This window comes from Oncorhynchus mykiss, chromosome 25, assembly GCF_057628025.1.
Source record: "Oncorhynchus mykiss isolate SJ-2025 chromosome 25, ASM5762802v1, whole genome shotgun sequence".
Classification (NCBI taxonomy): Eukaryota; Metazoa; Chordata; class Actinopteri; order Salmoniformes; family Salmonidae; genus Oncorhynchus; species Oncorhynchus mykiss.
In genome coordinates, this window is record NC_143046.1 from 1,316,368 (window position 1) to 1,388,117 (window position 71,750).

The following is a 71,750-nucleotide window of genomic DNA, read 5'->3' on the forward strand; positions in this document are numbered from 1 at the left end:
GGGTGTATAACACTGGATGGGTGGGAGTATAACACTGGATGGTTGGGAGTATAACACTGGATGGGTGGGAGTAGAACACTGGATGGGTGGGAGTATAACATTGGATGGTTGGGAGTATAACAGGTGGGAGTATAACACTAGATGGGTGGGAGTATAACACTGGATGGGTGGGAGTATAACACTGGATGGGTGGGAGTATAACATTGGATGGTTGGGAGTATAACACTGAGTGGGTGGGAGTATAACACTGGATGGTTGGGAGTATAACACTGGATGGGTGGGAGTATAACACTGGATGGTTGGGAGTATAACATTGGATGGGTGGGAGTATAACACTGAGTGGGTGGGAGTATAACACTGGATGGGTGGGAGTTTAACTGGATGGGAGGGAGTATAACACTGGATGGGTGGGAGTATAACACTGGGTGGGTGGGAGTATAACACTGGATGGGTGGGAGTATAACTGGATGGGAGGGAGTATAACACTGGATGGGTGGGAGTATAACACTGGATGGGAGGGAGTATAACACTGGTTGGGTGGGAGTATAACACTGGATGGTTGGGAGTATAACACTGGATGGGTGGGAGTATAACACTGGGTGGGTGGGAGTATAACACTGGATGGGTGGGAGTATAACTGGATGGGAGGGAGTATAACACTGGATGGGTGGGAGTATAACACTGGATGGGAGGGAGTATAACACTGGTTGGGTGGGAGTATAACACTGGATGGTTGGGAGTATAACACTGGATGGGTGGGAGTATAACACTGGGTGGGTGGGAGTATAACACTGGATGGGTGGGAGTATAACTGGATGGGAGGGAGTATAACACTGGATGGGTGGGAGTATAACACTGGATGGGAGGGAGTATAACACTGGTTGGGTGGGAGTATAACACTGGATGGTTGGGAGTATAACACTGGATGGGTGGGAGTATAACACTGGCTGTTGTGGAGTATAACACTGGATGTTGTGGAGTATAACACTGGATGGGTGGGAGTATAACACTGGATGTTTGGGAGTATATCGGGTGGGAGTATAACACTGGATGGGTGGGAGTATAACAATGGATGGGTGGGCGTATAACACTGGATGAATGGGAGTATAACACTGGATGGTTGGGAGTATAACAATGGATGGGTGGGTGTATAACACTGGATGGGTGGGAGTATAACACTGGATGGTTGGGAGTATAACACTGGATGGGTGGGAGTAGAACACTGGATGGGTGGGAGTATAACATTGGATGGTTGGGAGTATAACGGGTGGGAGTATAACACTAGATGGGTGGGAGTATAACACTGGATGGGTGGGAGTATAACACTGGGTTGGTGGGAGTATAACACTGGATGGGTGGGAGTATAACTGGATGGGAGGGAGTATAACACTGGATGGGTGGGAGTATAACACTGGATGGGAGGGAGTATAACACTGGTTGGGTGGGAGTATAACACTGGATGGATGGGAGTATAACACTGGATGGGTGGGAGTATAACACTGGGTGGGTGGGAGTATAACACTGGATGGGTGGGAGTATAACTGGATGGGAGGGAGTATAACACTGGATGGGTGGGAGTATAACACTGGGTGGGTGGGAGTATAACACTGGATGGGTGGGAGTATAACTGGATGGGAGGGAGTATAACACTGGGTGGTTGGGAGTATAACACTGGATGGGTGGGAGTATAACACTGGATGGGTGGGAGTATAACACTGGATGGTTGGGAGTATAACACTGCATGGGTGGGAGTATAACACTGGGTGGGTGGGAGTATAACACTGGATGGGTGGGAGTATAACTGGATGGGAGGGAGTATAACACTGGATGGGTGGGAGTATAACACTGGATGGGTGGGAGTATAACACTGGATGGGTGGGAGTATAACACTGGATGGGTGGAAGTATAACACTGGATGGTTGGGAGTATAACACTGGATGGGTGGGAGTATAAAACTGGATGGGTGGGAGTATAACACTGGATGGTTGGGAGTATAACACTGCATGGGTGGGAGTATAACACTGGGTGGGTGGGAGTATAACACTGGATGTTTGGGAGTATAACACTGGATGGGTGGGAGTATAACACTGGATGGGTGGGAGTATAACAATGGATGGGTGGGAGTATAACACTGGATGTTGTAGAGTATAACACTGGATGTTGTGGAATATAACACTGGATGGTTGGGAGTATAACACTGCATGGGTGGGAGTATAACACTGGGTGGGTGGGAGTATAACACTGGATGTTTGGGAGTATAACACTGGATGGGTGGGAGTATAACACTGGATGGTTGGGAGTATAACACTGGATGTTGTAGAGTATAACACTGGATGGGTGGGAGTATAACAATGGATGGGTGGGAGTATAACACTGGATGTTGTAGAGTATAACACTGGATGTTGTGGAATATAACACTGGATGGTTGGGAGTATAACACTGGATGGTTGGGAGTACAACACTGGATGGGTGGGAGTATAACACTGGATGGGTGGGTGTATAACACTGGATGGTTGGGAGTATAACACTGGATCGTTGGGAGTACAACACTGGATGGGTGGGAGTATAACGGGTGGGAGAATAACACTGGATGGGTGGGAGTATAACATTGAATGTTTGGGAGTATAACGGGTGGGAGTATAACACTAGATGGGTGGGAGTATAACACTGGATGGGTGGGAGTATAACACTGGATGGGTGGGAGTATAACATTGGATGGTTGGGAGCATAACACTGAGTGGGTGGGAGTATAACACTGGATGGTTGGGAGTATAACACTGGATGGGTGGGAGTATAACACTGGATGGTTGGGAGTATAACACTGGATGGGTGGGAGTATAACACTGAGTGTGTGGGAGTATAACACTGGATGGGTGGGAGTTTAACACTGGATGGGAGGGAGTATAACACTGGATGGGTGGGAGTATAACACTGGGTGGGTGGGAGTATAACACTGGATGGGTGGGAGTATAACTGGATGGGAGGGAGTATAACACTGGATGGGTGGGAGTATAACACTGGATGGGAGGGAGTATAACACTGGTTGGGTGGGAGTATAACACTGGATGGTTGGGAGTATAACACTGGATGGGTGGGAGTATAACACTGGCTGTTGTGGAGTATAACACTGTATGTTGTGGAGTATAACACTGGATGGGTGGGAGTATAACACTGGATGTTTGGGAGTATATCGGGTGGGAGTATAACACTGGATGGGTGGGAGTATAACAATGGATGGGTGGGTGTATAACACTGGATGAATGGGAGTATAACACTGGATGGGTGGGAGTATAACAATGGATGGGTGGGTGTATAACACTGGATGGGTGGGAGTATAACACTGGATGGTTGGGAGTATAACACTGGATGGGTGGGAGTAGAACACTGGATGGGTGGGAGTATAACATTGGATGGTTGGGAGTATAACAGGTGGGAGTATAACACTAGATGGGTGGGAGTATAACACTGGATGGGTGGGAGTATAACACTGGATGGGTGGGAGTATAACATTGGATGGTTGGGAGTATAACACTGAGTGGGTGGGAGTATAACACTGGATGGTTGGGAGTATAACACTGGATGGGTGGGAGTATAACACTGGATGGTTGGGAGTATAACATTGGATGGGTGGGAGTATAACACTGAGTGGGTGGGAGTATAACACTGGATGGGTGGGAGTTTAACTGGATGGGAGGGAGTATAACACTGGATGGGTGGGAGTATAACACTGGGTGGGTGGGAGTATAACACTGGATGGGTGGGAGTATAACTGGATGGGAGGGAGTATAACACTGGATGGGTGGGAGTATAACACTGGATGGGAGGGAGTATAACACTGGTTGGGTGGGAGTATAACACTGGATGGTTGGGAGTATAACACTGGATGGGTGGGAGTATAACACTGGGTGGGTGGGAGTATAACACTGGATGGGTGGGAGTATAACTGGATGGGAGGGAGTATAACACTGGATGGGTGGGAGTATAACACTGGATGGGAGGGAGTATAACACTGGTTGGGTGGGAGTATAACACTGGATGGTTGGGAGTATAACACTGGATGGGTGGGAGTATAACACTGGGTGGGTGGGAGTATAACACTGGATGGGTGGGAGTATAACTGGATGGGAGGGAGTATAACACTGGATGGGTGGGAGTATAACACTGGATGGGAGGGAGTATAACACTGGTTGGGTGGGAGTATAACACTGGATGGTTGGGAGTATAACACTGGATGGGTGGGAGTATAACACTGGCTGTTGTGGAGTATAACACTGGATGTTGTGGAGTATAACACTGGATGGGTGGGAGTATAACACTGGATGTTTGGGAGTATATCGGGTGGGAGTATAACACTGGATGGGTGGGAGTATAACAATGGATGGGTGGGCGTATAACACTGGATGAATGGGAGTATAACACTGGATGGTTGGGAGTATAACAATGGATGGGTGGGTGTATAACACTGGATGGGTGGGAGTATAACACTGGATGGTTGGGAGTATAACACTGGATGGGTGGGAGTAGAACACTGGATGGGTGGGAGTATAACATTGGATGGTTGGGAGTATAACGGGTGGGAGTATAACACTAGATGGGTGGGAGTATAACACTGGATGGGTGGGAGTATAACACTGGGTTGGTGGGAGTATAACACTGGATGGGTGGGAGTATAACTGGATGGGAGGGAGTATAACACTGGATGGGTGGGAGTATAACACTGGATGGGAGGGAGTATAACACTGGTTGGGTGGGAGTATAACACTGGATGGATGGGAGTATAACACTGGATGGGTGGGAGTATAACACTGGGTGGGTGGGAGTATAACACTGGATGGGTGGGAGTATAACTGGATGGGAGGGAGTATAACACTGGATGGGTGGGAGTATAACACTGGGTGGGTGGGAGTATAACACTGGATGGGTGGGAGTATAACTGGATGGGAGGGAGTATAACACTGGGTGGTTGGGAGTATAACACTGGATGGGTGGGAGTATAACACTGGATGGGTGGGAGTATAACACTGGATGGTTGGGAGTATAACACTGCATGGGTGGGAGTATAACACTGGGTGGGTGGGAGTATAACACTGGATGGGTGGGAGTATAACTGGATGGGAGGGAGTATAACACTGGATGGGTGGGAGTATAACACTGGATGGGTGGGAGTATAACACTGGATGGGTGGGAGTATAACACTGGATGGGTGGAAGTATAACACTGGATGGTTGGGAGTATAACACTGGATGGGTGGGAGTATAAAACTGGATGGGTGGGAGTATAACACTGGATGGTTGGGAGTATAACACTGCATGGGTGGGAGTATAACACTGGGTGGGTGGGAGTATAACACTGGATGTTTGGGAGTATAACACTGGATGGGTGGGAGTATAACACTGGATGGGTGGGAGTATAACAATGGATGGGTGGGAGTATAACACTGGATGTTGTAGAGTATAACACTGGATGTTGTGGAATATAACACTGGATGGTTGGGAGTATAACACTGCATGGGTGGGAGTATAACACTGGGTGGGTGGGAGTATAACACTGGATGTTTGGGAGTATAACACTGGATGGGTGGGAGTATAACACTGGATGGTTGGGAGTATAACACTGGATGTTGTAGAGTATAACACTGGATGGGTGGGAGTATAACAATGGATGGGTGGGAGTATAACACTGGATGTTGTAGAGTATAACACTGGATGTTGTGGAATATAACACTGGATGGTTGGGAGTATAACACTGGATGGTTGGGAGTACAACACTGGATGGGTGGGAGTATAACACTGGATGGGTGGGTGTATAACACTGGATGGTTGGGAGTATAACACTGGATCGTTGGGAGTACAACACTGGATGGGTGGGAGTATAACGGGTGGGAGAATAACACTGGATGGGTGGGAGTATAACATTGGATGTTTGGGAGTATAACTCTGTATGTTTTGGAGTATAACACTGGTTGGGTGGGAGTACAACACTGGATGGTTGGGAGTAGTAACACTGGATGGGTGGGAGTATAACACTGGATGGTTGGGAGTACAACACTGGATGGGTGGAAGTATAACACTAGATGGGTGGGAGTATAACACTGGATGGTTGGTGGTATAACACTGGATGGTTGGTGGTATAACACTGGGTGGGTGGGAGTATAACAATGGATGCTTGGGAGTATACCACTGGATGGGTGGGAGTATAACACTGGATGTTGTGGAGTATAACACTGGATGTTGTGGAATATAACACTGCATGTTGTGGAGTATAACACTGGATGGGTGGGAGTATAACACTGGATGGGTGGGAGAATAACACCTGATGGGTGGTAGTATAACACTGGATGGGTGAGAGTATAACACGGGATGGGTGGATGTTTATATCCAGCAGCATACCACCCTGCAAACCACTGCTGGCTTGCTTCTGAAGCTAAGCAGGGTTTGTCTTGGTCAGTCCCTGGATGGGAGACCAGATGTTGCTGGAAGTGGTGTTGGAGGGCCAGTAGGAGGCCCTCTTTCCTCTAGTTTAAAAAATATCCCAATGCCCCAGGGCAGTGATTGGGGACACTGCCCTGTGTAGGGTGCCGTCTTTCGTATGGGAGGTTAAACGGGTGTCCTGACTCTCTGCGGTCATTAATGATCTCATGGCACTTATCGTAAGAGCAGTGGTGTTAACCCTGGTGTCCTGGCTTAATTGGCCATCAAACCATCACGGTCACCTAATAATCCCCAGTTCACAATTGGCTCATTCATCCCCCTCCTCTCCCCTGTAACTATTCCCCAGGTCGTTGCTTCAAATGAGAATGTGTTCTCAGTCAACTTACCTGGTAAAATAACAAATAAATAACACGTCATGGTTGGGCGTATAACATGAACGTCTAGCAGCTCAAAGTTTGCGAAATCAAATGTCATCACGGACAACTGTAGAATGTGTGCTAATAGCAAATTTTAAACTACTTAAGACTATCAATTATATTCTAACCCACACAGGCCATTTAATAGCTATGTGTGTCCAAACTTCTTATCTGTATTTCAATGATGACATTCTAAGATTGAAAGATTGTCAGAACGGTTCAGGAAGTTGTGCCCTGTGAAAGGATGTGGATTTTCCACAATAGGGATCCTTTATAGGCTCTACAAATCTCAATTGACACATGTATCTAGTATCCTGATCTATTAACCCGACTAGTAACCTGATGTAGTATCCTGATCTAGTAACCTGATCTAGTAACCTGATCTAGTAACCTGATCGAGTAACCTGATCTAGTATCCTGATCTAGTATCCTGATCTAGTAATCTGACTAGTGGCCTGATTAGTATCCTCAAGAATCCTTGATGCCCTTCCAGACTCCCTCCGCCTACCCAAAGATGTCAGAGTACAAAAATCAGTTAACCACCTAACTGAGGAACTCAATTTAACCTTGCGTAATACCCTAGATGCAGTCACACCCCTAAAAACTAAAAACATTTGTCATAAGAAACTAGCTCCCTGGTATACAGAAAATATCCGAGCTCTGAAGCAAGCATCCAGAAAATTGGAACAAAAATGGCGTTACACCAAACTGGAAGTCTTCCGACTAGCTTGGAAAGACAGTACCGTGCAGTATCGAAGAGCCCTCACTGCTGCTCGATCATCCGATTTTTCCAACTTAATTGAGAAAAATAAGAACAATCCGAAATTTATTTTTGATACTGTTGCAAAGCTAACTAAAAAGCAGCATTCCCCAAGAGAGGATGGCTTTCACTTCAGCAGTGATAAATTCATGAACTTCTTTGACGAAAAGATAATGATCGTTAGAATGTAAATTACGGACTCCTCTTCAAATCTGTGTATTCCTCCAAAGCTCAGTTGTCCTGAGTCTGCACAACTCTGCCAGGACCTAGGATCAAGGGAGACACTCAAGTGTTTCATACTATATCTCTTGACACATTGATGAAAATAATCATGGCCTCTAAACCTTCAAGCCGCATGCTTCCTGTGATTGGCCCTACTATGTTGAACATAATAAATGTCTCTCTATCCACCGGATGTGTACCAAACTCACTAAAAGTGGCAGTAATAAAGCCTCTCTTGAAAAAGCCAAACCTTGACCCAGAAAATATTAAAAACTATCGGCCTATATCGAATCTTCCATTCCTCTCAAAATTTTAGAAAAGGCTGTTGCGCAGCAACTCACTGCCTTCCAGAAGACAAACAATGTATACAAAATGCTTCAGTCTGGTTTTAGACCCCATCATAGCACTGAGATTGCACTTGTGAAGATGGTAAATTACCTTTTAATGACATCAGACCGAGGCTCTGCATCTGTCCTCGTGCTCCTAGACCTTATTGCTGCTTTTGATACCATCGATCACCACATTCTTTTGGAGAGATTGGAAACCCAAAGTGGTCTATACGGACAAGTTCTGGCCTGGTTTGGATCTTATCTGTCGGAAAGATATCAGTGTGTCTCTGTAGATGGTTTGTACTAACAAATCAACTGTAAATTTCAGTGTTCCTCAAGGCTCTGTTTTAGGACCACTATTGTTTTCACTATATATTTTACCTCTTGGTGATGTTATTCGGAAACATAAGGTTAACATTCACTGCTATGCGGATGACACACAGCTGTACATTTCAATGAAACATGGTGAAGCCCCAAAATTGCCATCCCTGGAAGCATGTGTTTTAGACATAAGGAAGTGGATGGCGGTAAATGCTCTACTTTTATACTCTGACAAAACAGAGATGCTAGTTATTGGTCCCAAGAAAAATAGATTGATCTATTGATCTTACAATGATTCTTGATGGTTGTACAGTTGTCTCAAATGAAACTGTGAAAGATCTCGGCGTTACTCTGGACCCTGATCTCTCTTTTGACGAACATACCAAGACTGTTTCAAGGATAGCTTTTTCCGTCTACGTAATATTGCAAAAATCAGAATCTTTCTGTAAAAAATGATGCAGAAAAATTAATCCATGCTCTTGTCACTTCAAGATTAGACTACTGCAATGCACTACTTTCCGGCTACCCGGATAAAGCACGAAATAAACTTCAGTTAGAGGTAAACACGGCTGCTAGAATTTTGATTAAATTTGATTTGATTAGAACCCCCAAAAAATTTAACATATTACTCAAGTACTCTCTACACTGGATTCCTGTTACGCCAAACATAACGTTTTGCATTGTTGCCAAAAAGTTCAATTTTGGTTTCATCTGACCAGAGCACCTTCTTCCACATGTTTGGTGTGTCTCCCAGGTGGCTTGTGGCAAACTTTAAACGACACTTTTTTTGGATATCTTTAAGAAAAGGCTTTCTTCTTGCCACTCTTCCTTAAAACCTGTTGGTGCCAGGAGTTCCTCTGTAGGAACACCCTCCCCCCCGTTCAGCTCAAACGGTGGCGCATGGAACGCAAAAATATTCTTAAAAATATTTAACCTCCACACATTATTAAGTCCAATAGCTCAAATGAAAGATAAACACCTTGTTCATCTACCCAGCATGTCAGATTTTTAAAATGTTTTACGGCGAAAACACACCACACATTTATATTAGACCACCACCGAAACAAAGACAAGCGGCAGCCATTTTGTCCCAGAAAATATAAAATTATAAAAGCAGGATTAAAAAATAAATCGCTCACTAACCTTTTGAAAATCTTCATCAGATGACAGTTACACAGTACATTTTTTTTTTTTCAATAATATGCCATATATATCCATAAATGTCCATTTACAGTGTACTCATGTTCAGAAATTACTCAACCCGCAGGAAACCTAGGTAGCTCGGCAAGATAACGTAAATAGACATCATAAACTTTGGCTAAATATACATGTTCTACATATAGTTAGAAAGATACACTGCTTCTTTATGCAACCGCTGTGTTAGATTTATTTTTAACGTTACAGAAATCGCACACTATTTCATATGCTGAGGCAGCGCTCAGTTCCAAGCTACATTTCCACGTAATGTTGGAGTCAACAGAAACACAGATTTAAGCATAAATATTCCCTTACCTTCGATGGTCTTCGTTCAGAATGTTCTGGAAGGGTTCATACTTACCCAATACATCGTTTGGTTTCAAGTCTTGCGTCTTTGTATTAGCTACTGCTAATAACATCAGCTGAAATGCACCCAAAACGTCCTCCGGTCCGGATAAGTTGCGCATCAAAACTTCAAAATTACACATTATATGTCGACTAAACAGGTCAAACTAAGTGCAGAAGCAAGCTTTATGATGTTTTAGACGTGCAAAACAAACTTCAATTCAACCGGGCATCGTTTGCTCTTCCCAGGAGTGCTGGCACAAAGGAATGGCTGTGACCAATTCGCGCCCTGACGCACAGGTTTTTTTATCGCGACACTTACTCCAACCACTCCTGTAGGGCCAATTCTCGCGCGATTTGAACGTTTGAACGCTCCAAAGAAAGAGGACATCTAGTGGAAGAGATGGAAATTGTCCCCAGATCCATAAGTGGTCGGGAAGGGTGGGGGCATGACGTCAAAGTTGCTCCAACTTTCATGGCCACAAAAACTAGTTTGGAAGAATGCATGCCCTGTGAGTTCTGCTATACTTACAGACATAATTCCAACGGTTTTAGAAGCTTTAGAGTGTTTTCTATCCAATCATAATTATTATATGCATATATTAGCAATTTTTAATATTTTTTTTTTTCAGTTTACTAGGGGTACCCAATTTCTCCAAAGGGGGCGTAAATCTGCCTGGCATCAACAGGATAAAGGCCAGATTTGTGCAATATACGACTGATTGTTGTCCTATGGACAGAGTCTCCCACCTCAGCTGTAGATCTCTGCAGTTCATCCAGAGTGATCATGGGCCTCTTGGCTGCATCTCTGATCAGTCTTCTCCTTGTATGAGCTGAAAGTTTAGAGGGACGGCAGGTCTTGGTAGATTTGCAGTGGTCTGATACTCCTTCCATTTCAATATTATCGCTTGCACAGTGCTCCTTGGGATGTTTAAAGCTTGGGAAATATTTTTGTATCCAAATCCGGCTTTAAACTTCTTCACAACAGTATCTCGGACCTGCCTGGTGTGTTCCTTGTTCTTCATGATGCTCTCTGCGCTTTTGACGGACCTCTGAGACTATCACAGTGCAGGTGCATTTATACAGAGACTTGATTACACACAGGTGGATTGTATTTATCATCACTAGTCATTTAGGTCAACATTGGATCATTCAGAGATCCTCACTGAACTTCTGGAGAGAGTTTGCTGCACTGAAAGTAAAGGGGCTGAATAATTTTGCACGCCCAATTTTTCAGTTTTTGATTTGTTAAAAAAGTTTGAAATATCCAATAAATGTCGTTCCACTTCATGATTGTGTCCCACTTGTTGATTCTTCACAAAAAAATACAGTTGTATATCTTTATGTTTGAAGCCTGAAATGTGGCAAAAGGTCGCAAAGTTCAAGGGGGCCGAATACTTTCGCAAGGCACTGTAACCAACACGTACGCAATGGTCAGAAGACGCAGGCCTCCTTACTGTCCCGAGAATTTCAAAGCAAACAGCTGGAGGCAGGGCTTTCTCTGACAGAGCTCCATTTTTATGGAATGGTCTGCCTATCCATGTGAAAGATGCAGATTCAGTCTCAAACTTTAAGTCATTATTGGAGACTCATCTCTTCAGTGGGTCATATGATATAGTGTACTCTGGCCCAGGAGTGTGAAGGTGAACGGAAAGGCACTGGAGCAACGAACCGCCCTTGCTGTCTCTGCCTGGCCGGTTCCCCTCTCTCCACTGGGATTCTCTGCCTCTAACCCTATTACAGGGGCTGAGTCACTGGCTTACTGGAGATCTTCCATGCTGTCCCTAGGAGGGGTGCATCACTTGAGTGGGTTGGCGCCCCCACTTGACCCACCTAGCTGACTATGACTGAGATATGACACACCTAGCTGACTATGACTGAGATATGGCCCACCTAGCTGACTATGACTGAGATATGACACACCTAGCTGACTATGACTGAGATATGGCCCACCTAGCTGACTATGACTGAGATATGGCCCACCTAGCTGACTATGACTGAGCTATGACACACCTAGCTGACTATGACTGAGATATGGCCCACCTAGCTGACTATGACTGAGTTATGGCACACGTAGCTGACTATGACTGAGATATGACCCACCTAGCTGACTATGACTGAGATATAACACACCTAGTTGACTATGACTGAGTTATGGTACACCTAGTTGACTTTGACTGAGATATGACCCACCTAGCTGACTATGACTGAGATATGACACACCTAGCTGACTATGACTGAGATATGGTACACCTAGCTGACTATGACTGAGTTATGGCACACCTAGCTGACTATGACTGAGATATGGCCCACCTAGCTGACTATGACTGAGATATGGTACACCTAGCTGACTATGACTGAGATTTGGTACACCTAGCTGACTATGAGATATGACACACCTAGCTGACTACGACTGAGATATGGCCCACCTAGCAACTATGACTGAGATATGGCCCACCTAGCTGACTAGGACTGAGATATGGCCCACCTAGCTGACTATGACTGAGATATGACACACCTAGCTGACTATGACTGAGATATGGCCCACCTAGCTGACTATGACTGAGATATGGCCCACCTAGCTGACTATGACTGAGATATGGCCCACCTAGCTGACTATGACTGAGATATGACACACCTAGCTGACTATGACTGAGATATGGCCCACCTAGCTGACTATGACTGAGTTATGGCCCACCTAGCTGACTATGACTGAGATATGACCCACCTAGCTGACTATGACTGAGATATGGCACACCTGTCTGTAAATACAAACTGTGTTTATTGTAGTCTTCGCTATACTGTCTATAAATAAATGATTCTGTAGACTGATAATCTACACAGTATTTTCATCAATACTGACACACTGACACTATCTATCCATCCATCCATCCATCCATCCATCCATCCATCCATCCATCCATCCATCCATCCATCCATCCATCCATCCATCCGATCCAACCAATGTCAGAATGACTTAGCAGATTTAACATTGGCCAAACAGAGGAAGGCAGCAGCAGTTTCCCTTTCCCCTCCCTGCATCAGTCCCGTACAGACAGCCAGCCCTTCAGCCTTCTATGTAAAGCTGTAACCCAGACCACACCTCCGTGGGCGGGGCCAGGGCAGCCTGGGCAGGAAGGGTATAAAGCCAGTAGGATTCCAGTTTCACTACAACAGGAGACAGCAGGTAGGAGAAGACGCCACAGACGGAACAGACCATATACTACTGTAGTGTACCTTTACAAGGTGAGAGAACTACTACTGCTGCTAGTAAACTAGTAGTCTACTTCCCTATTACGTTAGTATTCATGTTGTATTTAGAGTTGGAAATGTGACGCCAGGTGAACATTGTGGTGTTAGGATGGAAATGTGGTAACGTTCTTCGTCTTTTATACACAACACAACAGCAATACTTTCATGTAGACTTGCAACATTTACAATATTTATAATGATCGGTGAACTGATGCTTATCTAAATCTCTGTGCTTTCTGTTCCTTTACACCGACTCTACTCTCCACTCCAGTTCCTGTTTCTGTCTGCCTCTACCAGGTGTTGTTGACTAGAAACATAGAGAGAGAGGGAGGGAAGAAGGGGGGAGGAGAGAGACAGAGAGAGAAAGGGAGTGAGGGAGGGAGACAGAGAGAGAGCGTGGGAAGGGGGAGGAAGAGAGATAAAGAAAGAGAGAGAGAGTGGTGTGTTTCCTGTGTTGTTTGTTACCTGGAAACAGTCCTCCAGAGACTCAGTCATGTTCGGATTTTCAGGAGACTTCTGTCACCGGTGGACCTGAGGCCTTTAAATGTTTAATAGTTGCTGCTGGGAGGTGCCAAGTCATCTTAAATGGCACCCTATTCCCTAGTGCACTCGTTTTTGACCAGAAGTAGTACACTATATAGGGAATAGGGTGCAATTTGGGAGGCAAGCCTTGGTGTACCTGACACTACATTGACCAATCAATCTGGTTTTTGCAACATTACACACGGACACTCAGCTATGTGGTGTATGTAACCTGCCCCTCCATGTGCAGTGAGCTGCATTGATGGTAAAACAAGGGGGTTTGTAAGGACAGAGTCTGGGGAACAGTTTAATCAAACAGCTGTTAGTGCTATCCCTGTCTCCATTCTGTTGTTCTGGTCTAACTCCAGACCATATGGTGTGTGTGTGTGTGCGTGTGTGTGTGTGTGTGTGCGTGTGTGTGTGTGTGTTGCAGAAGCCATGGTGAAGTGTGTAGCCGTAATTCTGTCAGGGTGTGGAGTCTATGATGGGACTGAGATCCACGAGGCGTCAGCTGTACTGGTCCACCTCAGCAGGGCCGGAGCTAAGGTAAGGGTTGTCTACATTAGGGTTACGGCCTAAGGTAAGGGAGGTCTACATTAGGGTTAGGGCCTAAGGTAAGGGTGGTCTACATTAGGGGTAGGGGCTAAGGTAAGGGTGGTCTACATTAGGGTTGGAGCTAAGGTAAGGGTAGTCTACATTAGGGTTAGGGGCTAAGGTAAGGGTGGTCTACATTAGGGTTAGGGGCTAAGGTAAGGGTGGTCTACATTAGGGTTAGGGGCTAAGGTAAGGGTGGTCTACTTTTGGGTTAGGGCCTAAGGTAAGGGTGGTCTACATTAGGGTTAGGGGCTAAGGTAAGGGTAGTCTACAATAGGGTTAGGTGCTAAGGTAAGGGTTGTCTACATTAGGGTTAGGGGCTAAGGTAAGTGTAGTCTACGTTAGGGTTAGGGGCTAAGGTAAGGTGGTCTACATTAGGGTTAGGGTTAGGGGCTAAGGTAAGGGTAGTCTACATTAGGGTTAGGGGCTAAGGTAAGGGTGGTCTACATTAGGGCTGGAGATAAGGTAAGGGTGGTCTACATTAGAGTTAGGGGCTAAGGTAAGGGTGGTCTACATTAGGGTTAGGGGCTAAGGTAAGGGTAGTCTACAATAGGGTTAGGTGCTAAGGTAAGGGTTGTCTACATTAGGGTTAGGGGCTAAGGTAAGTGTAGTCTACGTTAGGGTTAGGGGCTAAGGTAAGGGTGGTCTACATTAGGGTTAGGGCCTAAGCTAAGGGTAGTCTTCATTAGGGCTAGAGCTAAGGTAAGGGTGGTCTACATTATGGTTAGGGGCTAAGGTAAGGGTGGTCTACGTTAGGCTTAGGGGCTAAGGTAAGGGTGGTCTACATTAGTGTTAGGGGCTAAGGTAAGGATGGTCTACATCAGGGTTAGGGTTAGGGGCTAAGGTAAGGGTGGTCTACATTAGGGTTAGGGGCTAAGGTAAGGGTAGTCTACATTAGGGCTGGAGCTAAGGTAAGGGTGGTCTATGTTAGGGTTAGGGACTAAGGTAAGGGTGGCCTACATTAGGGTTAGGGGCTAAGGTAAGGGTGGTATACGTTAGAGTTAGGGGCTAAGGTAAGGGTAGTCTACATTAGGGTTAGGGGCTAAGGTAAGGGTGGCCTACATTAGGGTTAGGGGCTAAGGTAAGTGTGGTCTACATTAGGGCTGGAGCTAAGGTAAGGGTGGTCTACGTTAGGGTTAGGGGCTAAGGTAAGGGTGGCCTACATTAGGGTTAGGGGCTAAGGTAAGGGTGGTCTACATTAGGGTTTGGGGCTAAGGTAAGTGTAGTCTACGTTAGAGTTAGGGGCTAAGGTAAGGGTGGTCTACGTTAGAGTTAGGGCTAAGGTAAGTGTAGCCTACGTTAGGGTTAGGGGCTAAGGTAAGGGTGGTATACGTTAGAGTTAGGGGCTAAGATAAGGGTAGTCTACATTAGGGTTAGGGGCTAAGGTAAGGGTAGTCTACATTAGGGTTCGGGGCTAAGGTAAGGGTAATCTACATTAGTGTTAGGGGCTAAGGTAAGGGTGTTCTACATTAGGGTCAGGGTTAGGGGCTAAGGTAAGGGTGGTCTACATTAGGGTTAGGGGCTAAGGTAAGGATGGTCTAAATTAGGGTTAGGGGCTAAGGTAAGTGTGGTCTACATTAGGGCTGGAGCTCAGGTAAGGATGGTCTAAATTAGGGTTAGGGGCTAAGGTAAGTGTGGTCTACATTAGGGCTGGAGCTCAGGTAAGGGTGGTCTACATTAGGGTTAGGGGCTAAGGTAAGGGTGGTCTACATTAGGGTTAGGGGCTAAGGTAAGGGTAGTCTTCATTAGGGCTAGAGCTAAGGTAAGGGTGGTCTACATTAGGGTTAGAGCCTAAGGAAAGGGTGGTCTACGTTAGGGTTAGGGGCTAAGGTAAGGGTGGTCTACATTATGGTTAGGGGCTAAGGTAAGGGTGGTCTACGTTAGGCTTAGGGGCTAAGGTAAGGGTGGTCTACATTAGTGTTAGGGGTTAAGGTAAGGGTGGTCTACATTAGGGTTAGGGTTAGGGGCTAAGGTTTAGGGTGGTCTACATTAGGGTTAGGGGCTAAATTAAGGATGGTCTACATAAGGGTTAGGGGCTAAGGTAAGGGTGGTCTTTGTTAGGGTTATGACTGTAGCTAAGGTAAGGGTGGTCTACATTAGGGTTAGGGTTAGGGGCTAAGGTAAGGGTTGTCTACATTAGAGTTAGGGGCTAAATTAAGGATGGTCTACATTAGGGTTAGGGGCTAAGGTAAGGGTGGTCTACATTAGGGCTGGAGCTAAGGTAAGGGTGGTCTACGTTAGGGTTAGGGGCTAAGGTAAGGGTGGTCTACGTTAGGGTTAGGTGCTAAGGTAAGGGTTGTCTACATTGGGGTTAGGGGCTAAGGCAAGGGTGGTCTACATTAGGGTTAGGGGCTAAGGTAAGGGTGGTCTACATTAGGGTTAGGGGCTAAGGTAAGTGTAGTCTACGTTAGGGTTAGGGGCTAAGGTAAGGGTGGTCTACGTTAGAGTTAGGGGCTAAGGTAAGTGTAGTCTACGTTAGGGTTAGGGGCTAAGGTAAGGGTGGTCTACATTAGGGTTAGGGGCTAAGGTAAGGGTGGTCTTTGTTAGGGTTATGACTGTAGCTAAGGTAAGGGTAGTCTACGTTAGGGTTAGGGGCTAAGGCAAGGGTGGTCTACATTAGGGTTAGGGGCTAAGGTAAGGGTGGTCTTCTTAGGGTTATGACCTAAGGTAAGGGTGGTCTACGTTAGGGTTAGGGGCTAAGGTAATTGCGGTCTACGTTAGGGTTAGGGGCTAAGGTAAGGGTGGTCTACGCTAGGGTTAGGGGCTAAGGTAAGTGTAGTCTGCGTTAGGGTTAGGGGCTAAGGTAAGGGTAGTCTTCGTTAGGGTTATGACTGGAGCTAAGGTAAGGGTGGTCAACGTTAGGGTTAGGACCTAAGGTAAGGGTAGTCTACGTTAGCGTTAGGGGCTAAGGTAAGGGTGGTCTACGTTAGGCTTAGGAGCTAAGGTAAGGGTGGTCTATGTTAGGCTTAGGAGCTAAGGTAAGGGTTGTCTACATTGGGGTTAGGGGCTAAGGCAAGGGTGGTCTACATTAGGGTTAGGGGCTAAGGTAAGGGTGGTCTACATTAGGGTTAGGGGCTAAGGTAAGTGTAGTCTACGTTAGGGTTAGGGGCTAAGGTAAGGGTGGTCTACGTTAGAGTTAGGGGCTAAGGTAAGTGTAGTCTACGTTAGGGTTAGGGGCTAAGGTAAGGGTGGTCTACATTAGGGTTAGGGGCTAAGGTAAGGGTGGTCTTTGTTAGGGTTATGACTGTAGCTAAGGTAAGGGTAGTCTACGTTAGGGTTAGGGGCTAAGGCAAGGGTGGTCTACATTAGGGTTAGGGGCTAAGGTAAGGGTGGTCTTCTTAGGGTTATGACCTAAGGTAAGGGTGGTCTACGTTAGGGTTAGGGGCTAAGGTAATTGCGGTCTACGTTAGGGTTAGGGGCTAAGGTAAGGGTGGTCTACGCTAGGGTTAGGGGCTAAGGTAAGTGTAGTCTGCGTTAGGGTTAGGGGCTAAGGTAAGGGTAGTCTTCGTTAGGGTTATGACTGGAGCTAAGGTAAGGGTGGTCAACGTTAGGGTTAGGACCTAAGGTAAGGGTAGTCTACGTTAGCGTTAGGGGCTAAGGTAAGGGTGGTCTACGTTAGGCTTAGGAGCTAAGGTAAGGGTGGTCTATGTTAGGCTTAGGAGCTAAGGTAAGGGTGGTCTACATTTGGATTAGGGGCTAAGGTAAGGGTGGTCTACATTGGGGTTAGTGGCTAAGGTAATTGAGGTCTACATTAGGGTTAGGGACTAAGGTAAGGAGTGTCTACGTTAAGGTTAGCGGCTAAGGTAAGGGTGGTCTACGTTAGGGTTAGGGGCTAAGGTAAGGGTAGTCTACGTTAGCGTTAGGGGCTAAGGTAAGGGTGGTCTACGTTAGGCTTAGGAGCTAAGGTAAGGGTGGTCTATGTTAGGCTTAGGAGCTAAGGTAAGGGTGGTCTACATTAGGATTAGGGGCTAAGGTAAGGGTGGTCTACATTGGGGTTAGTGGCTAAGGTAATTGAGGTCTACATTAGGGTTAGGGACTAAGGTAAGGAGTGTCTACGTTAAGGTTAGCGGCTAAGGTAAGGGTGGTCTACGTTAGGGTTAGGGGCTAAGGTAAGGGTGGTCTACATTAGGGTTAGGTTGCTAAGGTAAGGGTGGTCTACATTAGGGCTGGAGCTAAGGTAAGGTTTGTCTACGTTAGGGTTGGGGCCTACGGTTAGGGTGGTCTACATTAGGGTTAGGGGCTAAGGTAAGGGTGGTCTACGTTAGGCTTAGGAGCTAAGGTAAGGGTGGTCTATGTTAGGCTTAGGAGCTAAGGTAAGGGTGGTCTACATTAGGATTAGGGGCTATGGTAAGGGTGGTCTACATTGGGGTTAGTGGCTAAGGTAATTGAGGTCTACATTAGGGTTAGGGACTAAGGTAAGGAGTGTCTACGTTAAGGTTAGCGGCTAAGGTAAGGGTGGTCTACGTTAGGGTTAGGGGCTAAGGTAAGGGTGGTCTACATTAGGGTTAGGTTGCTAAGGTAAGGGTGGTCTACATTAGGGCTGGAGCTAAGGTAAGGTTTGTCTACGTTAGGGTTGGGGCCTACGGTTAGGGTGGTCTACATTAGGTTTAGGGCCTAAGGTAAGGGTGGTCTACACTCGGGTTTGGGCCTAAAGTAAGTGTGGTCTACATTAGGGTTAGTGGCGATGGTAAGGGTGGTTTTCATTATGGTTACGACTGGAGCTAAGGTAGGGGTGGTCTACATTATGGTTACGACTCGAGCTAAGGTAAGGGTGGTCTACATTGAGGTTAGGGGCTAAGGTAAGGGTGGTCTACATTAGGGTTATGGCTGGGACTAAGGTAAGGGTGGTCTACATAAGGGTTAGGGCTAAGGTAAGGGTGGTCAACATTAGGGCTGGGGCTAATAGAAGATAATAGTATCTAACATCCTACCCCTCCTCACTCCTCCCCTCTTCTTCTCCCCCTCTCCTCCCCCTCCTCTCCTCTCCTCTCTTCTCCTCCCCCTCTCCCCCAATCCTCTCCTCTCTTCTCCTCCCCATCTTCTACCCTTCTCCCTCCTCTCACCTCCTCTCCTAACCCCCCCTCCACCTCTTCTTCACTCCTCTCCTCTCACCTCCTCTCCTAACCCCTCCGCCTCCTCTTCACTCCTCTCCTCTCCTCCACCCTCCTCCGCCTCCCCATCCTCTCCTCTCTTCTCTTCTCTTCCCCCTCTCCTCCCCCTCCACTCCTTTCCTCTCCTGTCCTCCGCCTCCCCATCCTCTCCTCTCCTCCCTTCTCCTCCCCCCTGCTCACTCCTCCCCTCTTCTCCTCCCCCTCTCCTCCCCCTCCTCTCCCCTCCTCTCTCCTCCTCTCCTAATCCCTCCTCCGCCTCCTCTTCACTCCTCTCCTCTCCTCCACCCTTCTCCGCCTCCCCATCCTCTCCTCTCCTCTCTTCTCCTCCCCCTCCCTCCTCTCGCCTCCTCTCCTAACCCCTCATCCGCCTCCTCTTCACTCCTCTCCTCTCCTCCACCCTCCTCCGCCTCCCCATCCTCTCCTCTCCTCTTCCTCCTCCTTCCTCTCACCTCCTCTCCTAACCCCTCATCCGCCTCCTCTTCACTCCTCTCCTCTACTCCACCCTCCTCCGCCTCCCCATCCTCTCCTCTCTTCTCTTCTCCTCCCCCTGTCATCCCCCTCCTCACTCCTCCTCTCTTCTCCTCCCCTTCCCTCTCCCAGGTCCAGATGTTTGCCCCCAACGAGGACCAAATGCATGTAGTGAACCACTGTGAGGGGAAACCCACGGCTGAGAAACGCAACGTCCTGGAGGAGAGTGCTCGAATCGCCCGCGGCGATGTGTCTGACCTTGCCAAGCTAGAGATCACCGCCTTCGACGCCCTCGTTATCCCAGGTGAGCATTACTCCTTCATCTAGCACCAGCACATTGATAATATGATACTGGTACTGACTAACACAGTCCTGTCTTAATATTTTATCAGTAAAAACTTTATCATCTCTCCTTTATTCTATATCTCTGTTACTATATCATCTCTCCTTTATGCTATATCTCTGTTACTATATCATCTCTCCTTTATGCTATATCTCTGTTACTATATCATCTCTCCTTTATTCTATATCTCTTTTACTATATTACCACTCCTTTTCTATATCTCTGTTAGTATATCATCTCTCCTTTATGCTATATCTCTGTTACTATATCATCTCTCCTTTATTCTGTATCTCTGTTACTATATCATCTCTCCTTTATTCTATATCTCTGTTACTATATCATCTCTCCTTTAATCTATATCTCTGTTGCTATATCACCACTCCTTTTTTCTATATCTCTGTTACTATATCATCTCTACTTTATGCTATATCTCTGTTACTATATCATCTCCCCTTTATTCTATATCTCTGTTTCTATATCATTTCTCCTTTAATCTATCTCTGTTACTATATCATCTCCCCTTTATTCTATATCTCTGTTACTATATCATCTCTCCTTTATTCTATATATCTGTTACTATATCATCTCTCCTTTATTCTATATATCTGTTACTATATCATCTCTCCTTTATTCTATATCTCTCTTACTATATCATCTCTCCTTTATTCTATATATCTGTTACTATATCATCTCCCTTTTATTCTATATCTCTGTTACTATATCATCTCTCCTTTATTCTATATATCTGTTACTATATCATCTCCCTTTTATGCTATATCTCTGTTACTATATCATCTCTCCTTTATTCTATATCTCTGTTACTATATCATCTCTCCTTTATGCTATATCTCTGTTAATATATCATCTCTCCTTTAATCTATATCTCTGTTACTATATCATCTCTCCTTTGTGCTATATCTCTGTTACTATATCATCTCTCCTTTATTCTATATATCTGTTACGAATATCATCACTCTTTCACTATGACTTCATTTCAATCATTCTACTCCCATCAACCCCAAACATGACCAAACCACTGGTCTCCGCGGTGCTCCTCTCAACTGAACTGTGTTTTGTTTTGCAGGTGGTTTTGGCGTGGCTAAAAATCTGTCTGACTGGGCTGTGAAGGGGAAGGAGTTCACAGTTCAACCCCAAGTAGAGAAGCTGATTAAGGGGTTCCACGCTGCAGGCAAGCCCCTGGCTATGTGCTGCATCTCCCCTGTCCTAGCTGCTAAGGCCCTGCCGGGGTGTGAGATCACTGTGGGACAGGACAAGGAGTGTGAGAGGTGAGTTACAATGTCTCAGTTGTGTGTGTGTGTGTGTGTGTGTGTGTGTGTGTGTGTGTGTGTGTGTGTGTGTGTGTGTGTGTGTGTGTGTGTGTGTGTGTGTGTGTGTGTGTGTGTGTGTGTGTGTGTGTGTGTGCTGATATGTTTTAACAGAACAAAGCAGTATGTTTTTAACCCTGCTGCTTTTCTTCTCCCTCTTGCCACTAGATGGCCCCATGCCCAGACGGCAACTTCCATGAAGGAGCTGGGCTGTAAACACGTGAATAAGAAAGTGGGGGAGGTCCACATCGATGTGAAGAACAAGCTGGTCACCTCCTCCGCCTTCATGTGTAACGCTCCCATACATGAGGTGTTTGACGGGGTGGGCGTCATGGTTACAGAACTGCTCAAACTGGCCTAGGACACGTCTGAGATTCAGAATACTGATTAGCTGTGCTTCTCAAAAGGCACCCTGTTCCCTTTATAGTGCTGATGTGACCTTCCCAAAAGGCACCCTGTTCCCTTTATAGTGCTGATGTGATCTTCTCAAAAGGCACCCTGTTCCCTTTATAGTGCTGATGTGATCTTCCCAAAAGGCACCCTGTTCCCTTTATAGTGCTGATGTGATCTTCCCAAAAGGCACCCTGTTCCCTTTATAGTGCTGATGTGATCTTCTCAAAAGACACCCTGCTCCCTTTATAGTGCTGATGTGATCTTCTCAAAAGGCACCCTGTTCCCTTTATAGTGCTGATGTGACCTTCCCAAAAGACGGGAATAGGGAGCTATTTGGGAAGTGAACTCACGATCATGTTTGTTGTTGTTGTTGTTTGTTTACCTGGAGACCCTCCTGATGGGAATGTAATGGACACACAGAAGAAGATAGTGTTTCTGTTGCTTCATCTGTCTGACTGTGGGATGACTTGTGTTTTTATCAACCTCGTAATAAAAGTACAACCAAATTCTGGAATGAACGACTTTTCATTTGATTAGTTTTTTCAGCTGACCACTAGGTTTTTATATGGTATATTATTGTCATACGGGGTTATGAACAGCTCGTTCTTTCTCTGTGTGTTTAGCATACAGGTTAGATTGACAGAGTACATCCAGTTGGCACATAGTGGGGAATTCCCACCCGAGTTAAGCGGGTAAATGGAATGGAATTCACTTTTATGCACTTTTCTCTATACACAGCAAATTGCCCCGTGTTGATTTTTCATTTATAGTGTTGATTCAGGAATTAAATTCACTCTGTAAAATAACCAGTCCCCCAGTCTTGGAGTTAATAACCCTGGGTTGCTCGTCTTTTCAGTTCACTGCAGCTAGTTCGCTGCACACTCAAACTGGACAGTTTTATCTCAAGTCTCTTCATTCAAAGACTCAATCGTTGACACTCTTAATGACAGTTGTGGCTGCTTTGCGCAATGCATTGATGTCTTCTACCTTCTTGCCCTTTGTGCTGTCGCTGTACATTTCAAAGTGCTGAACAAATGGTTATATTGACTACGTCCGTCGTCGCTCGCTCATTAATGTCTTAATCGAAATTTCGGATTGCCTCTTATCCACTTGTCGTAGCCTTTTGCCATAGTTTGTACATCTCAATTGTCAGTAGAAACCACATTTGTTTAAGCAAGTCAGTCATATCTGCTATGTTTTTTTAAAAGGCAGTAAATGACTGAAGTGTCTGGCTGCCAGACAAGGCTTGTGGTGGATGAATCAGAATTAGTTGGGTAACATAGATGATTAAGATGTCTTGTCTGCATAATATGCTTATGTGATATACGTGTTATTAGAATGTATACCTTTGGTCTCTGGTGTTGGCAGTTGTATTTCTTCCCTCCGCTGGGGCTCAGTCACCTGGGGGCTCAGTCACCTGGGGCTCAGTCACCTGGGGCTCAGTCACCTGGGGGCTCAGTCACCTGGGGCTCAGTCACCTGGGGGCTCAGTCACCTGGGGCTCAGTCACCTGGGGCTCAGTCACCTGGGGCTCAGTCACCTGGGGCTCAGTCACCTGGGGGCTCAGTCACCTGGGGGCTCAGTCACCTGGGGCTCAGTCACCTGGGGCTCAGTCACCTGGGGGCTCAGTCACCTGGGGCTCAGTCACCTGGGGCTCAGTCACCTGGGGCTCAGTCACCTGGGGGCTCAGTCACCTGGGGCTCAGTCACCTGGGGGCTCAGTCACCTGGGGCTCAGTCACCTGGGGGCTCAGTCACCTGGGGCTCAGTCACCTGGGGGCTCAGTCACCTGGGGCTCAGTCACCTGGGGCTCAGTCACCTGGGGGCTCAGTCACCTGGGGCTCAGTCACCTGGGGCTCAGTCACCTGAATGTGTCTACCTATTCTTAAACCATGTGAAGGGGTGGCGGTGGCTAGGAAAAACTCCCTAGAAAGGCCAAAACCTAGGAAGAAACCTAGAGAACCAGGCTATGTCGGGTGGCCAGTCCTCTTCTGGCTGTGCCGGGTGGAGATTATAAACCTAGAGAGGAACCAGGCTATGAGGGGTGGCCAGTCCTCTTCTGGCTGTGCCGGGTGGAGATTATAACAGAACATGGCCAAGATGTTCAAATGTTCATAAATGACCAGCATGGTCAAATAATAATAATCACATAATAATCACAGGCAGAACAGTTGAAACTGGAGCAGCAGCACGGCCATGTGGACTGGGGACAGCAAGGAGTCATCATGTCAGGTAGTCCTGAGGCATGGTCCTAGGGCTCAGGTCCTATGAGAGAGCGAAAGAAAGAGAGAAAGAGAGAATTTGAGAGAGCATACTTAAATTCACACAGGACACCGGATAGGACAGGAGAAGTACTCCAGATATAACAAACTGACCCTAGCCTGACCCTAGCCCCCCGACACATAAACTACTGCAGCATAAATACTGAATGCTGAGACAGAAGGGGTCAGGAGAAACTGTGGCCCCATCCGAGGACACCCCCGGACAGGACCAAACAGGCAGGATATAACCCCACCCACTTTGGCAAAGCACAGCCCCCACACCACTAGAGGGATATCTTCAACCACCAACTTACCATCCTGGGACAAGGCCGAGTATAGCCCACAAAGACCTCCGCCACGGCACAACCCAAGGGGGGGGCGCCAACCCAGACAGGAAGATCACATCAGTGACTCAACCCACTCAAGTGACGCACCCCTCCTAGGGACGGTATGAAAGAGCCCTAGTAAGCCAGTGACTCAGCCCCTGTAATAGGGTTAGAGGCAGAGAATCCCAGTGGAAAGAGGGGAACAGGCCAGGCAGAGACAGCAAGGGCCGTTCGTTGCTCCAGAGCCTTTCCGTTCACCTTTACACTCCTGGGCCAGACTACACTCAATCATATAGAGATATAGAGATATAGAGATGAGTCTTCAGTAAAGACTTAAAGGTTGAGACCGAGTCTGCGTCTCTCACATGGGTAGGCAGACCATTCCATAAAAATGGAGCTCTGTAGGAGAAAGCCCTGCCTCCACCTGTTTGCTTAGAAATTCTAGGGACAATTAGGAGGCCTGCGTCTTGTGACCGTAGCGTACGTGTAGGTATGTACGGCAGGACCAAATCAGAGAGATAGGTAGGAGCAAGCCCATGTACTGCTTTGTAGGTTAGCAGTAAAACCTTGAAATCAGCCCTAGCCTTGACAGGAAGCCAGTGTATGGAGGCTAGCACTGGAGTAATATGATCAAATGTTTTGGTTGTAGTCAGGATTCTAGCAGCCGTATTTAGCACTAACCATGTGTATGTAATAAATAAAATGTGAATTGATTTGATGTGATTTGTCATGGAAAGAGTAAGTGTTCTTAATATTTTGTACACTCAATGTATGTGATGTATTATCATTAACGGTTACATTTTATTGATAACATTTGCCTACATTAGGAACTCCCTTGGTGAAGTCCACAGGACTGAAAATTAGCAAATTCAACATACATGTCTCTATCACTATCACTGACACATACAGATCAGTGGTAACAATACAATTCACTGGAAAAGGCAATGCACACCGGGAAATTATACTCCAGGTGTGCCTTATTGGGGGCATGGCTTTCAAATTGTTATTTTTGGCCACCCGTGAGAGGCAGTGTTGTATCAGTTTAGCTGGATATGCTTGCGCTAATTTACATTTATAATGTCTGCTGCCGGTTCTGATGTCTTAAATGTTTACATAAGAGCATGTAGCAATAAAGACTTGTGAGTGTAGTTTGTAATGTCCTTAACTCAACATTGACCTTGTCAAGAAATACGGACCTCTTGATGTAGTGTTTAAAACTACTATATGAGGTGTTATTGTAGAACTCCATTGGGGTAAACAATAAACACTTCCTGGTGTTAAAACTACTATATGAGGTGTTATTACATAACACTGAAAGTGTTAATGCCCTAACACAGACAAAGTGTAACAGCATCAGCACTGAGTACAGTGTTAATTTAACACTCAAAAGTTTGGACCGTATAGACACTGGCCCAATTTTAAATGTAACACTGTTAGGGTTCATGTGAACTAGGCAAGTCAGTTAAGAACAAATTCTTAATTACAATGACGGTCTACACCGGCCAAACCCGGACGATGCTGGGCCAATTGTGTTCCGCCCTATGGGACTCCCAAACGTGCTAATATTGTACTGTCACTAAGTTTGATCATATTTATTTTAGTTATAAGAAATGTGAAAACTTTAGCAAGTCGTTTATCATTTGATTGTTACTATATTTAGAAATAATATCCATCATTTCAAGCCCTATTGCCCCAGTTTTGTTGAATCTGAAAAAATCTATGATTTTCATAATATTTGTACAATGTACATCAGCAATTTCTAACTATTTTAACCAGGAAGTGTCACGACTTCGACCGACGGTGGCTCCCCTTCCCGTTCGGGTGGCGCTCGGCGGTCGTCGTCGCCGGCCTACTAGCTGCCACTGATTCTTTCCTCCCCCTCCTTATGTGTTTATTGAGTACACCTGTTTTGAGTTGAGTATAATTAGTGAGGCTTTATTAGTCAGCCGGCCCGCCTGGTTCTTTGTGAGGGATTGATTATTGTGACCTTCTGTTTTGTATGTAGAGGAGCGTGTTCCTGGTCGTATATTTTGGTTGTGAGCACCCTGTGTTGCGTTTTTTGGACATTAAATAGCACTACCTCGCACTCTCTGTTTCCTGCGTCTGACTCCACACCCACGACACCCGGAGCGTTACAGGAAGGGGATTTCCAGACCTTTCTAAAGCTACGCAGCATCACCCGTTATTGTTTGTAGCCTCCTCGTGAAAAATAATGATGTTTGGGTAAGTTTATTTAGGTGGAAATCTACATGTTGCCCTTTCATTCAACTGGTTAAAATCCCAATCCCAGAATCTTTTACAAATGAAACATAGTTTGATACAAAGTAAGGCCCACCAAGTTCCACAGAGAAAGATGCCAGTGTATAGTGAGATGGTTTATTCAACACGTAAATCACAATACGACACATGAAGAGGTAATATAGCATGAAGTCCCAGATACATTAGCTTACATGTTCATACAGCATTTAATTAGTCCTCCATTCACATTTTATACATGTAATTATTATCATTATCAATGCACTAAAATAACAGGTCAGCTCAGGTCACCTTCAGAGTGGCTCGCCTTTTTGTTCACTCTACAGAAACAGGAGATGGACTCCTGCCCTATGGGCCGTTCTGGTCCACTCTACAGAAACAGGAGATGGACTCCTTCCCTACGGGCCGTTCTGGTTCACTCTACAGAAACAGGAGATGGACTCCTGCCCTATGGGCCGTTCTGGTCCACTCTACAGAAACAGGAGATGGACTCCTGCCCTATGGGCCATTCTGGTTCACTCTACAGAAACAAGAGATGGACTCCTGCCCTACAGGCCGTTCTGGTTCACTCTACAGAAACAGGAGATGGACTCCTGCCCTATGGGCCGTTCTGGTTCACTCTACAGAAACAGGAGATGGACTCCTGCCCTACAGGCCGTTCTGGTTCACTCTACAGAAACAGGAGATGGACTCCTGCCCTATGGGCCGTTCTGGTTCACTCTACAGAAACAAGAGATGGACTCCTGCCCTACAGGCCGTTCTGGTTCACTCTACAGAAACAGGAGATGGACTCCTGCCCTATGGGCCGTTCTGGTTCACTCTACAGAAACAGGAGATGGACTCCTGCCCTACGGGCTGTTCTGGTTCACTCTACAGAAACAGGAGATGGACTCCTGCCCTATGGGCCGTTCTGGTTCACTCTACAGAAACAAGAGATGGACTCCTGCCCTATGGGCCGTTCTGGTCCACTCTACAGAAACATGAGATGGACTCCTGCCCTATGGGCCGTTCTGGTTCACTCTACAGAAACAGGAGATGGACTCCTGCCCTATGGGCTGTTCTGGTCCACTCTACAGAAACAGGAGATGGACTCCTGCCCTATGGGCCGTTCTGGTTCACTCTACAGAAACAGGAGATGGACTCCTGCCCTACGGGCCGTTCTGGTTCACTCTACAGAAACAGGAGATGGTCTCCTGCCCTATGGGCCGTTCTGGTTCACTCTACAGAAACAGGAGATAGACTCAAGTCCAACCCAGTGCAACCCAGCCCGACCCAGTCCAACCCAGATACTGTGAGCTCCACCGGTATTGGGACAGTGACACATGCTGTACGGTTCTAAACACTTCTACATGGACGTTACCATGACAACATATAGTCCTGAATGAATAATGACGAGGGAGAAAGTAAAAAAAGTTAAATGCACACATCATACCCCGAAAACAGAGGTCAGCATTGTATATCATACCCCCAAGACATGCTAACCTCTCACCATTACATTAACAGGGGAGGTTAGCATTTTATATCATACCCCCAAGACATGCTAACCTCTCACCATTACAATAACAGGGGAGGTTAGCATTGTATATAATACCCCCAAGACATGCTAACCTCTCACCATTACATTAACAGGGGAGGTTAGCATTGTATATCATACCCCCAAGACATGCTAACCTCTCACCATTACATTAACAGGGGAGGTTAGCATTGTATATCATACCCCCAATACATGCTAACCTCTCACCATTACAATAACAGGGGAGGTTAGCATTTTATATCATACCCCCAAGACATGCTAACCTCTCACCATTACAATAACAGGGAGGTTAGCATTTTTGGAGAGTGTGATGTTTTTGTCTGTAAGGTTCTCACTCATCATTAATCAAGATTCATTCAGGATTATCCGTAATCATGATAACATCCACGTTAATGTAGAAGTGTTTAGAAACATAGTCGATTCTAATCCTACATTATTCAACATTTCTATTCTAAAATAATCTGAAACTCAACCAAAACAAACAACAAATGCATCCAACAAGTTTGTAGAGTCACAAGATTGATATAGTTAATGTGTGCTATGAACATGGGACCAAATACTAAACTTTTGACTACTTTAATACATAGAAGTTCATTTGTCCCAGTACTTTTGGTCTCCTAATATGGGGGGCTATGTACAAAAAGTGATTTTTAAACCGTTCATCTATATCATCAAGGTGAACACAGCAGTAAGTCATCAAGGTGAACACAACAGTAAGTCATCAAGGTGAACACAGCAGTAAGTCATCAAGGTGAATACAACAGTAAGTCATCAAGGTGAACACAACAGTAAGTCATCAAGGTGAACACAGCAGTAAGTCATCAAGGTGAACACAGCAGTAAGTCATCAAGGTGAATACAGCAGTAAGTCATCAAGGTGAACACAGCAGTAAGTCATCAAGGTGAACATAGCAGTAAGTCATCAAGGTGAATACAGCAGTAAGTCATCAAGGTGAACACAGCAGTAAGTCATCAAGGTGAACACAGCAGTAAGTCATCAAGGTGAATACAGTATCATTAGGTTCCTCTAAGTATCAGACAGTAATACGGTAATGGTATCTCTATGGATATGGTTGTAGTTGTGCTGTAAGGCTCATCACAGCAAGGTGGAGAAGTGACTGAACTGGTCTGATCCACTGGCCATCACTGTAGCATGGAAACGCCTGGGACGGTCTGGGTCCTGCAGAGAGAGAGATTGAGAGAAACATAGGGTAGACACAGGTAGAGACATATCTACAGTTCTCACCTGTAAAGGGTAGAGACAGGTGGATACATATGTACAGTAGTTCTCACCTGTATAGGGTAGATACAGGTAGAGACATATCTACAGTAGTTCTCACCTGTAAAGGGTAGAGACAGGTGGATACATATGTACAGTAGTTCTCACCTGTATAGGGTAGATACAGGTAGAGACATATCTACAGTAGTTCTCACCTGTATAGGGTAGATACAGGTAGAGACATATCTACAGTAGTTCTCACCTGTATAGGGTAGATACAGGTAGAGACATATCTACAGTAGTTCTCACCTGTATAGGGTAGATACAGGTAGAGACATATCTACAGTAGTTCTCACCTGTATAGGGTAGATACAGGTAGAGACATATCTACAGTAGTTCTCACCTGTATAGGGTAGGCACAGGTAGGGACGTATCGGATCACGAAGCCACAGCGTCTCTTCTGGGATGTGTTGGGGTCACTGGCGTGGACCAGGAACCCATCATGGATCTGATTGGGTTAACCATCAACATCAAGTCACAATCCCAAATGGCACCTTAATTCTTATTGTTTGTACAGCACAATTAGTGAGAAACACAATATAGTTGTAGAAGAACAGAGAATAGAGTGTATTTCCCTGTAATACAGAATGTCTAGTAGGATTTGGGATGGGAAGCTCCCTGTAATACAGAATGTCTAGTAGGACCTGGGATGGGAAGCTCCCTGTAATACAGAATGTCTAGTAGGACCTGGGATGGGAAGCTCCCTGTAATACAGAATGTCTAGTAGGACCTGGGATGGGAAGCTCCCTGTAATACAGAATGCCCAGTAGGACCTGGGATGGGAAGCTCCCTGTAATACAGAATGTCCAGTAGGACCTGGGATGGGAAGCTCCCTGTAATACAGAATGCCCAGTAGGACCTGGGATGGGAAGCTCTCTGTAATACAGAATGCCCAGTAGGACTTGGGATGGGAAGCTCCCTGTAATACAGAATGTCTAGTAGGACCTGGGATGGGAAGCTCCCTGTAATACAGAATGTCTAGTAGGACCTGGGATGGGAAGCTCCCTGTAATACAGAATGCCCAGTAGGACCTGGGATGGGAAGCTCCCTGTAATACAGAATGCCCAGTAGGACCTGGGATGGGAAGCTCCCTGTAATACAGAATGCCCAGTAGGACTTGGGATGGGAAGCTCCCTGTAATACAGAATGTCTAGTAGGACTTGGGATGGGAAGCTCACTGTAATACAGAATGCCCAGTAGGACTTGGGATGGGAAGCTCCCTGTAATACAGAATGCCCAGTAGGACCTGGGATGGGAAGCTCCCTGTAATACAGAATGCCCAGTAGGACCTGGGATGGGAAGCTCCCTGTAATACAGAATGCCCAGTAGGACTTGGGATGGGAAGCTCACTGTAATACACAATGTCTGTTTGCTGACATTTGTTGTTCTTAAAAAGACAAGAACCCCCAGTAGGGGGGCAGTGTGACTTACAGACATCTGCCCAGCCAGCAGGGGGCAGAGTAGAGCGCTATCCGTTTGCACCAGCTCCTCAGGGATCTCCTGGTTGACTGACAGCATGTTTCCGGGGCGGGAGGCGAGTTGGTGGGGCAGCATGCCAGAGCAGTGGCTTCCTGGAGGAGGAGGGGGAAGAGGGGAGGGGGAGAGGAGAGGAGAGGAGAGGAGAGGAGAGGAGAGGAGAGGAGAGGAGAGGAGAGGAGAGGAGAGGAGAGGAGAGGAGAGTGAACACTTTACTAACCACACAGACTCTAGTCTTCTGTTTGTCTATGAAAGGACATCTTATCACAGTCATTTACTGCAGTCATGTCATGCTAGAATGACAGAAAGAGGCGTTCAGAACATTAACTGTACCTGGCTAAATGCAGATAAATATTTTGAGGAGACATTTAAGTATTTATTTATCTAGTTGTGGCACCAATTAGAACTGAACTGGCCGTTTCTGGAAACTAAATGATTTGGTGAGTTTTAGGTGGTCAGGGGAGCTGCAATACCTGGGATGACCTTCAGGGCTCCGTTTTCTGCCAGTGAGTCGTCTAGAGCCAGCCACACCGACAGGACTGGACCCCCAGCTATTCCCCAGTACCTGGAGGAATCAGACAGCTGCTGAGTAAATACTTGTTATTACTCAAAACTTACTGTAGTAGTAGGAGTGGTGTAGCAGTAGTAATATTGTAGTACTACTGTAGTAGTTGTAGTGACAGTACTACAAGCAGTATTGGTAGCAGTAGTAGTACTGTAGTAGTAGGAGTGGGATTGTGATAGTTGTAGTAGTAGCAGTAGTAGTACTGTAGTAGTAGAAGTAGTATTGTGATAGTAGTAGTAGTATTGTAGTAGTGTTGTGGTAGTAGTAGCTGTAGTATTGTAGTAGTAGTAGTAGTTGTATTGTAGTAGTAGGACTGGTGTAGTAGTAGTAATATTGTAGTAGTATTGTGGTAGTAGTAGCTGTAGTATTGTAGTTGTAGTAGTATTAGTAGTATTAGCAGTAGTGGTTGCAGTAGTGATGTAGTAGTTGTAATATTGTAGTACTACTGTAGTAGTTGTAGTAACAGTACTACAAGCAGTATTGGTAGCGGTAGTAGTACTCTAGTAGTATTTTACTATTTTTGAGATACTTGTAACTGACAGTAGTATTAGTATTGTAATAGTAATGTAGCTGTAGAAGTATTAGTGATGTACTCACCTCATATCCTGGTGCCAGGCCACGAAGGGCAGTCCAGTCTCACTCTGCTGGTCCTTCTCTGATGACCTCACTTCCTCCTCACTGGTCAGAGTGATGGCATCATTTCCTGCCTGTGTGGCTGTGGGGTGGGGTGTGGGGGTTGTTGGGTACTTGCAGATGAAGCGTGAGTCTAGCAGGATGACATCAGAGCCCAGGATGGACTGTACCACCTGTAGGATGTTGGGGTGTTTGGCCAGGCCCATCACCCAGGGGTACTGCAGGTGCACATTGTGGAGACTGTACTGGGTATACTCCTCACCTGAAGTCAGGTAGACACAGGTAGATATCAGTCAATACAGGTAGATATAATTCAATACAGGGAGATACAGATAGATATCATTCAATACAGGTAGGTATCATTCATTACAGGTAGACAAAGGTAGATATTATTCAATACAGATAGGTATCATTCAATACAGGTAGATATCATTCAATACAGGTAGGTATCATTCAAAACAGGTAGATATCATTCAATACAGATAGATATCATTCAATAAAGGTAGATACATATAGATATCATTCAATACAGATAGATATAATTCAATACAGGTAGATATCATTCAATACAGATAGATATCATTCAATACAGGTAGACAGAGTTAGATGTAATTCAATGCAGATAGACAGAGTTAGATGTAATTCAATACAGATAGACAGAGTTAGATGTAATTCAATACAGATAGACAGAGTTAGATGTAATTCAATACAGATAGACAGAGTTAGATGTGATTCAATACAGGTAGACAGAGTTAGATGTAATTCAACACATGTAGAGACAGGTTGATATCATTCAATACAGGTAGATATCATTCAATACAGGTAGGTATCATTCAAAACAGGTAGATATCATTCAATACAGATAGATATCATTCAATAAAGGTAGATACATATAGATATCATTCAATACAGATAGATATAATTCAATACAGGTAGATATCATTCAATACAGATAGATATCATTCAATACAGGTAGACAGAGTTAGATGTAATTCAATGCAGATAGACAGAGTTAGATATGTTTAATACCGGCAGACAGAGTTAGATGTAATTCAATACAGATAGACAGAGGTAGATATGTTCAATATAGGTAGACAGAGGTAAAAATGTTCAATACAGGTAGACATAGTTAGATATCATTCAATACAGGTGGACAGAGTTAGATATGTTCAATACAGGTAGACAGAGTTAGATGTAATTCAATACAGATAGACAGAGTTAGATGTAATTCAATACAGATAGACAGAGTTAGATGTAATTCAATACAGATAGACAGAGTTAGATGTGATTCAATACAGATAGACAGAGTTAGATGTGATTCAATACAGGTAGACAGAGTTAGATGTAATTCAACACATGTAGAGACAGGTTGATATCATTCAATACAGGTAGACACGGGTAGATATGTTCAATACAGGTAGATATCATTCAATACAGGCAGATATCATTCAACACATGTAGAGACAGGTCGTTATCATTCAATACAGGTAGACACAGGTAGATATCATTACGTACATGTCGATACAGGTAGATATCATTCAATACAGGTAGACAGAGGTAGATATTATTACGTACATGTCGATACAGGTAGATATCATTCAATACAGGTAGACAGAGGTAGATATGTTCAATACAGGTAGACAGAGGTAGAAATGTTCAATACAGGTAGACGGAGTTAGATATGTTCAATACAGATAGACACAGGTAGATATCATCCAATACAGGTAGACGGAGTTAGATATGCTCAATACAGATAGACAAAGGTTGATATAATTCAATACAGATAGACAGATGAAGATATCATTCAATAGATTCCATTTAAAGGACATGTTTAACCATAAAAGGTTGAACAAACAAGGCTGTTAACCTTCTGTTCCTAGGCCATCATTGAAAATATGAACCTGCCTTGTTAAAGGTAAAATAAAATAAAAACATAATCCTAACCCTAACCCCCCCCTCCTCCTCCTCGTCCCCCTCCACTCACCGAACTCTCTCTCCAGGTGGTTGAAGGCCTGTCTGGCCTCCCTCAGCTCTGTGTCGTCTAGGACCGGTACAGCAGAGAGGAATCCCTGCTGGTTGTAACGTTCCTTCATCTGACACGTTGACACACTCATCTCTGGGTTGGCTGCTCTACACGCCAGTCCTGACTGTGTCAACTCCACTGGGTGAAGGCTGTTTTTATAACCTGGAAAGAGAGGGAGAACAGAGAGACAAAGGGAGTGTGTCTTTGAGTTGTGCCCAGGCCATAAACAGTCGTCCTAACATAGGTATTTCTGTTTATCTTCTTAAACCTCAGCTTCTCTCCCTCTCCCTCTCTCTCTCTCTCTCTCTCTCTCTCTCTCTCCCTCTCCCTCTCCCTCTCCCTCTCCCTGTCCCTGTCCCTCTCCCTGTCCCTCTCCCTCTCTCTCTCTCTCTCTCTCTCTCTCTTTCTCTCTTGCTCTCTTTCTCCCTCACTCTCTTTCTCCCTTCTCCCTCTGGTATTCCCGTCACATGTATTCTGGGTTGTTTATGGAGTCCGGCTGTACCGCTGTCAGAAGAGGTGCTGCTTGATCAGCTTTTTCAGCTTAATGGGAAAACCATATTCTGGTGGCTGAGTTAGTCACAACATGAGAGAGGGGGTCTCATGTTAACCAGAGCCCTAAGGGAATAGACAGGGGGTCTCATGTTAACCAGAGCCCTAAGGGAATAGACAAGGGGTCTTGTGTTAACCAGAGCCCTAAAGGACTATTGGATGTTCTTATAGGCATTATAGTATTGCCAGCCTAATCTCGGGAGTCGATAGGCTTGAAGTCATAAACAGCTCAATGCTTGAAGCACAGCGAAGAGCTGCTGGCAAATGCAGAAAAGTGCTGTTTGAATGAATGCTTACGAGCCTGCTGCTGCCTACCATATCCGGAAACTATAATTTCCAAAACAAAACGTTTATTCATTCAGTGAAATACGGAACCGTTCCGAGAGAGAGAGACAGAGAGAGAGAGCGATAGGTTAAAGCCCATGAAAGCATACATACATAAAGCTGTTCCGTTCCGTGTTTTATCTAACGGGTGGCATCCATCAGTCTAAATATTGCTGTTGCACAACCTTCACCTTTATGTCATAATTATGTACAATTCTGGCAAATTAATTATGGTCTTTGTCAGGAAGATGGTCTTCACACAGTTTGCAACGAGCCAGGCGGCCCAAACTGCTGCATATACCCCGACTCTGTCGCACAGAATGCAAGAGACGTGAAACAATTTCCCTTGTTAAAATAAATGTATGTTAGCAGGCAATATTAACTAAATATGCATGTTAAAAAATATATACTTGAGTATTGATTTTAAGAAAGGCGTTGATGTTTATGGCTAGGTACACATTGGTGCAACGAAAGTGCTTTTTTCGCGAATGTGCTTCTTAAATCACCCGTTTGGCGAAGTAGGCTGTGATTCGATGATAAATTAACAGGCACCGTATCGATTATACACAATGCAGGACAAGCTAGATAAACTAGTAATAGCATCAACTATGTGTAGTTAACTAGTGATTATGTTAAGAATGATTGTTTTTTATAAGATAGCTTGCAACTTAGCTTGGCTCCTTGCTGACAGGTAGTCAGCCTGCCACGCAGTCTCTTCTTGGAGTTCAATCGGCCATAATCGGTGTCCAAAAATACCGATTACCGATTGTTATGAAAACTTGAAATTGGCCTTACACACACACAGAAACACACTGAAACACACACACAAACAGAACAGAAACACCTTCTCTGCTCTGCACTGCCCTCAGTGTGAGTGACCTGTAATTGTCTGGTGTGTGTGTGTCCAGGTTCCAGTGTTTGTCAAGGAAGGTACATGTTATTACTGCAGTCATCATGGAATTACCTTCTCACCACAGTTAGGCAAGTTAAACAACCTGACTAGATATCTTTTAACATGTCCATATTTATGACAAGACATATTTATTGACGTTCCTCTGAAACTTATGGAGAGAAAAAACATTTTGATGAAAAGAGAATCTTACCTGAAGTGGGTCAGACTTGAAGAACCACTGTCCCCTGGTGTGATCTGTCCGAAAGCCTACCACTGCTCCTGTAAAGGCTGGAGAGAGAGAGAGAGAGAGTGAGAGGTTAAAGCCCATGAAAGCATACCAAAGTCTTAAATACTTATTTGCTCTCCTCCATACCTCTGTCTGCTTCTGCCGGAGTCTCAGATGTCTCCGTCTGTCTGGACGGTGGTCTGATGTGTGGATGATGGTCACAGCAGAGGCTCTGTAGGTCAGTATGAAACTGTGGTAGTAGAAGTCTCAGTGATGTGGAGTCCTCAACCTGTGTGATCTCTTATATACGGTCCTGCCAGGAGGGCTGAGCCGCAGGTGGAAACTACAGGTGTTAATCATCTAGAATGACAGTACAGGTGAAAGACTGAGCCGTGGTGACATTCCCTAGGTCATATTCATCATCATTCAGACACAGTTCATTAGGAGGAAGTACAAACTCTATGAATTTCCCCTCTCATCAGTTGACAGTAATCTGACAGTCTTAAGACACAATAAGGTGTGGAACGTACACAAACATACAGCCTACTTTCCTGTAGCTGGTACACAGAGCTGGATTCTGGCTTCTCCTGCTATAGCCCCATCTACTGGTCAGTGGATTTCAGAGCCAGACACTCATCTAAACACACCTCCTCACTTCATTATCACACGGTGATGCTCTGGGAGTCTGTGTGAAGTGAACTCAGTGTTGTAAGGGCAACGTGCAATGTTGGAAGAAAATTATTTTTATTCAAAGAGTAGGCTTCAGTGACTTTCATATTTAGAAGGAAGGGTTTTTGATAAATACCGACTCATTGTAGTGTTTCCCATCATCTCAATCTCAATTTATTATCATCTCAATTTATTCTGCTTCCTTCTCCAGAACTTGGTTCTTAGAAAAAGGGGCATTGTTAAGGTGACACATCCATGAATGAATGACATGTCCCTCTTACCTGGAAAATAAACAAAACACTGAATTTCCGCTCTCATCAGGTGAGTCGTGTGACATACTTAAGACAGTAATGTGTAGAATAAACACAAGATGAATGCCATTCTAATACAATAAGGAGAGCTTTAAAAAGAGGAAGAGTTGAGACAAACACTCCATATTATCAAGGAAGCCTGTACAGGTGTAGAGTTCATCATGTAGCACCTCTCATCAGGTGACTGTCATGTGACATTCTAGAGTTCATCATGAGTCACCTCTCATCAGGTGACAGTTAGTCGGGGCGGCATGGTAGCCTAGTGGTTAGAGCGGTGGACTAGCAACCGGCCTTGTTAAAAGACGGTAATATAAAATACAAAAATATGAGAGTTCATCATGAATCACCTCTCATCAGGTGAAAGACAGGGTCCCTCTACACACATCGACAACAACCTCCCTCAGAGCATCGTTACTCATCGCGCCACAAAACAACTACTTCAGGACTCAGACTGAGTGACGTCAACGATTGAAACGCTATTAGCGCGAACCACCGCTAACTAGCTAGCCATTTCACATCGATTATACCTCTCATCAGGTGACAGTCATGTGACATTCTATAGTTCATCATGTGGCCCCTCTCATCCGGTGACAGTCATGTGACATTCTATAGTTCATCATGTGGCACCTCTCATCAGGTGACAGTCATGTGACATTCTAGAGTTCATCATGAGGCACCTCTCATCAGGTGACAGTCATGTGACATTCTTAAGACGCTGTAAGGTGTGGAACGTACACAGACACTTGGAAGCCCAAGTCCCAAACATATCCTTTCCGCCCCAAGCTGACCCCAATGGATACTAAACCTGACCCTGCTAGATGTGGCAGTCTGGTGTTGTAAAATGGTGCGCTGCCTAGGGGCTTAACCCTGTCCCAGCCATTAGCAACCTGTGGGTTACACAGGGAGCAGTGACATTCAACTGATAAAAACATCACAAAACTTTCTGACAGCTGTTATAAAAATTGAGCACACAGCCATGCAGTCTCCGTCACAGGATGACACCTTTCCAAAGAATCAGTTTGTCAAATGTCTGCCCTGCTTGAGCTGCCCAGGTCAATTGTCAGTGCTGTTATTGTGAAATGTAAACATCTCGGAGCAACAACGGCTCAGCGGCGAAGTGGTAGGCCACACAAGCTCACAGAACGGGAGTTCTGAGTGCTGAAGCGCGTAGTGCTTAAAAATCGTCTGTCTTCGGTAACACTCACTACGGAGTCCCAAACTGCCTCTGGAAGGAACGTCAGCACAAGAACTGTTCGTTTCTATGGCCAAGCAGCCACATACAAGCCTAAGACCGCCATGCGCAATGCGAAGCATCGGTTGGAATGGTGTAAAGCTCACCGTCATTGGAATCTGTAGCAGTGGAGACACAGTCTCTGGAGTGATGAATCACTCTTCATCATCTGGCAGACGAATCTGGGTTTCACAGATGCCAAGAGAATGCTACCTTCCCCAATGCAGAGTGCCAACTGTAAAGTTTGATGGAGGAGGAGCAATGGTATGTGGCTGTTTTTCATGGTTCAGGCTAGGCCTTTAGCTCCAGTGAAGGGAAATCTTAAAGCTACAGATTCTGGGCTTCCAATTTTGAGGCCACAGTTTTAGGAAGGCCCTTTCCTGTTTCATCATGACAATGCCCCTGTCCACAAAGTGAGGTCCGTACAGTATAGAGACAAAGTAGAATCACAATTCAACGGCTCAGACAGAAGAGGTATGTGGCAGGGTCTACAGTCAATCACGGATTACAAAAAGAAAACCAGCCCAGTCACGGACCAGGATGTCTTGCTCCCAGGCAGACTAAATAACTTTTTGCCCGCTTTGAGGACAATACAGTGCCTCTGACACGGCCCGCAACCAAAACATGCGGACTCTCCTTCACTGCAGCTGAGGTGAGTAAAACATTTAAACGTGTTAACCCTCGCAAGGCTGCAGGCCCAGACGGCATCCCCAGCCACGCCCTCAGAGCATGCGTGTGTTTACGGACATATTCAATCAATCCCTATCCCAGTCTGCTGTTCCCACATGCTTCAAGAGGGCCACCATTGTTCCTGTTCCCAAGAAAGCTAAGGTAACTGAGCTAAACGCACTCACTTCCGTCATCATGAAGTGCTTTGAGAGACTAGTCAAGGACCATATTACCTCCACCCTACCTGACACCCTAGACCCACTCCAATTTGCTTACCACCCAAATAGGTCCACAGACGATGCAATCTCAACCACACTGCACACTGCCCTAACCCATCTGGACAAGAGGAATACCTATGTGAGAATGCTGTTCATCGACTACAGCTCAGCATTTAACACCATAGTACCCTCCAAACTCGTCATCAAGCTCGAGACCCTGGGTCTCGACCCCGCCCTGTGCAACTGGGTACTGGAATTCCTGACGAGCCGCCCCCAGGTGCTAGGCAACAACATCTCCACCCCGCTGATCCTCAACACTGGGGCCCCACAAGGGTGCGTTCTGAGCCCTCTCCTGTACTCCCTGTTCACCCACGACTGCTTGGCCACGTACGCCTCCAACTCAATCATCAAGTTTGCGGACGACACAACAGTGGTAGGCTTGATTACCAACAACGACGAGACGGCCTACAGGGAGGAGGTGAGGGCCCTTGGAGTGTGGTGTCAGGAAAATAACCTCACACTCAACGTCAACAAAACTAAGGAGATGATTGTGGACTTCAGGAAACAGCAGAGGGAACACCCCCCTATCCACATCGATGGGACATTAGTGGAGAGGGTAGTAAGATTTAAGTTCCTCGGCGTACACATCACAGACAAACTGAATTGGTCCACCCACACAGACAGCATCATGAAGAAGGCGCAGCAGCGGCTCGTCAACCTCAGGAGGCTGAAGAAATTTGGCTTGTCACCAAAAGCACTCACAAACTTCTACAGATGCACAATCGAGAGCATCCTGTCGGGCTGTATCACCGCCTGGTACGGCAACTGCTCTGCCCACAACCGTAAGGCTCTCCAGAGGATAGTGAGGTCTGCACAACGCATCACCGGGGGCAAACTACCTGCCCTCCAGGACTCCTACACCACCCGATGTCACAGGAAGGCCATAAAGATCATCAAGGACAACAACCACCCGAGCCACTGCCTGTTCACCCCGCTATCATCCAGAAGGCGAGGTCAGTACAGGTGCATCAAAGCTGGGACCGAGAGACTGAAAAACAGCTTCTATCTCAAGGCCATCAGACTGTTAAACAGCCACCACTAACATTGAGTGGCTGCTGCCAACACACTGACTCAACTCCAGCCACTTTAATAATGGGAATTGATGGGAATTGATGTAAAATATATCACTAGCCACTTTAAACAATGCTACTTAATATAATGTTTACATACCCTACATTATTTATCTCATATGTATACGTATATACTGTACTCTATATCATCTACTGCATCTTTATGTAATACATGTATCACTAGCCACTTTAACTATGCCACTTTGTTTACATACTCATCTCATATGTATATACTGTACTCGATACCATCTACTGCATCTTGCCTATGCCGCTCTTTACCATCACTCATTCATATATCTTTATGTACATATTCTTTATCCCTTTACACTTGTGTGTATAAGGTAGTAGTTTTGGAATTGTTAGTTAGATTACTCGTTGGTTATTACTGCATTGTCGGAACTAGAAGCACAAGCATTTCGCTACCCTCGCATTAACATCTGCTAACCATGTGCATGTGACAAATACAATTTGATTTGATTTGATTTTAAATGGTTTATCGAGATCCGTGTGGAAGAACTTGACTGGCCTGCATAGAGCCCTGACCTCAACCCCACTGAACACCTTTGGGATTAACCCTTTAAACAACGCCCAAGATGTTGCAAGACAGTGCTGCTTGGCAGGCTCGTGTTTCGAAGGACGCATGACTCTGGAAATTCGCCTCTCCCGATAAAATGCTACTAGACCCCTGGTGGAGGGGGTTATATGCCAGTGGGATAGCCTCCACAATAAAGCCCTGCTACTAGACTCCTGGTGGAGGGGGTTATATGCCAGTGGGATAGCCTCCACAATAAAGCTCTGCTACTAGACTCCTGGTGGAGGGGGTTATATGCCAGTGGGATAGCCTCCACAATAAAACCCTGCTACTAGACCCCTGGTGGAGGGATATGCCAGTGGGATAGCCTCCACAATAAAACCCTGCTACTAGACCCCAGGTGGAGGGGGTTATATGCCAGTGGGATAGCCTCCACAATAAAGCCCTGCTACTAGACCCCAGGTGGAGGGGGTTATATGCCAGTGGGATAGCCTCCACAATAAAGCCCTGCTACAAGACCCCTGGTGGAGGGGGTTATATGCCAGTGGGATAGCCTCCACAATAAAGCCCTGTTACTAGACCCCTGGTGGAGGGGGTTATATGCCAGTGGGATAGCCTCCACAATAAAGCCCTGCTACTAGACCCCAGGTGGAGGGGGTTATATGCCAGTGGGATAGCCTCCACAATAAAACCCTGCTACTAGACCCCTGGTGGAGGGGGTTATATGCCAGTGGGATAGCCTCCACAATAAAGCCCTGCTACTAGACCCCTGGTGGAGGGGGTTATATGCCAGTGGGATAGCCTCCACAATAAAGCCCTGCTACTAGACCCCTGGTGGAGGGATATGCCAGTGGGATAGCCTCCACAATAAAGCCCTGCTACTAGACCCCTGGTGGAGGGGGTTATATGCCAGTGGGATAGCCTCCACAATAAAGCCCTGCTACTAGACCCCAGGTGGAGGGGGTTATATGCCAGTGGGATAGCCTCCACAATAAAACCCTGCTACTAGACCCCTAGTGGAGGGGGTTATATGCCAGTGGGATAGCCTCCACAATAAAGCCCTGCTACTAGACCCCTGGTGGAGGGGGTTATATGCCAGTGGGATAGCCTCCACAATAAAACCCTGCTACTAGACCCCTGGTGGAGGGGGTTATATGCCAGTGGGATAGCCTCCACAATAAAGCCCTGCTACTAGACCCCAGGTGGAGGGGGTTATATGCCAGTGGGATAGCCTCCACAATAAAGCCCTGCTACTAGACCCCAGGTGGAGGGGGTTATATGCCAGTGGGATAGCCTCCACAATAAAGCCCTGCTACTAGACCCCAGGTGGAGGGGGTTATATGCCAGTGGGATAGCCTCCACAATTAAACCCTGCTACTAGACCCCAGGTGGAGGGGGTTATATGCCAGTGGGATAGCCTCCACAATAAAACCCTGCTACTAGACCCCTGGTGGAGGGGGTTAAATGCCAGTGGGATAGCCTCCACAATAAAGCCCTGCTACTAGACCCCTGGTGGAGGGATATGCCAGTGGGATAGCCTCCACAATAAAACCCTGCTACTAGACCCCTGGTGGAGGGGGTTATATGCCAGTGGGATAGCCTCCACAATAAAGCCCTGCTACTAGACCCCTGGTGGAGGGATATGCCAGTGGGATAGCCTCCACAATAAAACCCTGCTACTAGACCCCTGGTGGAGGGGGTTATATGCCAGTGGGATAGCCTCCACAATAAAACCCTGCTACTAGACCCCTAGTGGAGGGGGTTATATGCCAGTGGGATAGCCTCCACAATAAAGCCCTGCTACTAGACCCCAGGTGGAGGGGGTTATATGCCAGTGGGATAGCCTCCACAATAAAGCCCTGCTACTAGACCCCTGGTGGAGGGGGTTATATGCCAGTGGGATAGCCTCCAAAATAAAGCCCTGCTACTAGACCCCTGGTGGAGGGGGTTATATGCCAGTGGGATAGCCTCCACCATAAAGCCCTGCTACTAGACCCCTGGTGGAAGGGGTTATATGCCAGTGGGATAGCCTCCACAATAAAGCCCTGCTACTAGACCCCTGGTGGAGGGGGTTATATGCCAGTGGGATAGCCTCCACAATAAAGCCCTGCTACTAGACCCCTGGTGGAGGGGGTTAAATGCCAGTGGGATAGCCTCCACAATAAAGCCCTGCTACTAGACCCCTGGTGGAGGGGGTTATATGCCAGTGGGATAGCCTCCACAATAAAGCCCTGCTACTAGACCCCAGGTGGAGGGGGTTATATGCCAGTGGGATAGCCTCCACAATAAAGCCCTGCTACTAGACCCCTAGTGGAGGGGGTTATATGCCAGTGGGATAGCCTCCACAATAAAACCCTGCTACTAGACCCCAGGTGGAGGGGGTTATATGCCAGTGGGATAGCCTCCACAATAAAGCCCTGCTACTAGACCCCTGGTGGAGGGATATGCCAGTGGGATAGCCTCCACAATAAAACCCTGCTACTAGACCCCTGGTGGAGGGGGTTATATGCCAGTGGGATAGCCTCCACAATAAAGCCCTGCTACTAGACCCCTGGTGGAGGGGGTTATATGCCAGTGGGATAGCCTCCACAATAAAGCCCTGCTACTAGACCCCTGGTGGAGGGGGTTATATGCCAGTGGGATAGCCTCCACAATAAAGCCCTGCTACTAGACCCCTGGTGGAGGGATATGCCAGTGGGATAGCCTCCACAATAAAGCCCTGCTACTAGACCCCTGGTGGAGGGGGTTATATGCCAGTGGGATAGCCTCCACAATAAAGCCCTGCTACTAGACCCCAGGTGGAGGGGGTTATATGCCAGTGGGATAGCCTCCACAATAAAGCCCTGCTACTAGACCCCAGGTGGAGGGGGTTATATGCCAGTGGGATAGCCTCCACCATAAAGCCCTGCTACTAGACCCCTGGTGGAGGGGGTTATATGCCAGTGGGATAGCCTCCACAATAAAGCCCTGCTACTAGACCCCTGGTGGAGGGGGTTATATGCCAGTGGGATAGCCTCCACAATAAAGCCCTGCTACTAGACCCCTGGTGGAGAGGGTTATATGCCAGTGGGATAGCCTCCACAATAAAGCCCTGCTACTAGACCCCAGGTGGAGGGGGTTATATGCCAGTGGGATAGCCTCCACAATAAAACCCTGCTACTAGACCCCTGGTGGAGGGATATGCCAGTGGGATAGCCTCCACAATAAAGCCCTGCTACTAGACCCCTGGTGGAGGGGGTTATATGCCAGTGGGATAGCCTCCACAATAAAGCCCTGCTACTAGACCCCTGGTGGAGGGGGTTATATGCCAGTGGGATAGCCTCCACAATAAAGCCCTGCTACTAGACCCCAGGTGGAGGGGGTTATATGCCAGTGGGATAGCCTCCACAATAAAACCCTGCTACTAGACCCCAGGTGGAGGGGGTTATATGCCAGTGGGATAGCCTCCACAATAAAGCCCTGCTACTAGACCCCTGGTGGAGGGGGTTATATGCCAGTGGGATAGCCTCCACAATAAAGCCCTGCTACTAGACCCCAGGTGGAGGGGGTTATATGTCAGTGGGATAGCCTCCACAATAAAGCCCTGCTACTAGACCCCAGGTGGAGGGGGTTATATGCCAGTGGGATAGCCTCCACAATAAAGCCCTGCTACTAGACCCCAGGTGGAGGGGGTTATATGCCAGTGGGATAGCCTCCACCATAAAGCCCTGCTACTAGACCCCTGGTGGAGGGGGTTATATGCCAGTGGGATAGCCTCCACAATAAAGCCCTGCTACTAGACCCCTGGTGGAGGGGGTTATATGCCAGTGGGATAGCCTCCACAATAAAGCCCTGCTACTAGACCCCTGGTGGAGAGGGTTATATGCCAGTGGGATAGCCTCCACAATAAAGCCCTGCTACTAGACCCCAGGTGGAGGGGGTTATATGCCAGTGGGATAGCCTCCACAATAAAACCCTGCTACTAGACCCCTGGTGGAGGGATATGCCAGTGGGATAGCCTCCACAATAAAACCCTGCTACTAGACCCCTGGTGGAGGGGGTTATATGCCAGTGGGATAGCCTCCACAATAAAGCCCTGCTACTAGACCCCTGGTGGAGGGGGTTATATGCCAGTGGGATAGCCTCCACAATAAAACCCTGCTACTAGACCCCAGGTGGAGGGGGTTATATGCCAGTGGGATAGCCTCCACAATAAAGCCCTGCTACTAGACCCCTGGTGGAGGGGGTTATATGCCAGTGGGATAGCCTCCACAATAAAACCCTGCTACTAGACCCCAGGTGGAGGGGGTTATATGCCAGTGGGATAGCCTCCACAATAAAACCCTGCTACTAGACCCCAGGTGGAGGGGGTTATATGCCAGTGGGATAGCCTCCACAATAAAGCCCTGCTACTAGACCCCTGGTGGAGGGGGTTATATGCCAGTGGGATAGCCTCCACAATAAAGCCCTGCTACTAGACCCCAGGTGGAGGGGGTTATATGTCAGTGGGATAGCCTCCACAATAAAGCCCTGCTACTAGACCCCAGGTGGAGGGGGTTATATGCCAGTGGGATAGCCTCCACAATTAAGCCCTGCTACTAGACCCCTGGTGGAGGGGGTTATATGCCAGTGGGATAGCCTCCACAATAAAGCCCTGCTACTAGACCCCTGGTGGAGGGGGTTATATGCCAGTGGGATAGCCTCCACAATAAAGCCCTGCTACTAGACCCCAGGTGGAGGGGGTTATATGCCAGTGGGATAGCCTCCACAATAAAGCCCTGCTACTAGACCCCAGGTGGAGGGGGTTATATGCCAGTGGGATAGCCTCCACAATAAAGCCCTGCTACTAGACCCCAGGTGGAGGGGGTTATATGCCAGTGGGATAGCCTCCACAATAAAGCCCTGCTACTAGACCCCAGGTGGAGGGGGTTATATGCCAGTGGGATAGCCTCCACAATAAAGCCCTGCTACTAGACCCCTGGTGGAGGGGGTTATATGCCAGTGGGATAGCCTCCACAATAAAGCCCTGCTACTAGACCCCTGGTGGAGGGGGTTATATGCCAGTGGGATAGCCTCCACAATAAAGCCCTGCTACTAGACCCCTGGTGGAGGGATATGCCAGTGGGATAGCCTCCACAATAAAGCCCTGCTACTAGACCCCTGGTGGAGGGGGTTATATGCCAGTGGGATAGCCTCCACAATAAAGCCCTGCTACTAGACCCCAGGTGGAGGGGGTTATATGCCAGTGGGATAGCCTCCACAATATAACCCTGCTACTAGACCCCTGGTGGAGGGGGTTATATGCCAGTGGGATAGCCTCCACAATAAAGCCCTGCTACTAGACCCCTGGTGGAGGGGGTTATGTGCCAGTGGGATAGCCTCCACAATAAAGCCCTGCTACTAGACCCCTGGTGGAGGGGGTTATATGCCAGTGGGATAGCCTCCACAATAAAACCCTGCTACTAGACCCCAGGTGGAGGGGGTTATATGCCAGTGGGATAGCCTCCACAATAAAGCCCTGCTACTAGACCCCTAGTGGAGGGGGTTAAATGCCAGTGGGATAGCCTCCACAATAAAGCCCTGCTACTAGACCCCTGGTGGAGGGGGTTATATGCCAGTGGGATAGCCTCCACAATAAAACCCTGCTACTAGACCCCTAGTGGAGGGGGTTATATGCCAGTGGGATAGCCTCCACAATAAAGCCCTGCTACTAGACCCCAGGTGGAGGGGGTTATATGCCAGTGGGATAGCCTCCACAATAAAGCCCTGCTACTAGACCCCTGGTGGAGGGGGTTATATGCCAGTGGGATAGCCTCCACAATAAAGCCCTGCTACTAGACCCCAGGTGGAGGGGGTTATATGCCAGTGGGATAGCCTCCACAATAAAACCCTGCTACTAGACCCCTGGTGGAGGGGGTTATATGCCAGTGGGATAGCCTCCACAATAAAGCCCTGCTACTAGACCCCTGGTGGAGGGGGTTATATGCCAGTGGGATAGCCTCCACAATAAAGCCCTGCTACTAGACCCCTGGTGGAGGGGGTTAAATGCCAGTGGGATAGCCTCCACAATAAAGCCCTGCTACTAGACCCCTGGTGGAGGGGGTTATATGCCAGTGGGATAGCCTCCACAATAAAGCCCTGCTACTAGACCCCTGGTGGAGGGGGTTAAATGCCAGTGGGATAGCCTCCACAATAAAGCCCTGCTACTAGACCCCTGGTGGAGGGGGTTATATGCCAGTGGGATAGCCTCCACAATAAAGCCCTGCTACTAGACCCCTGGTGGAGGGGGTTATATGCCAGTGGGATAGCCTCCACAATAAAGCCCTGCTACTAGACCCCTGGTGGAGGGGGTTATATGCCAGTGGGATAGCCTCCACAATAAAGCCCTGCTACTAGACCCCAGGTGGAGGGGGTTATATGCCAGTGGGATAGCCTCCACAATAAAACCCTGCTACTAGACCCCAGGTGGAGGGGGTTATATGCCAGTGGGATAGCCTCCACAATAAAGCCCTGCTACTAGACCCCTGGTGGAGGGGGTTATATGCCAGTGGGATAGCCTCCACAATAAAGCCCTGCTACTAGACCCCAGGTGGAGGGGGTTAAATGCCAGTGGGATAGCCTCCACAATAAAGCCCTGCTACTAGACCCCTGGTGGAGGGGGTTATATGCCAGTGGGATAGCCTCCACAATAAAGCCCTGCTACTAGACCCCTGGTGGAGGGGGTTATATGCCAGTGGGATAGCCTCCACAATAAAGCCCTGCTACTAGACCCCTGGTGGAGGGGGTTATATGCCAGTGGGATAGCCTCCACAATAAAACCCTGCTACTAGACCCCTAGTGGAGGGGGTTATATGCCAGTGGGATAGCCTCCACAATAAAGCCCTGCTACTAGACCCCTGGTGGAGGGGGTTATATGCCAGTGGGATAGCCTCCACAATAAAGCCCTGCTACTAGACCCCTAGTGGAGGGGGTTATATGCCAGTGGGATAGCCTCCACAATGAAGCCCTGCTACTAGACTCCTAGTGGAGGGGGTTATATGCCAGTGGGATAGCCTCCACAATAAAGCCCTGCTACTAGACCCCTGGTGGAGGGGGTTATATGCCAGTGGGATAGCCTCCACAATAAAACCCTGCTACTAGACCCCTGGTGGAGGGTGTTATATGCCAGTGGGATAGCCTCCACAATAAAGCCCTGCTACTAGACCCCTGGTGGAGGGGGTTATATGCCAGTGGGATAGCCTCCACAATAAAGCCCTGCTACTAGACCCCAGGTGGAGGGGGTTATATGCCAGTGGGATAGCCTCCACAATAAAGCCCTGCTACTAGACCCCTGGTGGAGGGGGTTATATGCCAGTGGGATAGCCTCCACAATAAAGCCCTGCTACTAGACCCCAGGTGGAGGGGGTTATATGCCAGTGGGATAGCCTCCACAATAAAGCCCTGCTACTAGACCCCAGGTGGAGGGGGTTATATGCCAGTGGGATAGCCTCCAAAATAAAACCCTGCTACTAGACCCCTAGTGGAGGGGGTTATATGCCAGTGGGATAGCCTCCACAATAAAGCCCTGCTACTAGACCCCTGGTGGAGGGGGTTATATGCCAGTGGGATAGCCTCCACAATAAAGCCCTGCTACTAGACCCCTAGTGGAGGGGGTTATATGCCAGTGGGATAGCCTCCACAATAAAGCCCTGCTACTAGACCCCTAGTGGAGGGGGTTATATGCCAGTGGGATAGCCTCCACAATAAAGCCCTGCTACTAGACCCCTGGTGGAGGGGGTTATATGCCAGTGGGATAGCCTCCACAATAAAACCCTGCTACTAGACCCCTGGTGGAGGGGGTTATATGCCAGTGGGATAGCCTCCACAATAAAGCCCTGCTATCAGACCCCTGGTGGAGGGGGTTATATGCCAGTGGGATAGCCTCCACAATAAAGCCCTGCTACTAGACCCCAGGTGGAGGGGGTTATATGCCAGTGGGATAGCCTCCACAATAAAGCCCTGCTACTAGACCCCTGGTGGAGGGGGTTATATGCCAGTGGGATAGCCTCCACAATAAAGCCCTGCTACTAGACCCCTGGTGGAGGGGGTTATATGCCAGTGGGATAGCCTCCACAATAAAGCCCTGCTACTAGACCCCTGGTGGAGGGGGTTATATGCCAGTGGGATAGCCTCCACAATAAAGCCCTGCTACTAGACCCCTGGTGGAGGGGGTTATATGCCAGTGGAATAGCCTCCACAATAAAGCCCTGCTGCTAGCTGGATATCCTGGATCCATTTAATGTACGTGCACAAAGATCTTTCCGGGCACAGGGCATGTAAACTTGTGATGCTCTTCAGAAGGAACTCGGAACTCCCGTTCTGTGAGCTTGTGTGGCCTACCACTTCGCCGCTGAGCCGTTGTTGCTCCTAGATGTTTACATTTCACTATAACAGCAGAAATTTGACAAACTGATTCTTTGGAAAGGTGTCATCGTGTGACGGAGACTGCATGGCTGTGTGATCAATTTTTATAACAGCTGTCAGAAGTTTTGTGATGTTTTATTCACTTGAATGCCACTGCTCCCTGTGTAACCCACAGGTTGCTAATGGCTGGGACAGGGTTAGGCCCCTAGGCAGCGCACCATTGTACAACACCAGACTGCCACATCTAGCAGGGTCAGGTTTAGTATCCATTGGGGTCAGCTTGGGGCGGAAAGGATATGTTTGGGACTTGGGCTTCCAAGTGTCTCTGTACGTTCCACACCTTACAGCGTCTTAAGAATGTCACATGACTGTCACCTGATGAGAGGTGCCTCGTGATGAACTCTAGAATGTCACATGACTGTCACCTGATGAGAGGTGCCACATGATGAACTCTAGAATGTCACATGACTCTCACCTGATGAGAGGTGCCACATGATGAACTACAGAATGTCACATGACTGTCACCTGATGAGAGGTGACTCATGATGAACTCTAGAATGTCACATGGCTGTCACCAGATGAGAGGTGACTCATGATGAACTCTAGAATGTCTCATGACTGTCACATGATGAGAGGTGACTCATGATGAACTCTAGAATGTCACATGACTTTGACCTGATGAGAGGTGACTCATGATGAACTCTAGAATGTCACAGAACTGTCACCTGATGAGAGGTGACTCATGATGAACTCTAGAATGTCACATGACTGTCACATGATGAGAGGTGACTCATGATGAACTCTAGAAGGTCACATGACTGTCACATGATGAGAGGTGACTCATGATGAACTCTAGAATGTCACATGACAGTCACCTGATGAGAGGTGCTACATGATGAACTCTACACCTGTACAGGCTTCCTTGATAATATGGAGTGTTTGTCTCAACTCTTCCTCTTTTTAAAGCTCTCCTTATTGTATTAGAATGGCATTCATCTTGTGTTTATTCTACACATTACTGTCTTAAGTATGTCACACGACTCACCTGATGAGAGCGGAAATTCAGTGTTTTGTTTATTTTCCAGGTAAGAGGGACATGTCATTCATTCATGGATGTGTCACCTTAACAATGCCCCTTTTTCTAAGAACCAAGTTCTGGAGAAGGAAGCAGAATAAATTGAGATGATAATAAATTGAGATTGAGATGATGGGAAACACTACAATGAGTCGGTATTTATCAAAAACCCTTCCTTCTAAATGTGAAAGTCACTGAAGCCTACTCTTTGAATAAAAATAATTTTCTTCCAACATTGCACGTTGCCCTTACAACACTGAGTTCACTTCACACAGACTCCCAGAGCATCACCGTGTGATAATGAAGTGAGGAGGTGTGTTTAGATGAGTGTCTGGCTCTGAAATCCACTGACCAGTAGATGGGGCTATAGCAGGAGAAGCCAGAATCCAGCTCTGTGTACCAGCTACAGGAAAGTAGGCTGTATGTTTGTGTACGTTCCACACCTTATTGTGTCTTAAGACTGTCAGATTACTGTCAACTGATGAGAGGGGAAATTCATAGAGTTTGTACTTCCTCCTAATGAACTGTGTCTGAATGATGATGAATATGACCTAGGGAATGTCACCACGGCTCAGTCTTTCACCTGTACTGTCATTCTAGATGATTAACACCTGTAGTTTCCACCTGCGGCTCAGCCCTCCTGGCAGGACCGTATATAAGAGATCACACAGGTTGAGGACTCCACATCACTGAGACTTCTACTACCACAGTTTCATACTGACCTACAGAGCCTCTGCTGTGACCATCATCCACACATCAGACCACCGTCCAGACAGACGGAGACATCTGAGACTCCGGCAGAAGCAGACAGAGGTATGGAGGAGAGCAAATAAGTATTGAAGACTTTGGTATGCTTTCATGGGCTTTAACCTCTCTCTCTCGCTCTCTCTCTCTCTCTCCAGCCTTTACAGGAGCAGTGGTAGGCTTTCGGACAGATCACACCAGGGGACAGTGGTTCTTCAAGTCTGACCCACTTCAGGTAAGATTCTCTTTTCATCAAAATGTTTTTTCTCTCCATAAGTTTCAGAGGAACGTCAATAAATATGTCTTGTCATAAATATGGACATGTTAAAAGATATCTAGTCAGGTTGTTTAACTTGCCTAACTGTGGTGAGAAGGTAATTCCATGTTGACTGCAGTAATAACATGTACCTTCCTTGACAAACACTGGAACCTGGACACACACACACCAGACAATTACAGGTCACTGAGGGCAGTGCAGAGCAGAGAAGGTGTTTCTGTTCTGTTTCTGTGTGTGTTTCAGTGTGTTTCAGTGTGTTTCTGTGTGTGTGTAAGGCCAATTTCGAGTTTTCATAACAATCGGTAATCGGTATTTTTGGACACCGATTATGGCCGATTGAACTCCAAGAAGAGACTGCGTGGCAGGCTGACTACCTGTCAGCAAGGAGCCAAGCTAAGTTGCAAGCTATCTTATAAAAAACAATCATTCTTAACATAATCACTAGTTAACTACACATAGTTGATGCTATTACTAGTTTATCTAGCTTGTCCTGCATTGCGTATAATCGATACGGTGCCTGTTAATTTATCATCGAATCACAGCCTACTTCGCCAAACGGGTGATTTAAGAAGCACATTCGCGAAAAAAGCACTTTCGTTGCACCAATGTGTACCTAGCCATAAACATCAACGCCTTTCTTAAAATCAATACTCAAGTATATATTTTTTAACATGCATATTTAGTTAATATTGCCTGCTAACATAAATTTATTTTAACAAGGGAAATTGTTTCACGTCTCTTGCGTTCTGTGAGACAGAGTCGGGGTATATGCAGCAGTTTGGGCCGCCTGGCTCGTTGCAAACTGTGTGAAGACCATCTTCCTGACAAAGACCATAATTAATTTGCCAGAATTGTACATAATTATGACATAAAGGTGAAGGTTGTGCAACAGCAATATTTAGACTGATGGATGCCACCCGTTAGATAAAACACGGAACGGAACAGCTTTATGTATGTATGCTTTCATGGGCTTTAACCTATCGCTCTCTCTCTCTGTCTCTCTCTCTCGGAACGGTTCCGTATTTCACTGAATGAATAAACGTTTTGTTTTGGAAATGATAGTTTCCGGATATGGTAGGCAGCAGCAGGCTCGTAAGCATTCATTCAAACAGCACTTTTCTGCATTTGCCAGCAGCTCTTCGCTGTGCTTCAAGCATTGAGCTGTTTATGACTTCAAGCCTATCGACTCCCGAGATTAGGCTGGCAATACTATAATGCCTATAAGAACATCCAATAGTCCCTTAGGGCTCTGGTTAACACAAGACCCCTTGTCTATTCCCTTAGGGCTCTGGTTAACATGAGACCCCCTGTCTATTCCCTTAGGGCTCTGGTTAACATGAGACCCCCTGTCTATTCCCTTAGGGCTCTGGTTAACATGAGACCCCCTGTCTATTCCCTTAGGGCTCCGGTTAACATGAGACCCCCTCTCTCATGTTGTGACTAACTCAGCCACCAGTGGTACAGCCGGACTCCATAAACAACCCAGAATACATGTGACGGGAATACCAGAGGGAGAAGGGAGAAAGAGAGCAAGAGAGAAAGAGAGAGAGAGAGAGAGAGAGAGAGAGAGAGAGGGAGAGGGACAGGGAGAGGGACAGGGACAGGGAGAGGGAGAGGGAGAGGGAGAGAGAGGGAGAGGGACAGGGAGAGAGAGAGAGAGAGAGAGAGCGAGAGAGAGAGGGAGAGGGACAGGGAGAGGGACAGGGACAGGGAGAGGGAGAGGGAGAGAGAGAGGGAGAGGGAGAGAGAGAGAGAGAGAGAGAGAGAGGGAGAGGGATAGAAGCTGAGGTTTAAGAAGATAAACAGAAATACCTATGTTAGGACGACTGTTTATGGCCTGGGCACAACTCAAAGACACACTCCCTTTGTCTCTCTGTTCTCCCTCTCTTTCCAGGTTATAAAAACAGCCTTCACCCAGTGGAGTTGACACAGTCAGGACTGGCGTGTAGAGCAGCCAACCCAGAGATGAGTGTGTCAACGTGTCAGATGAAGGAACGTTACAACCAGCAGGGATTCCTCTCTGCTGTACCGGTCCTAGACGACACAGAGCTGAGGGAGGCCAGACAGGCCTTCAACCACCTGGAGAGAGAGTTCGGTGAGTGGAGGGGGACGAGGAGGAGGGGGGGGGGGGGTTAGGGTTAGAGGTCAATACATCTGTAATATCACCATGATTATGTTTTTATTTTATTTTACCTTTATGTAACAAGGCAGGTTCATATTTTCAATGATGGCCTAGGAACAGAAGGTTAACAGCCTTGTTTGTTCAACCTTTTATGGTTAAACATGTCCTTTAAATGGAATCTATTGAATGATATCTTCATCTGTCTATCTGTATTGAATTATATCTAACTCTGTCTATCTGTATTGAATTACATCTAACTCTGTCTACCTGTATTGAATTACATCTAACTCTGTCTATCTGTATTGAATTATATCTAACTCTGTCTATCTGTATTGAATTATATCTAACTCTGTCTACCTGTATTGAATTACATCTAACTCTGTCTATCTGTATTGAATTATATCTAACTCTGTCTATCTGTATTGAATGATATCTTCATCTGTCTATCTGTATTGAATTATATCTAACTCTGTCTATCTGTATTGAATTACATCTAACTCTGTCTACCTGTATTGAATTACATCTACCTCTGTCTATCTGTATTGAATTATATCTACCTTTGTCTATCTGTATTGAGCATATCTAACTCCGTCTACCTGTATTGGATGATATCTACCTGTGTCTATCTGTATTGAACATATCTAACTCCGTCTACCTGTATTGAACATTTCTACCTCTGTCTACCTGTATTGAACATATCTACCTCTGTCTACCTGTATTGAATGATATCTACCTGTATCGACATGTACGTAATAATATCTACCTCTGTCTACCTGTATTGAATGATATCTACCTGTATCGACATGTACGTAATGATATCTACCTGTGTCTACCTGTATTGAATGATAACGACCTGTCTCTACATGTGTTGAATGATATCTGCCTGTATTGAATGATATCTACCTGTATTGAACATATCTACCCGTGTCTACCTGTATTGCATGATATCAACCTGTCTCTACATGTGTTGAATTACATCTAACTCTGTCTACCTGTATTGAATCACATCTAACTCTGTCTACCTGTATTGAACATTTTTACCTCTGTCTACCTGTATTGAACATATCTACCTCTGTCTACCTGTATTGAATTACATCTAACTCTGTCTGCCGGTATTAAACATATCTAACTCTGTCTATCTGCATTGAATTACATCTAACTCTGTCTACCTGTATTGAACAGATCTACCTCTGTCTACCTGTATTGAATGATATCTATCTGTATTGAATGATATCTACCTGTATACAATTATATCTATCTGTATTGAATGATATCTATATGTATCTACCTTTATTGAATGATATCTACCTGTATTGAATGATATCTACCTGTTTTGAATGATATCTACCTGTATTGAATGATATCTACCTGTATTGAATGATATCTACCTGTATTGAATGATACCTATCTGTATTGAATAATATCTACCTTTGTCTACCTGTAATGAATGATACCTACCTGTATTGAATGATATCTATCTGTATCTCCCTGTATTGAATTATATCTACCTGTATTGACTGATATCTACCTGTGTCTACCTGACTTCAGGTAAGGAGTATACCCAGTACAGTCTCCACAATGTGCACCTGCAGTACCCCTGGGTGATGGGCCTGGCCAAACACCCCCACATCCTACAGGTGGTACAGTCCATCCTGGGCTCTGATGTCATCCTGCTAGACTCACGCTTCATCTGCAAGTACCCAACAACCCCCACACCCCACCCCACAGCCACACAGGCAGGAAATGATGCCATCACTCTGACCAGTGAGGAGGAAGTGAGGTCATCAGAGAAGGACCAGCAGAGTGAGACTGGACTGCCCTTCGTGGCCTGGCACCAGGATATGAGGTGAGTACATCACTAGTACTTCTACAGCTACATTACTATTACAATACTAATACTACTGTTAGTTACAAGTATCTCAAAAATAGTAAAATACTACTAGAGTACTACCACCGCTACCAATACTGCTTGTAGTACTGTTACTACAACTACTACAGTAGTACTACAATATTACAACTACTACATCACTACTGCAACCACTACTGCTACTACTACTAATACTACTACAACTACAATACTACTAATACTACTACCACAATACTACTACAATATTACTACTACTACACCAGTCCTACTACTACAATACAACTACTACTACTACTACAATACTACAGCTACTACTACCACAACACTACTACAATACTACTACTACTATCACAATACTACTTCTACTACTACAGTACTACTACTGCTACTACTACAACTATCACAATCCCACTCCTACTACTACAGTACTACTACTGCTACCAATACTGCTTGTAGTACTGTCACTACAACTACTACAGTAGTACTACAATATTACTACTGCTACACCACTCCTACTACTACAGTAAGTTTTGAGTAATAACAAGTATTTACTCAGCAGCTGTCTGATTCCTCCAGGTACTGGGGAATAGCTGGGGGTCCAGTCCTGTCGGTGTGGCTGGCTCTAGACGACTCACTGGCAGAAAACGGAGCCCTGAAGGTCATCCCAGGTATTGCAGCTCCCCTGACCACCTAAAACTCACCAAATAATTTAGTTTCCAGAAACGGCCAGTTCAGTTCTAATTGGTGCCACAACTAGATAAATAAATACTTAAATGTCTCCTCAAAATATGTATCTGCATTTAGCCAGGTACAGTTAATGTTCTGAAAGCCTCTTTCTCTCATTCTAGCATGACATGACTGCAGTAAATGACTGTGATAAGATGTCCTTTCATAGACAAACAGAAGACTAGAGTCTGTGTGGTTAGTAAAGTGTTCACTCTCCTCTCCTCTCCTCTCCTCTCCTCTCCTCTCCTCTCCTCTCCTCTCCTCTCCTCTCCTCTCCTCTCCCCCTCCCCTCTTCCCCCTCCTCCTCCAGGAAGCCACTGCTCTGGCATGCTGCCCCACCAACTCGCCTCCCGCCCCGGAAACATGCTGTCAGTCAACCAGGAGATCCCTGAGGAGCTGGTGCAAACGGATAGCGCTCTACTCTGCCCCCTGCTGGCTGGGCAGATGTCTGTAAGTCACACTAGCCCCCCTACTGGGGGTTCTTGTCTTTTTAAGAACAACAAATGTCAGCAAACAGACATTCTGTATTACAGTGAGCTTCCCATCCCAAGTCCTACTGGGCATTCTGTATTACAGGGAGCTTCCCATCCCAGGTCCTACTGGGCATTCTGTATTACAGGGAGCTTCCCATCCCAAGTCCTACTGGGCATTCTGTATTACAGTGAGCTTCCCATCCCAAGTCCTACTAGACATTCTGTATTACAGGGAGCTTCCCATCCCAAGTCCTACTGGGCATTCTGTATTACAGGGAGCTTCCCATCCCAGGTCCTACTGGGCATTCTGTATTACAGGGAGCTTCCCATCCCAGGTCCTACTGGGCATTCTGTATTACAGGGAGCTTCCCATCCCAGGTCCTACTAGACATTCTGTATTACAGGGAGCTTCCCATCCCAGGTCCTACTAGACATTCTGTATTACAGGGAGCTTCCCATCCCAAGTCCTACTGGGCATTCTGTATTACAGAGAGCTTCCCATCCCAGGTCCTACTGGACATTCTGTATTACAGGGAGCTTCCCATCCCAGGTCCTACTGGACATTCTGTATTACAGGGAGCTTCCCATCCCAGGTCCTACTGGGCATTCTGTATTACAGGGAGCTTCCCATCCCAGGTCCTACTAGACATTCTGTATTACAGGGAGCTTCCCATCCCAGGTCCTACTAGACATTCTGTATTACAGGGAGCTTCCCATCCCAGGTCCTACTAGACATTCTGTATTACAGGGAGCTTCCCATCCCAAATCCTACTAGACATTCTGTATTACAGGGAAATACACTCTATTCTCTGTTCTTCTACAACTATATTGTGTTTCTCACTAATTGTGCTGTACAAACAATAAGAATTAAGGTGCCATTTGGGATTGTGACTTGATGTTGATGGTTAACCCAATCAGATCCATGATGGGTTCCTGGTCCACGCCAGTGACCCCAACACATCCCAGAAGAGACGCTGTGGCTTCGTGATCCGATACGTCCCTACCTGTGCCTACCCTATACAGGTGAGAACTACTGTAGATATGTCTCTACCTGTATCTACCCTATACAGGTGAGAACTACTGTAGATATGTCTCTACCTGTATCTACCCTATACAGGTGAGAACTACTGTAGATATGTCTCTACCTGTATCTACCCTATACAGGTGAGAACTACTGTAGATATGTCTCTACCTGTATCTACCCTATACAGGTGAGAACTACTGTAGATATGTCTCTACCTGTATCTACCCTATACAGGTGAGAACTACTGTAGATATGTCTCTACCTGTATCTACCCTATACAGGTGAGAACTACTGTAGATATGTCTCTACCTGTATCTACCCTATACAGGTGAGAACTACTGTACATATGTATCCACCTGTCTCTACCCTTTACAGGTGAGAACTACTGTAGATATGTCTATACCTGTATCTACCCTATACAGGTGAGAACTACTGTACATATGTATCCACCTGTCTCTACCCTTTACAGGTGAGAACTACTGTAGATATGTCTCTACCTGTGTCTACCCTATGTTTCTCTCAATCTCTCTCTCTGCAGGACCCAGACCGTCCCAGGCGTTTCCATGCTACAGTGATGGCCAGTGGATCAGACCAGTTCAGTCACTTCTCCACCTTGCTGTGATGAGCCTTACAGCACAACTACAACCATATCCATAGAGATACCATTACCGTATTACTGTCTGATACTTAGAGGAACCTAATGATACTGTATTCACCTTGATGACTTACTGCTGTGTTCACCTTGATGACTTACTGCTGTGTTCACCTTGATGACTTACTGCTGTATTCACCTTGATGACTTACTGCTGTGTTCACCTTGATGACTTACTGCTGTGTTCACCTTGATGACTTACTGTTGTGTTCACCTTGATGACTTACTGTTGTATTCACCTTGATGACTTACTGCTGTGTTCACCTTGATGACTTACTGTTGTGTTCACCTTGATGACTTACTGCTGTGTTCACCTTGATGATATCGGATGAACGGTTTAAAAATCACTTTTTGTACATAGCCCCCCATATTAGGAGACCAAAAGTACTGGGACAAATGAACTTCTATGTATTAAAGTAGCCAAAAGTTTAGTATTTGGTCCCATGTTCATAGCACACATTAACTATATCAATCTTGTGACTCTACAAACTTGTTGGATGCATTTGTTGTTTGTTTTGGTTGAGTTTCAGATTATTTTAGAATAGAAATGTTGAATAATGGAGGATTAGAATCGACTATGTTTCTAAACACTTCTACATTAACGTGGATGTTATCATGATTACGGATAATCCTGAATGAATCTTGATTAATGATGAGTGAGAACCTTACAGACAAAAACATCACACTCTCCAAAAATGCTAACCTCCCTGTTATTGTAATGGTGAGAGGTTAGCATGTCTTGGGGGTATGATATAAAATGCTAACCTCCCCTGTTATTGTAATGGTGAGAGGTTAGCATGTCTTGGGGGTATGATATAAAATGCTGACCTCTGTTTTCGGGGTATGATGTGTGCATTTAACTTTTTTTACTTTCTCCCTCGTCATTATTCATTCAGGACTATATGTCGTCATGGTAACGTCCATGTAGAAGTGTTTAGAACCGTACAGCATGTGTCACTGTCCCAATACCGGTGGAGCTCACAGTATCTGGGTTGGACTGGGTCGGGCTGGGTTGGACTGGGTTGGACTTGAGTCTATCTCCTGTTTCTGTAGAGTGAACCAGAACGGCCCATAGGGCAGGAGTCCATCTCCTGTTTCTGTAGAGTGAACCAGAACGGCCCGTAGGGCAGGAGTCCATCTCCTGTTTCTGTAGAGTGAACCAGAACGGCCCATAGGGCAGGAGTCCATCTCCTGTTTCTGTAGAGTGGACCAGAACAGCCCATAGGGCAGAAGTCCATCTCCTGTTTCTGTAGAGTGAACCAGAACGGCCCATAGGGCAGGAGTCCATCTCCTGTTTCTGTAGAGTGGACCAGAACGGCCCATAGGGCAGGAGTCCATCTCTTGTTTCTGTAGAGTGAACCAGAACGGCCCATAGGGCAGGAGTCCATCTCCTGTTTCTGTAGAGTGAACCAGAACGGCCCGTAGGGCAGGAGTCCATCTCCTGTTTCTGTAGAGTGAACCAGAACGGCCCATAGGGCAGGAGTCCATCTCCTGTTTCTGTAGAGTGAACCAGAACGGCCTGTAGGGCAGGAGTCCATCTCTTGTTTCTGTAGAGTGAACCAGAACGGCCCATAGGGCAGGAGTCCATCTCCTGTTTCTGTAGAGTGAACCAGAACGGCCTGTAGGGCAGGAGTTCGTCTCCTGTTTCTGTAGAGTGAACCAGAACGGCCCATAGGGCAGGAGTCCATCTCTTGTTTCTGTAGAGTGAACCAGAATGGCCCATAGGGCAGGAGTCCATCTCCTGTTTCTGTAGAGTGGACCAGAACGGCCCATAGGGCAGGAGTCCATCTCCTGTTTCTGTAGAGTGAACCAGAACGGCCCGTAGGGAAGGAGTCCATCTCCTGTTTCTGTAGAGTGGACCAGAACGGCCCATAGGGCAGGAGTCCATCTCCTGTTTCTGTAGAGTGAACAAAAAGGCGAGCCACTCTGAAGGTGACCTGAGCTGACCTGTTATTTTAGTGCATTGATAATGATAATAATTACATGTATAAAATGTGAATGGAGGACTAATTAAATGCTGTATGAACATGTAAGCTAATGTATCTGGGACTTCATGCTATATTACCTCTTCATGTGTCGTATTGTGATTTACGTGTTGAATAAACCATCTCACTATACACTGGCATCTTTCTCTGTGGAACTTGGTGGGCCTTACTTTGTATCAAACTATGTTTCATTTGTAAAAGATTCTGGGATTGGGATTTTAACCAGTTGAATGAAAGGGCAACATGTAGATTTCCACCTAAATAAACTTACCCAAACATCATTATTTTTCACGAGGAGGCTACAAACAATAACGGGTGATGCTGCGTAGCTTTAGAAAGGTCTGGAAATCCCCTTCCTGTAACGCTCCGGGTGTCGTGGGTGTGGAGTCAGACGCAGGAAACAGAGAGTGCGAGGTAGTGCTATTTAATGTCCAAAAAACGCAACACAGGGTGCTCACAACCAAAATATACGACCAGGAACACGCTCCTCTACATACAAAACAGAAGGTCACAATAATCAATCCCTCACAAAGAACCAGGCGGGCCGGCTGACTAATAAAGCCTCACTAATTATACTCAACTCAAAACAGGTGTACTCAATAAACACATAAGGAGGGGGAGGAAAGAATCAGTGGCAGCTAGTAGGCCGGCGACGACGACCGCCGAGCGCCACCCGAACGGGAAGGGGAGCCACCGTCGGTCGAAGTCGTGACACTTCCTGGTTAAAATAGTTAGAAATTGCTGATGTACATTGTACAAATATGATGAAAATCATAGATTTTTTCAGATTCAACAAAACTGGGGCAATAGGGCTTGAAATGATGGATATTATTTCTAAATATAGTAACAATCAAATGATAAACGACTTGCTAAAGTTTTCACATTTCTTATAACTAAAATAAATATGATCAAACTTAGTGACAGTACAATATTAGCACGTTTGGGAGTCCCATAGGGCGGAACACAATTGGCCCAGCATCGTCCGGGTTTGGCCGGTGTAGACCGTCATTGTAATTAAGAATTTGTTCTTAACTGACTTGCCTAATTCACATGAACCCTAACAGTGTTACATTTAAAATTGGGCCAGTGTCTATACGGTCCAAACTTTTGAGTGTTAAATTAACACTGTACTCAGTGCTGATGCTGTTACACTTTGTCTGTGTTAGGGCATTAACACTTTCAGTGTTATGTAATAACACCTCATATAGTAGTTTTAACACCAGGAAGTGTTTATTGTTTACCCCAATGGAGTTCTACAATAACACCTCATATAGTAGTTTTAAACACTACATCAAGAGGTCCGTATTTCTTGACAAGGTCAATGTTGAGTTAAGGACATTACAAACTACACTCACAAGTCTTTATTGCTACATGCTCTTATGTAAACATTTAAGACATCAGAACCGGCAGCAGACATTATAAATGTAAATTAGCGCAAGCATATCCAGCTAAACTGATACAACACTGCCTCTCACGGGTGGCCAAAAATAACAATTTGAAAGCCATGCCCCCAATAAGGCACACCTGGAGTATAATTTCCCGGTGTGCATTGCCTTTTCCAGTGAATTGTATTGTTACCACTGATCTGTATGTGTCAGTGATAGTGATAGAGACATGTATGTTGAATTTGCTAATTTTCAGTCCTGTGGACTTCACCAAGGGAGTTCCTAATGTAGGCAAATGTTATCAATAAAATGTAACCGTTAATGATAATACATCACATACATTGAGTGTACAAAATATTAAGAACACTTACTCTTTCCATGACAAATCACATCAAATCAATTCACATTTTATTTATTACATACACATGGTTAGTGCTAAATACGGCTGCTAGAATCCTGACTAGAACCAAAACATTTGATCATATTACTCCAGTGCTAGCCTCCATACACTGGCTTCCTGTCAAGGCTAGGGCTGATTTCAAGGTTTTACTGCTAACCTACAAAGCAGTACATGGGCTTGCTCCTACCTATCTTTCCGATTTGGTCCTGCCGTACATACCTACACGTACGCTACGGTCACAAGACGCAGGCCTCCTAATTGTCCCTAGAATTTCTAAGCAAACAGGTGGAGGCAGGGCTTTCTCCTACAGAGCTCCATTTTTATGGAATGGTCTGCCTACCCATGTGAGAGACGCAGACTCGGTCTCAACCTTTAAGTCTTTACTGAAGACTCATCTCTATATCTCTATATCTCTATATGATTGAGTGTAGTCTGGCCCAGGAGTGTAAAGGTGAACGGAAAGGCTCTGGAGCAACGAACCGCCCTTGCTGTCTCTGCCTGGCCTGTTCCCCTCTTTCCACTGGGATTCTCTGCCTCTAACCCTATTACAGGGGCTGAGTCACTGGCTTACTAGGGCTCTTTCATACCGTCCCTAGGAGGGGTGCGTCACTTGAGTGGGTTGAGTCACTGATGTGATCTTCCTGTCTGGGTTGGCGCCCCCCCCCTTGGGTTGTGCCGTGGCGGAGGTCTTTGTGGGCTATACTCGGCCTTGTCTCAGGATGGTAAGTTGGTGGTTGAAGATATCCCTCTAGTGGTGTGGGGGCTGTGCTTTGCCAAAGTGGGTGGGGTTATATCCTGCCTGTTTGGCCCTGTCCGGGGGTGTCCTCGGATGGGGCCACAGTTTCTCCTGACCCCTTCTGTCTCAGCATTCAGTATTTATGCTGCAGTAGTTTATGTGTCGGGGGGCTAGGGTCAGGCTAGGGTCAGTTTGTTATATCTGGAGTACTTCTCCTGTCCTATCCGGTGTCCTGTGTGAATTTAAGTATGCTCTCTCAAATTCTCTCTTTCTCTCTTTCTTTCGCTCTCTCATAGGACCTGAGCCCTAGGACCATGCCTCAGGACTACCTGACATGATGACTCCTTGCTGTCCCCAGTCCACATGGCCGTGCTGCTGCTCCAGTTTCAACTGTTCTGCCTGTGATTATTATGTGATTATTATTATTTGACCATGCTGGTCATTTATGAACATTTGAACTGGACTGGCCACCCCACATAGCCTGGTTCTCTAGGTTTCTTCCTAGGTTTTGGCCTTTCTAGGGAGTTTTTCCTAGCCACCGCCACCCCTTCACATGGTTTAAGAATAGGTAGACACATTCAGGTGACTGAGCCCCAGGTGACTGAGCCCCAGGTGACTGAGCCCCCAGGTGACTGAGCCCCAGGTGACTGAGCCCCAGGTGACTGAGCCCCCAGGTGACTGAGCCCCAGGTGACTGAGCCCCAGGTGACTGAGCCCCAGGTGACTGAGCCCCCAGGTGACTGAGCCCCAGGTGACTGAGCCCCCAGGTGACTGAGCCCCAGGTGACTGAGCCCCAGGTGACTGAGCCCCAGGTGACTGAGCCCCCAGGTGACTGAGCCCCAGGTGACTGAGCCCCAGGTGACTGAGCCCCCAGGTGACTGAGCCCCCAGGTGACTGAGCCCCAGGTGACTGAGCCCCAGGTGACTGAGCCCCAGGTGACTGAGCCCCAGGTGACTGAGCCCCAGGTGACTGAGCCCCAGGTGACTGAGCCCCCAGGTGACTGAGCCCCAGCGGAGGGAAGAAATACAACTGCCAACACCAGAGACCAAAGGTATACATTCTAATAACACGTATATCACATAAGCATATTATGCAGACAAGACATCTTAATCATCTATGTTACCCAACTAATTCTGATTCATCCACCACAAGCCTTGTCTGGCAGCCAGACACTTCAGTCATTTACTGCCTTTTAAAAAAACATAGCAGATATGACTGACTTGCTTAAACAAATGTGGTTTCTACTGACAATTGAGATGTACAAACTATGGCAAAAGGCTACGACAAGTGGATAAGAGGCAATCCGAAATTTCGATTAAGACATTAATGAGCGAGCGACGACGGACGTAGTCAATATAACCATTTGTTCAGCACTTTGAAATGTACAGCGACAGCACAAAGGGCAAGAAGGTAGAAGACATCAATGCATTGCGCAAAGCAGCCACAACTGTCATTAAGAGTGTCCACGATTGAGTCTTTGAATGAAGAGACTTGAGATAAAACTGTCCAGTTTGAGTGTGCAGCGAACTAGCTGCAGTGAACTGAAAAGACGAGCAACCCAGGGTTATTAACTCCAAGACTGGGGGTTATTTTACAGAGTGAATTTAATTCCTGAATCAACACTATAAATGTTACACTGAAAAATCAACACGGGGCAATTTGCTGTGTAGAGAGAAAAGTGCATAAAAGTGAATTCCATTCCATTTACCCGCTTAACTCGGGTGGGAATTCCCCACTATGTGCCAACTGGATGTACTCTGTCAATCTAACCTGTATGCTAAATACACAGAGAAAGAACGAGCTGTTCATAACCCCGTATGACAATAATATACCATATAAAAACCTAGTGGTCAGCTGAAAAAACTAATCAAATGAGAAGTCGTTCATTCCAGAATTTGGTTGTACTTTTATTACGAGGTTGATAAAAACACAAGTCATCCCACAGTCAGACAGATGAAGCAACAGAAACACTATCTTCTTCTGTGTGTCCATTACATTCCCATCAGGAGGGTCTCCAGGTAAACAAACAACAACAACAACAACAACAACAAACATGATCGTGAGGTCACTTCCCAAATAGCTCCCTATTCCCGTCTTTTGGCAAGGTCACATCAGCACTATAAAGGAAACAGGGTGCCTTTTGGGAAGATCACATCAGCACTATAAAGGGAACAGGGTGTCTTTTGAGAAGATCACATCAGCACTATAAAGGGAACAGGGTGCCTTTTGGGAAGATCACATCAGCACTATAAAGGGAGCAGGGTGTCTTTTGAGAAGATCACATCAGCACTATAAAGGGAACAGAGTGCCTTTTGAGAAGCACAGCTAATCAGTATTCTGAATCTCAGACGTGTCCTAGGCCAGTTTGAGCAGTTCTGTAACCATGACGCCCACCCCGTCAAACACCTCATGTATGGGAGCGTTACACATGAAGGCGGAGGAGGTGACCAGCTTGTTCTTCACATCGATGTGGACCTCCCCCACTTTCTTATTCACGTGTTTACAGCCCAGCTCCTTCATGGAAGTTGCCGTCTGGGCATGGGGCCATCTAGTGGCAGGAGGGAGAAGAAAAGCAGCAGGGTTAAAAACATACTGCTTTGTCTGTTAAAACATATCAGCACACACACACACACACACACACACACACACACACACAACTGAGACATTGTAACTCACCTCTCACACTCCTTGTCCTGTCCCACGGTGATCTCACACCCCGGCAGGGCCTTAGCAGCTAGGACAGGGGAGATGCAGCACATAGCCAGGGGCTTGCCTGCAGCGTGGAACCCCTTAATCAGCTTCTCTACTTGGGGTTGAACCGTGAACTCCTTCCCCTTCACAGCCCAGTCAGACAGATTTTTAGCCACGCCAAAACCACCTGCAAAACAAAACACAGTTCAGTTGTGAGGAGCACCGCGGAGACCAGTGGTTTGGTCATGTTTGGGGTTGATGGGAGTGGAATGATTGAAATGAAGTCATAGTGAAAGAGTGATTATATATTAACAGAGATATAGCATAAAGGAGAGATGATATAGTAACAGAGATATAGCATAAAAGGGAGATGATATAGTAACAGATATATAGCATAAAGGAGAGATGATATAGTAACAGAGATATAGCATAAAAGGGAGATGATATAGTAACAGATATATAGCATAAAGGAGAGATGATATAGTAACAGAGATATAGCATAAAAGGGAGATGATATAGTAACAGAGATATAGCATAAAGGAGAGATGATATAGTAACAGAGATATAGCATAAAAGGGAGATGATATAGTAACAGAGATATAGCATAAAAGGGGAGATGATATAGTAACAGAGATATAGCATAAAGGAGAGATGATATAGTAACAGAGATATAGCATAAAAGGGAGATGATATAGTTACAGATATATAGCATAAAGGAGAGATTATATAGTAACAGAGATATAGAATAAAGGAGAGATGATATAGTAACAGAGATATAGCATAAAGGAGAGATGATATAGTAACAGAGATATAGAATAAAGGAGAGATGATATAGTAACAGAGATATAGCATAAAAGGGATATGATATAGTAACAGATATATAGAATAAAGGAGAGATGATATAGTAACAGAGATATAGAATAAAGGGGAGATGATATAGTAACAGAGATAGATTAAAGGAGAAATGATATAGAAACAGAGATATAGAATAAAGGGGAGATGATATAGTAACAGAGATATAGCATAAAGTAGAGATGATATAGTAACAGAGATATAGAATAAAGGAGAGATGATATAGTAACATAGATATAGAATAAAGGGGAGATGATATAGTAACAGAGATATAGCATAAAGTAGAGATGATATAGTAACAGAGATATAGAAAAAAGGAGTGGTGATATAGTAACAGAGATATAGCATAAAGGAGAGATGATATAGTAACAGAGATATAGAATAAAGGAGAGATGATATAGTAACAGAGATATAGATTAAAGGAGAGATGATATAGTAACAGAGATATAGCATAAACGAGAGATGATATAGTAACAGAGATATAGCATAAAGGAGAGATGATATAGTAACAGATATATAGAATAAAGGAGAGATGATATAGTAACAGAGATATAGAATAAAGGAGAGATGATATAGTAAGAGAGATATAGAATAAAGGAGAGATGATAAAGTGTTTACTGATAAAATATTAAGACAGGACTGTGTTAGTCAGTACCAGTATCATATTATCAATGTGCTGGTGCTAGATGAAGGAGTAATGCTCACCTGGGATAACGAGGGCGTCGAAGGCGGTGATCTCTAGCTCGGCAAGGTCAGACACATCGCCGCGGGCGATTCGAGCACTCTCCTCCAGGACGTTGCGTTTCTCAGCCGTGGGTTTCCCCTCACAGTGGTTCACTACATGCATTTGGTCCTCGTTGGGGGCAAACATCTGGACCTGGGAGATGGAAGGGGAGAGGAAGGGGAGGAGAAGAGAGGAGGAGTGAGGAGGGGGAGGAGAGGGGGAGGAGAGAGAAGAGAGGAGAGGATGGGGAGGCGGAGGAGGGTGGAGGAGAGGAGAGGAGTGAAGAGGAGGCGGATGAGGGGTTAGGCGAGGAGGCGAGAGGAGGGAGGAGGGGGAGGAGAAGAGAGGAGAGGAGAGGATGGGGAGGCGGAGGAGGGTGGAGGAGAGGAGAGGAGTGAAGAGGAGGCGGTGGAGGGGTTAGGAGAGGAGGAGAGAGGAGGGGAGAGGAGGTGGAGGAGAGGGGGAGGAGAAGAGGGGAGGAGTGAGGACGGGGGAGGAGAAGGGAGGAGAGGAGAGGATGGGGAGGCGGAGGACAGGAGAGGAGAGGAGTGGAGGGGGAGGAGAGGGGGAAGAGAAGAGAGGAGAAGAGAGGATGGGGAGGCGGAGGGGTTAGGAGAGGAGGTAAGAGGAGAGGAGTGAAGAAGAGGTGGAGGGGGGGTTAGGAGAGGAGGTGAGAGGTGGGAGAAGGTTAGAACATGGGGAGGAGAAGAGAGGAGAGGAGAGGAGGGGGAGGAGAGGGGGAGAAGAAGAGGGGAGGAGTGAGGAGGGGTAGGATGTTAGAGACTAATATCTTCTATTAGCCCCAGCCCTAATGTTGACCACCCTTACCTTAGCCCTAACCCTTATGTAGACCACCCTTACCTTAGTCCCAGCCATAACCCTAATGTAGACCACCCTTACCAAAGCCCTTAACCCTAATGTAGACCACCCTTACCTTAGCCCCTAACCCCAATGTAGACCACCCTTACCTTAGCTCCAGTCGTAACCATAATGAAAACAACCCTTACCTTCGCCACTAACCCTAATGTAGACCACCCTTACCTTAGGCCCTAACCCTAATGTAGACTACCCTTACCTTAGCTCCAGCCCCAATGTTGACCACCCTTACCTTAGCCCCTAACCCTAATGTAGACCATCCTTACCCTTGCCCCTAACCCTAATGTAGACCACCCTTACCTTAGCACCTAACACTAATTTAGACAACCCTTACCTTAGCGCCAGCCCTAATGTAGACCACCCTTACCTTAGCCGCTAACCTTAACGTAGACCATCCTTACCTCAGTCCCTAACCCTAATGTAGACCACAATTACCTTAGCCCCTAACCCTAATGTAGATCACCCTTACCTTAGCCCCTAACCCTAATGTAGACCATCCTTACCTTAGTCCCGATCCCTGATGTAGACCACCCTTATCTTAGCCCGTAACCCTAACGTAGACCACCCTTACCTTAGCTCCTAAGACTAACGTAGACCACCCTTACCTTAGCCCCTAACCCTAATGTAGACCACCCTTACCTTAGCCCCTAACGCTAACGTAGACCACCCTTACCTTAGGTCCTAACCCTAATGTAGACCACCCTTACCTTAGCTATAGCCCTAATGAAGACCACCCTTACCTTAGGCCCTAACCCTAATGTAGACCACCCATACCTTAGCCCCTAACCCTAACGTAGACTACCCTTACCTTAGCCCCTAACCCTAACGTTGACCACCCTTACCTTAGCTCCAGTCATAACCCTAACGAAGACCACCCTTACCTTAGCCCCTAACCCTAACGCAGACTACACTTACCTTAGCCCCTAACCTTAATGTAGACCACCCTTGCCTTAGCCCCTAACCCTAATGTTGACAACCCTTACCTTAGCACCTAACCCTAGCGTAGACCACCCTTGCCTTATCCCCTAACCCTAATGTAGACCACCCTTACCTTAGCCCCTAAACCTAACGTAGACCACCCTTACCTTAGCCGCTAACCCTAACGTAGACCATCCTTACCTTAGCCCCTAACCCTAATGTAGACCACCCTTACCTTAGCCCCTAACACTGACGTAGACCACCCTTACCTTAGGTCCTAACCTTAATGATGACCACCCTTACCGTAGGCCCTAACCCTAATGTCGACCACCCTTACCTTAGCTCCAGTCATAACCCTAACCAAGACAGCCCTTACCTTAGCCCCTAACCCTAACGTAGACCACCCTTACCTTAGCGCCTAATGTAGACTACCCTTACCTTAGCCCCTAACCCTAATTTAGACAAACCTTACCTTAGCACCTAACCCTAACGTAGACCACCCTTGCCTTAGCCCCTAACCCTAATGTAGAACACCCTTACCTTAGCCCCTAACCCTAACGTAGACCACCCTTACCTTAGCCGCTAACCCTAACGTAGACCATCCTTACCTTAGTCCCTAACCCTAATGTAGACCACCCTTACCATAGCCCCTAACCCTAATGTAAACCACCCTACCTTAGCCTCTAAGCCTAACGTAGACTACCCTTACCATAGCCCCTAACCCTAATGTAAACCACCCTTACCTTAGCCCCTAACCCTAATGGAGACTACCCTTACCTTAGCCCCTAACCCTAACGTAGACCACCCTTACCTTAGGTCCTAACCCTAATGTAGACCACCCTTACCTTAGCCCCTAACCCTAATGTAGACCAACCTTACCTTAGGTCCTAACCCTAATGTAGACCACCCTTACCTTAGCTCTTCCCCTAATGATGACCACCCTTACCTTAGCCCCTAACCCTAACGTAGACCACCCTTACCTTAGCCCCTAACCCTAACGTAGACTACGCTTACCTTAGCCCCTAAACCTAATTTAGACCACCCTTGCCTTAGCCACTAACCCTAATGGAGACAACCCTTACCTTAGCTCCAGCCCTAATGTAGACCACACTTACCTTAGCCCGTAACCCTAACGTAGACCACCCTTACCTTAGCTCCAGTCATAACCCTAACGAAGACCACCCTTACCTTAGCCCCTAACCCTAACGTAGACTACACTTACCTTAGCCCCTAACCCTAATGTAGATCACCCTTGCCTTAGCCCCTAACCCTAATGGAGACAACCCTTACCTTAGCACCTAACCCTAACGTAGACCACCCTTACCTTAGCCCCTAACCCTAATTTAGACTACCCTTACCTTAGCCCCTAACCCTAACGTAGACCACCCTTACCTTAGCCCATAACCCTAATGTAGACCACCCTTACCTTAGCTCCTAAGAATAACGTAGACCACCCCTACCTTAGCCCCTAACCCTAATGTAGACCACCCTTACCTTAGCCCCTAACGCTAACGTAGACCACTCTTACCTTAGGCCCTAACCCTAATGTAGACCACCCTTACCTTAGTCCCTAACCCTAACGTAGACTACCCTTACCTTAGCCCCTAACCCTAAAGTTGACCACCCTTACCTTAGCTCCAGTCATAACCCTAATGAAGACCACCCTTACCTTAGCCCCTAACCCTAACGTAGACCACCCCTACCTTAGCCCCTAACCCTAACGCAGACTACACTTACCTTAGCCCCTAACCCTAATGTAGACAACCCTTACCTTAGCACCTAACCCTAGCATAGACCACCCTTGCCTTAGCCCCTAACCCTAATGTAGACCACCCTTACCTTAGCCCCTAACCCTAACGTAGACCACCCTTACCTTAGCCGCTAACCCTAATGTAGACCATCCTTACCTTAGCCCCTAACCCTAATGTAGACCACCCTTACCTTAGCCCCTAACCCTAACGTAGACCACCCTTACCTTAGCTCCAGTCATAACCCTAACGAAGACCACCCTTACCTTAGCCCCTAACCCTAACGTAGACTACACTTACCTTAGCCCCTATCCCTAATGTAGACCACCCTTGCCTTAGCCCCTAACCCTAATGTAGACCACCCTTACCTTAGGCCCTAACCCTAATGTAGACCACCCTTACCTTAGCTCCGGCCCTAATGTAGACCACCCTTACCTTAGCCCCTAACCCTAATTTAGACCATCCTTACCTTAGCCCCTAACCCTAATGTAGACCACCCTTGCCTTAGCCCCTAACCCTAATGTAGACCACCCTTACCTTAGCCCCTAACCCTAATTTTGACCATCCTTACCTTAGCCCCTAACCCTAATGTAGACCACCCTTACCTTAGCCCCTAATCCTAACCCTAATGTAGACCACCCTTACCTTAGGCCCTAACCCTAATGTAGACCACCCTTACCTTAGCCCCTAACCCTAATGTAGACCACCCTTACCTTAGCCCCTAACTCTAACGTAGACCACCCTTACCTTATCTACAGCCCTAATGTAGACCACCCTTAACCTTAGCCCCTAACCCTAATGTAGACCACCCTTACCTTAGCCCCTAACCCTAATGTAGACCACCCTTACCTTAGCCCCTAACCCTAATGTAGACTACCCTTACCTTAGCTCCAACCCTAATGTAGACCACCCTTACCTTAGCCCCTACCCCTAATGTAGACCACCCTTACCTTAGGCCGTAACCC

The 71,750-nt window shown here is 46.3% G+C and overlaps 4 protein-coding genes across 5 annotated transcripts in view; 2 read left to right on the forward strand and 2 right to left on the reverse strand.

Moving 5' to 3' along the window:
* Positions 1-13,064: 13,064 nt before the first annotated feature.
* Positions 13,065-22,535, forward strand: LOC110504475 (glutamine amidotransferase-like class 1 domain-containing protein 3, mitochondrial). Its single transcript, XM_090221157.1, has 5 exons — positions 13,065-13,267; positions 14,229-14,341; positions 20,101-20,272; positions 21,396-21,597; positions 21,805-22,535. Exons 2-5 carry the CDS (start codon positions 14,234-14,236, stop codon positions 21,995-21,997), a joined length of 675 nt encoding a protein of 224 aa, XP_090077283.1. The 5' UTR covers positions 13,065-13,267; positions 14,229-14,233; the 3' UTR covers positions 21,998-22,535.
* Positions 22,536-26,975: 4,440 nt separating this feature from the next.
* zgc:174917 (uncharacterized) lies at positions 26,976-36,655 on the reverse strand. Its single transcript, XM_036970492.2, has 8 exons — positions 36,517-36,655; positions 36,355-36,431; positions 34,340-34,540; positions 32,320-32,617; positions 31,631-31,722; positions 31,113-31,252; positions 30,025-30,129; positions 26,976-29,582 (listed from the first exon to the last, which is right to left on the reverse strand). Exons 3-8 carry the CDS (start codon positions 34,467-34,469, stop codon positions 29,499-29,501), a joined length of 849 nt encoding a protein of 282 aa, XP_036826387.1. The 5' UTR covers positions 34,470-34,540; positions 36,355-36,431; positions 36,517-36,655; the 3' UTR covers positions 26,976-29,498.
* Positions 36,656-51,260: 14,605 nt separating this feature from the next.
* Positions 51,261-60,588, forward strand: LOC118946074 (uncharacterized). Its single transcript, XM_090219359.1, has 8 exons — positions 51,261-51,399; positions 51,489-51,565; positions 53,502-53,702; positions 55,278-55,575; positions 56,173-56,264; positions 56,633-56,772; positions 57,714-57,818; positions 58,358-60,588. Exons 3-8 carry the CDS (start codon positions 53,573-53,575, stop codon positions 58,439-58,441), a joined length of 849 nt encoding a protein of 282 aa, XP_090075485.1. The 5' UTR covers positions 51,261-51,399; positions 51,489-51,565; positions 53,502-53,572; the 3' UTR covers positions 58,442-60,588.
* A 4,282-nt stretch (positions 60,589-64,870) lies between these two features.
* The window catches only part of LOC118946043 (glutamine amidotransferase-like class 1 domain-containing protein 3, mitochondrial), an 8,185-nt gene continuing 1,305 nt past the window's right edge, over positions 64,871-71,750 (reverse strand). For both annotated transcript variants that reach the window (XM_090221158.1, XM_090221159.1), the window contains exons 3-5: positions 67,225-67,396; positions 65,653-65,854; positions 64,871-65,524 (exon numbers count right to left, since the gene is read on the reverse strand). In XM_090221158.1, the coding sequence (XP_090077284.1) occupies positions 65,332-65,524; positions 65,653-65,854; positions 67,225-67,396 (567 nt within the window). In that variant the 3' untranslated portion in view covers positions 64,871-65,331. The remainder of the gene's footprint in view (positions 65,525-65,652; positions 65,855-67,224; positions 67,397-71,750) is intronic.

Bases quoted from the DNA above. Each gene is read 5' to 3' on its own strand.
- LOC110504475 (XM_090221157.1), top strand. From the start codon at position 14,234: ATGGTGAAGTGTGTAGCCGTAATTCTGTCAGGGTGTGGAGTCTATGAT. The intron at 14,342-20,100 runs GTAAGGGTTGTC...TCCCTCTCCCAG, and splicing joins TCAGCAGGGCCGGAGCTAAG to GTCCAGATGTTTGCCCCCAA. The intron at 21,598-21,804 runs GTGAGTTACAAT...TCTTGCCACTAG, and splicing joins CAGGACAAGGAGTGTGAGAG to ATGGCCCCATGCCCAGACGG.
- zgc:174917 (XM_036970492.2), bottom strand. From the start codon at position 34,469: ATGAGTGTGTCAACGTGTCAGATGAAGGAACGTTACAACCAGCAGGGA. The intron at 30,130-31,112 runs GTAAGTCACACT...TAACCCAATCAG, and splicing joins TGCTGGCTGGGCAGATGTCT to ATCCATGATGGGTTCCTGGT. The intron at 29,583-30,024 runs GTGAGAACTACT...CTCTCTCTGCAG, and splicing joins CCTGTGCCTACCCTATACAG to GACCCAGACCGTCCCAGGCG.
- LOC118946074 (XM_090219359.1), top strand. From the start codon at position 53,573: ATGAGTGTGTCAACGTGTCAGATGAAGGAACGTTACAACCAGCAGGGA. The intron at 56,265-56,632 runs GTATTGCAGCTC...CTCCTCCTCCAG, and splicing joins AGCCCTGAAGGTCATCCCAG to GAAGCCACTGCTCTGGCATG. The intron at 56,773-57,713 runs GTAAGTCACACT...TAACCCAATCAG, and splicing joins TGCTGGCTGGGCAGATGTCT to ATCCATGATGGGTTCCTGGT.